We start from the raw sequence: 60147 nt of genomic DNA, 5'->3' as shown, positions 1-60147 counted from the left end.
TTACTCGAGGAAGAATGATTGGGAAGCTAGAGGAGGGCGTAGTGTGACCAGTGTCGCCGAAGAGTTCGGGATCAACAAAAGTGTTGTTTCTCGTGCTTGGAATGCTTTTAAAACTACTGGTACAGCTGTTCGGAAAGTTGGTGGTGGCCGTCCAAGGAAAACAACACCAAGAGATGACCGTTACATTGTCCTCCAGGCGAAAAGAAGCCGTTTTCAGTCAGCGAGAGCCATATCTCAGCAACTGTGCACAGCCACAGGCCGACAAGTATCAAGATTTACAGTGGCCAGACGCCTCCACAAAGGTGGCTTATTTGCTAGACGTCCTGAATGCTGCATACCTTTAAAAGTTAGCCATCGGTGGCACCGTTTAGAGTGGTGAAGAGAACACGAAACCTGGACACCTCATCAATGGAGTCGCGTCCTCTTCACAGATGAGTGTCGTTTCAGTGCTACAAGCGATTCTCAACGTCCGTTGATCTGGAGAGAGGTTGGAGCTCGATTTCATCCCAATAACAACGCGGAAAGAGAGCGTTACGGTGGTCCTGGAGTTGTCGTCTGGGGTGGCATTATGTTGAACGGGTGGACTGAGCTTCAGATCTTCGACCGAGGTTCTGTAACTGGAGACCGCTACTGCAATGAGGTAATCCTACCCCATGTGAGTCTGTTCCGAGGGGCCATTGGACCAGACTTCATTTTTATGGATGACAATACCCGGCCACACCGCACTGCTAATGTTCAAGAGCTACTGGAAAGTGAAGATATCACACGAATGGATTGGTCAGCTTACTCTCCAGATCTAAATCCCATAGAGCATGTGTGGGATGCTTTAGGGAGACGTCTTGCGACACGACAGTATCCTCCTGGTAACACCCATCAGCTGAAAGATGCGTTAAATGAGGAATGGAGACGTTTACCCCAAGAACTCCTGAATAATCTGGTGCTTAGCATGGAGAGACGATGCCAAGCAACAATTACAGTAAGGGGGGGCATATCCCATACTAGGGAACATCTGCCAGTTGTACTTACGCTTCTTCAGGCAATCATGTGTAACGCCACTATATGTCAAATAAAGCCTTTTTTTTGTTCCATACCCTACTTTAAGCTTTATATTCATTTCTGAGCCATTATTTTTTTACCATCGTTTAAGTACAAAATAATGTACATCATATTCAAATTTCATGTCAATCGAATGATTTCTTGTAGAGTTATGACAAAAAACGCACTTGTTGCTTAATTAAGCAACAAGTGCTACAACTTAAGTTTTGCACAGTTAAGCTAGCAGTTTTAAGTTAAGTTACAACTTAAGTTTTGCACACCAGTGTATATATATACACCGAAGAGCCATTATATTATGACCACCCTCCATCTATAACAATGGACTCGCCATGGTTTCTCGCCCAGGAACAATGTTTTCATGGGGCACATTAGGACCCATAATCCTCATACAACAATCCCTGACATCTGTAAGCTACTTGAACATAGTTGCAGACCAGGTTCACCCATTCATGGCAACAGTTTTTCCTGCGGGGTATGGTGTTTACCAACAGGATAATGCACCATGTCATAAGGGTCGAATCGTCATGCATTGGTTCGAGGAACATTCCAGTGACTTTCAAGTCATGTCTCGGCCCCCAAATTCACCTAACCTTAATCCAATAGAGCATTTGTGGCTCTACTTGGAAAACCAAATTCGTGCTCCTCCGCTATCCCCTCGCAATGTGAGGGAATTGCAGGACCACCCATACAGCACATTGACTTCGTTATGACATCCTAAAGTTGTCATCTTTAGGATTCTGTGACTTCCAGAGGAAGTCCTATATTTACCGCTAAATGTCCTACGGATGTCATCTGCGTGTTAGAATGTCCCACCTGCAGATATCTTAATGATGTCATAACTAGGACAGTTTCAGGATACCTTTAGAACGCTTTAGGATGGCATTAGGACATAATAAGACCTGTTTAGTAAGGATTGAGGTAACTTGTGGGATGCATGTTGGAAATGGTATGATAGTAATAGGAGGGTGTCTTATTTTGGAAATAAATTTCACCTTTGAAATTTTTATTAATTTTAGCAACTTAAATAAGGTTTTTCTTTTAAATTTACTGAATTAGAGGTCAGAAAAATGTTTTCTAAATGAAAAAAAAGGTGATAGTTTTTAATTTGTATACCACTCTATTTTTCCAGAAAAATGGGCTATTCCTCTATTTTTTTTAGGAAAATTAGTAAAGGAAAAGGGAGTAAAACAGTTAATAAACAAACGTATCTAAAGAAAAGAATAATGTATCATTTTAATACAAAAATATGCAAGATAATTGGTTTTCACATTTCTATTGCTTGGAATAAAAACTTGGCCATTATTAAAAAGTCTAATTGAATGTACCCTTTGAACACCAAGGAAGGTTACCATTCTCCTAATTAGCGTTAGTTTTCAGGAAAGAATATTTCTTATTAAATTAAATTATGAGACGTATTGAATCTTTTATGTACATTGTAATTTATGATTGCTTCATTATTGCTCATATTGTTTAATGTAGTAGATATATTAAATATCTTATAATAAAATAATGAATAATTTTTATTTTAATGTTGCTCTAATACTGAGAACTTCGCATTAATGTTTAAATTTCTCGTATGATCAGTTGAAACTAGTTAATTGGCAAAATAATTCTCATTACATTCTTCTGCAAAACTTACTAAAAAACATTTTATATTATAAATAGTTTAAATGAAGTTGTGACTATTTTATCAAAAACTCAAAATAGATGTTTATGGATCACATACTTTATTGTTTAGTTATTGTGTCAATGATGCAATTTAAAAAACAAATAAAATTAGAAAATTATCTGTTTTTATATACAAACTAAAACAGCTGTTGCCATGTTTTGCTGAAGAATTGTTAGCTGAAGGCATACTTAAATCAGTATCTTGAAAATATTAAAAATAACTTGTTTTAAGGATTTATCTATTTTTTGCAGCATAAATTTAGTGTATGCAAATAAATATGAGAACAGAAAAAAATAAACAATATTAGAATCACATAAGTGAAACTTTTATTTACACTATTATTTCCTTAATTTTTTTACAGAATAAACTCTTCTTTCTTTAGCATGGCGCAACCAGCCTCTAATAATGCTTCCAACTTCATTTACTTTAGTGTATGTGAAAACACTGCAAACAGCTTCTAAAACATAACAAAAAGAAAATATAAACAAACCAGTAGGTATTTTCATGAATAAACATAAAATTATTTCAGAACCTATTAAAAAGGTATCTCAAACTAAATTAGTAGAAGCCCAGATTTCTGTTACTCTCAGGGAAAATATTATGGGGTAACCTTGTTAAGCTGCTTTTTCAATTGCCCATCATACGTAACTTAATACTAGTTCACAAAAAATAAAATGATTTGATACATGTTTGATTCATTGTTATAAGAATAATCTAGTAACAACAACTGTAATAATGATAAAGCTATTAGTACACACAAGCGCAAGTCAAAAAAAGTGTTGGATAACTGAAGTATCGTATGATTACCATTCTACTATGACTGGAAAAGAAGATGGTGATACTAATAACAATATTATTTCAAACAACACACTCATAAATTATTCCAATGTTTGAAATTTATAAACTCTTTGAAAATTCATGGAATACTAAATTTATAGTATATTAAAAAGTTTGGCAACTTTAGCAACACAAATTTTAACTATATACTGTCAAACTACAAATGGAATAATATATATATATATATATATATATATATATATATATATATATATATATATATATATATATATATATATATATATATATATATAAACAGGGATTAAATATTACCAATAATTGCACCTGACACTCTGTAACCAAAAAATCTTTTTTTTCATTATTGCCCATCCAGCTTTAGAGTTCAACAACATCATCAGGCATGATGTGACGAATAGCTTGTCTTGTACGTTCTTTAAAATCAGTTCCATCAAGACTTTGCAATCTAGCAGACTATGAGAAAGAAAAAAAATTATACAAATAAAAATATTTTAAAAAAGCAAATTGACATGTAAATGATATAATTAATAAAAATTTATTTTAAAGAAAACAAAATTTCATTCTGAAAATAGTTTATCGTAAATCTATCCTTGTAAAAGAACGAGCTCTTGGAGAATCAAGAAAAAGACAATACTAAAATTTAGCATACAATTTTTTTTGTAAAAATACAAATATGTAAATACTAATTAAATGTTTCAACCACAATTATCAGTTAAAAATGTTAACAAAAATTTAATAATTGAGAAAATATGCAGATCAACTACAAGTAAGTTTTATATGCCTTTTAAAGCACTAAATATTTTATCTTAAGAGATCATTGAATATTTTTTAACCCCGTCAAAAAATACATATTATGAAACACAAGATACCTACCTAAAATATATCTATAAAAGTAAACTAAGAATTAAAATGTAAACGCATATATTTAAACCAGCTTCACAATGCAAGAGGTGAATAATGACAAATATATTTACAAGAACTTTTTAAAAGAAAATAAACTCCTTACAGATTCAATAACTTTTTTCAATACTTTTATTAACTTTTCAATATTTTTTTAAAAAAAAGTATTTCTTGAAATACTAAGTAGTGAGCATGAAACTAAGCATTAAGCAGGAGAAATTCTAATAACTGCTTTTGAAACAATGACATTAAAATGAGAAAATGTAGACACTATTCTGTATAAAATTAGTTACACATATAGACATTTTGATCGCGTCCATATGATTCTTTTTTAAATAATAAACTTAACTAATATTTATATAAATATAATTTATGAACTATTTTTAAAAAGATATGAATTACTGAGATAGTGAAAATAATGTAATTATCTTCAGCAGTTAAAATTGATAGCCTGATTAAATTTAATATAATAGTTAGATAACTTTGCAACTTTTTATTAATTTTAAGACAGATTGATTATGAACAATCATATAAGGAGAAAAATTGAATTCATTGCAGCAAATGCTGCAATTTACTCAGACTAGGACGGAAAAAAAAACCTGCAGCCCTTTTGCCTGGTTATTTACTTGGCTAAGTATCTCTAATTTTAAAAATCCCTATGGACCGCATTTTTTACACAAGGGAACGCTGCAAGCTCTATACGCCTATACTTCCAGGTTACTGTTTCGGGTGTATTTTAAAGCCATTTGGCTCACAACGCGATCATTGTGTTTTGAGAACTTGCAAGAGAACATTGTGATTCTTGCAAACGTGGTATTTGATTACTTATTACTTGTGTTTACAATGCTAAAGGTGCTAACACTAACGTAAGATGATGCACAGCTTGCAACAAGAACAAACAATAATAAACAAATTGAAAGAGGCCAAATCAGGATTGCCAAAAAAGGGAGTTATTCAAAATCTAGCAACCATGTCACCTTTTTCGCAATGCATCTCTAAAGAAATAAAACAAATTTTCACTTCTTACTCACCAGAATTACTTATCGTTACTATCTTATGAAATACAACAGATTTGAGCTTAAAAATTATATAATTTATTTCTTTTGTTAAAAACAAAATTATCAGTTTGAAAATATAGCCTAGCAGAATAAGCAGTAGCAAGTATTGAGTTGGAGATTGTTATTGTTTACATTTATATTGAAAACACCATTCATAGACAATTTATAGACAAAACTTTGTAAAAAATGGTAAAATAACAATATACTAAATAATGAAGATGAATAGCAACATTGAAATAATTTAAATGTCATTTCATTTGTAATTAGAAGAAATGATTAATTTAGGGTTACCAAAAAAACATGCCAAATAACAAGTTGAACTTAAAGGAAGAAAACAAAAATAATAGAAAGAATGAGTTATCAGAACAGATAAAAAGGGATGATTATCATAACTACGGCAAGGCCAAGTGCCGCAAATTTTTTGGCGACCTATTTAGATAGGTCGCCAAGGGGTAGGAGGAAAAAGAGAAACCCGATCATGACATCACGACGGAAAGGGGGAAGATGGGGGAAAGAAAAGGCGCTCTCTAAGAGGAGAGGACCGAAAAAGAACGGTGTTACCGTCGTGATATCAGGAACGGGTAGAGAATCGAAAGAACGGGTAAGGAAGATAAAAAAAAATCGCATGCGGAATGTTAAAACGGGAATAAACAAGTACAAGCATAAAATCAAAAAATAAAAGAAACAAGAATAATAGAAAAGCAAATCATAGGATAAACATAAATAAAGACTTACTTTTGGAATCTTCATTGAAGAGAGTAATCCATGTTGAAATTATAAATAAAGGTTCAGCAAACGTACTAATTTCACTTTTTTTTTTTATATAATATACTCTACTGTACTCTGAATTCAACTATTTTTATAATTAAAAAATATAACTACATATATGATACAATAAAGATTGGATTTAAATTCCACAAAGGAATTTCTAATTTTATATTAATTTATTTAAATGAGTAATTTTTTTTTAATATGAAAACAAATTATTGTTAATGCATAATTTTTTTCTTCGGTGTTTAATCATTCTAAAAAGATTTTTTTTGACATTAAAAAAATATATATATATATAGGTAAATAAGTGGTGATTCTTCTAGGCATAAATTTTAAACTAATTTATAATAATTCTAAATGTTTAATGTTAAACTTTTGAAAACAACAGTAATTAAAAATAAAGAAATATTTCGTTTTATTTACAAGTTATAAAATTTTCAAAATATAAAGATAAGAAACTTACATAATTAGGCATAAAAACGGAGTAAAAATAAATAAATAAAAATACAGTATCTATCCACAATTTATTTTTAAATCTCAAAATAATAACATAATAAAGAGAAGATACAGTATATTTACGAAAAATTAATAGATAACTGGTGATTATTTAAAACCTAAATTTGAAATTAACTTGTATTAGTTCTAAATTCTTAATGTTGCTCTTTTATAAAATTTTCAAAATATAAAGATAAGAAACTTACATAATTAGGCATAAAAACGGAGTAAAAATAAATAAATAAAAATACAGTATCTATCCACAATTTATTTTTAAATCTCAAAATAATAACATAATAAAGAGAAGATACAGTATATTTGTGAAACATTACGCCTTATTTACACGTAATGACATTTTCGTAAAATAAAGAAGGAAACTTACGTTACAAGAAGTAACACAGGAGGAAAAAAAGATAAATAAAAATAATATTCGTAAACTGAAAATTCATAACTTAATTTTAAATCTCAACTAACTAACGCTTTTTAAATTAGGGAAACGTGTTATTTATCGAAATATTAATTATTAATCAATATATTAACTCGACAAAAATAGATTACACTAAGACGATTAACAGCAATGATTGTTTGATGATGCAAATAAAAGGAAAAAGGCGCTCTTTTCCTTTTGAACCAATCAGAATATCCGAAATTCTGCTTTAGGCGGGATACTGGCCAAAGAAGCATGTGATATATTTCTTCCAATTAACGCTTAGGAGTGGATGACGAAAGCTTTTCGCGGGGAACAAGGGGGATTATCATATCGACGGGGAAAGGATAAAAGTTGATGTAGTGTATATCCATGAAAATCCATATTTTAGAATGAATTTAAATGCAAAGATAAATTATAATATTTAAATGGAATAAGAAAAGAAGAAAAAAATTCGAACAAAATACTCTTAACTGGTTTCGTAAATGCAAATAAGTTTAAAATTTTATTGCCCTCTCACCCTAAACCTTCATAATAAAATTTGTTTGAAGATCAATTTTTTTTCTTCTTCATGAAATAATAGTTTTTGTGTACCACAAGTTCAAAAAATATATTATAGGAATTAAAATAATCAATAAACTTGAATGTTTCAAGGCGTCGAGATTTCTTGAAGTAATTGTTAATATTTATGTGAGAACTATAAATAGGGTGAGAGTAAAATCTAAATTAAATTTGATCCCTAAAATTTTTTTCTAACGTTTAAATAAGTAGATATAATATATATATATATATATATATATATATATATATATATATATATATATATATATATATATATATATATATATATATATATATATATATATATATATATATATATATATATATATATATATATATATATATATATATATATATATATATATATATATATATTTATATATATATATTATACTTTTCACTAACATTGATTAATTTTTATGTAACTTTAAATGGTATTTACAGTTTTTGATGCTAACACAGATTCAAGGCCGGATTTACGTATAAGCTAAATAAGCTGTAGTTTGGGGCCCCGAGATGACAAGGGCCCCCAGATCCTACTTTCCCCTCTCTTTTTTTCAGTTTTATTCGGAGCTGGGGCCCTCAGAAGCCGGAAGTGCATTTTTTCTCTTTTTTATATTGTCGGATAAATGACTGAATAAAAATAAATATAAATAAATGACTGAATAAAACAAAAAACTTCGCTGTCAATAGTTGGAAACATATCAAGCAATTTGAGTATTAATAAATTATTTATACTTAAACAATTTTTTAATTTAAAAGGTAAAAAAGTTTTTTTTTGCCCCATCTATTTAATATCTGTTTCTAAAGATCAGAATTCCCTTTTATTTTACTTTAAAATTGTACAAATGATGTATTTAATGCTTTCATGTGATATGCAGCAGTTTTAAGTAGCACTTTAAAATATCTAAAAAAGGACAGAAATTGTGAGTTCAAAAAAAAAATTAACTAATACTTTTGAATAAGAATTTAAATAACTACACACGTTTAATTTACTATCACATTCTATATAGCATTATTTAGAGTAGACAATTGCGTGTGGGTGTGATGATGGCGTAATAAAAGAGGCACACAAAAAAGTTAAAATCCTCAATATTATATTTTTAAACTCCTCGAAAGTGTAGTAAAAGAGGTATACAAATTAACTGTCGCAAACAAATTAATATTAAGTAAGAACGAAACAAAAATGATATCGAAATATGCTGAATCACTAATGAGATCGTGATGAAAGACATCGAAACCTATTTGATTGTAATGGTATAACTAGAAGGTGTTTCTAATATTCTGAAATCTATTATACTTTAATTTTTTTTTTCTGTCACAAACTTTATCAGTAATTAAAAATAATAAATTCGTTAGATTTCAATATAGGTTGTTTTTTCGTTGATTAAATGTTAAACATTAACAGATATTTGTCTTTTAAAACATTTAATTCTATAATAAGCTAATTATTCTACAATTGTAATTATCTAAAACTAATTGCTAATTGATATAAGGCTTTAGTGTGTTCCATTGATATGTCGAATGCTCGTTTTGGCTGGATACCCGGGACTGTTGCTCTTTCACATCCTAGCCACTATACACCATCAAGAGCAGAGCTGATACTTTAAACTCGTATGACATTTATTCTCTCTGATATTTAATAGACCCTTTAATATATCCTTAAAAATGTAAGCCAAAAATTTACATAAATAATGACAATTGTTTTCTTGCACAAAAATTTAACAAATGTACTTAAAATAATTAAAAAGAATTGAATAAATAATGAAGAAATATTTTCAATATAAACATCAATTAAATAATATCAAATTACAAAATGGTCTTTTTATTTTTACAAACAGTATTAATGTAACGGCCCTCACCTGCTCCAGGGGCTGCTGAATTGGGTTCAAAATGACAAGGCTACGGAGTAGAATATTAGTAGTGGTAAACTCGAAATTGGGTCGACTGTTCAACGACTGTTATAAAATAAGCTAATAAATGTGGCCGGGATAGCCTGGTTGATAGGGCGTTGGACTCGTGCTCGTGAGAATGGGAGTTTGAATTCAGCCGGCAGAAGAATACCCATGTATAAAATCGTGACTGGTGCATGTTTAATTTGTCGGGGTCACAAAGTCATCCAAGTTCTCTTAACAAAGAAATACCTCTGGGTACTAATCTAGCAGTTCTCTCATCTTCTGGATTGTTTTCAAAATTACAAGACCACGGAGTTGAATCTTAGTAGTGGTAACTCGAAATTGGGTCGGTTGTTTATAAAAAAAAATAAAACTAATATTCAAATTGTATTTTCTTGTTTTCTTTCTAACTCTTTGCATATTTTCTACGCACTTTCAAAATTTCATGTTTCTAAGTCTTATAGATTTTGTAACGTAAAAAAAAAAAAAAACAATTGAGAAAAAAATTCGCGAAAAAATCATTAAAAATTGCAAATAAAATATATTCAAAATGAATCTAAAAAAAAACTCTGTTAAATATATAGTGGCCCAGCACGCCAAATTTTCACTCTGTGCTTAAAATGTGTTTCTTTTGTAACTTTTTTCCCTCGTTCAAAAAATATGTGTAATAAAAGAAAGGTTCTACATAATAGTCTCATCTCAATTAATATATTTAACAATAAACTAATATTAGCAAATTTTTTAATAATATAATGTTAATACTCAATAATAAAAAATAATGATAGTTTACTTTAGGTGTATAGAAATGGAATTGAACTTATAAGGGCCCATCATTTTCAGTAGCTTAGGGCCTCACCAAGCTTAAATCCGGCCCTGCACAGATCATTTATAATTGTTTATTGATCATAAAACTTAGTTTATTTAATCAAAATGCTATACTATGCATTAAATACTATTAAAAAGTAAAGTTTCGCGAAAATTGAGAATTTAAGATTGAATATTGCACTCCCCTTTTAATCGAATAACCCGCTTGATTGTATAGTTTTGGCTGGAATTCATACTCATATTCCATTTAAAAAATATAAATAACTGACTGTTTAAATAATAATAACACACTGATTAAATTATCTGTGTTTATAGGTTTAATTGTGCTTTCCATTCAAATTATTTACTTTGTTAGAATTATTCCCAACTGTATTTATACTACTGACTTATAAATAAGTTTTCATTTTTTAAGAAGGTATATTATTAAATTTTTTAATTTATTTTAAATTCTAAAATCATTTTTTAAATAAAGTTTCTTTTTTTAAAAAATGTATCTTTAAATACTCTTGTTCTAATAATTTTCAGTTTAAATTATGGAAAAAAAGCTGCCAAATGATTAGGTTTGAAAAAAAAAATTCGTGTAAATTTAAAAAAATTTTGTTTACTTTTTTTTTTAAATAGTTTATGCTCAGAAATTGTCTTGTTGCATGACTTTAATTATTTTTTTATCAACTATGAATTACTGACTTGTTTTAATAATGTGTTATAACTGCTTTTTGATAACCCATCGACTGATTCAAGAAAGGAATGCTTAATTTTACTCGCTTGCTAAGCAACCAATTTTAGACTATTAAAACAATTGAAGTAATGTTCTGTGATTTCTCGGAGAGTTTTAATTAATCACAGTTAATAGAAAATACCTCGAAGTTCTTAGGCAATAGACAATTTTTAAGCTGACTTTTTTATCTGGCATTATTTGGAATTTTTATGTTGTTTTTGCTTTATAATATACCAGTATTTCACACTAAAATTAAATTTACATAACTTATTATAACTATATACAAAATTTTAGGAATAATCATTTTCAGCAGTTTTAATCCAGTCTTCTGAGCAAGAAAGTTTGAAGAAACAGAAAAAAAAGGTAAAAAAAAAGGAAAGAAAAAAAATCCTTAATGTAAATTGTATAGTAATTCTAATGCACATTATTATCGCAAAAACATTAAATATTATCTAATCATCGCATTGTATCGGGGAATATAATTTATTTATGATTTCATTAATGAGACGATGTGACAGTGCGTCGGGGGAATTTTTCTTTAAAATTTTCTTAAGAATGTGGTGACAACGCGAAATAATAGAATGCTTCGTAAGCCTCTCATCCTCATCACGAAATGCAGTCATGACGCTACACATGGTAGGTTTGTTTCATCATCCATTTACATCTCTAAGAAATGGTAATAGAATTTTTTATTGATTTCGTCTTCAGATATAGAAGATGAACAGTTATATTTTTTCGTAAAATTTAGTTTCAATGCATATAATTTTTATTCCCATTTTAAACTGAAGTCTAAAAACTTATGGATTGAAAATTCTAAAATTGTCGTCTACTATTAGAATTGGAAAGTAGAATAAAACAGTCACGGTCATTGTTATGGCTGAAACTTTAAAATATGAATATCATTGCGTATAAGAAAGTGTTTTTACTTAACCTGGTTTGAAACCACTGAAATATAGTCTGATAGGTAATAAATTTTCAAAATATTTTTAAGAATATGGCGAAATAATAGAGTGATTGTCAAACCTCTATTTGCTTTTATTTTTCTTAACAAGATTTTTTTCTTAGCTAGCAGGTAAGTTTTCCTCTAATCAAAACTTGCCAATAATTTAAAAAGAAACTTTAATTTAAACGAAAAAACTTTAATTAAATTGAAGCACTTTTCTATTTCTTATTGGAATGCTTTAAAATAGGAATGTCTTTCATATATAAATTTCCTAATGTATGTTCATTTTTGTTTAGATTAAGGGATTATCTGATTTCTCCCTCGCATCATAGAATTTTATTTTCATTATTATTTATTTATTATTAGTTTGAAGGAAAATTACATTTCAGTAAATTTCCTAATTTTGTTCGAAATGTTATGAATTCTAAAAAACATATTGTCAAAGATGTAACATTATCGTGAATAAATTTTGCAATCTAAGATTGAAATTTATTTTTATCACCTTTATTTCTCTGATTTTTTACTCTAATTTAACTAACGTCTTAAAATTTCCAATTTTTTCCCAAAAAGATTGTTTCATTTGAAATATTAAGAATTTTAATATCTGATATGGTTGAACATTTTAAAATACCAATAAAAGAGGCTTGTGTAAAAAGAATTCTAAATTTTTACATTTTGGTGAGGCGTCAGTAACATGTTACAGTCAGAAAGGTTTAGATAAATTAAAATTTTGTGTTCAAAAGCTATATAAATCAAACAGATAAGCAAATTTGTATTTGACTGTAACATGCTTCCAGCGCAAGGGACGAGGACCCCCCTCACCTGTTGCGCCAAAAAAGTTTTTTTTTTTGTGTGAAGTGGCGTCTGCCCCACCACTAACACACTTTTTTTTCTTTTTTTTTTCTTTTTCTTTACTTACCTCCTTTCTGATTGCCTCTTCTGCTAATTCCCTGTAAATAAGCTGAAAGTAATAATTTAAACCATGTTAAATTTACATGAAATCTAGAGCAAAAAAACATGGTAAGGTTAATCCTAATAATTACATCAAATATCACCAATCAGCTTCTGTCCACGTTGCATCTTCAGGGTCATCTACAAATGGAACATCGTCGTCATCACTGAGTTCGATGACTTTAGGCTTTTTGGGTTTAGGCATAAGTGCTTCAATCCCTTCGGATTCAGGTGTGGGAACTTCCATCTCCAGGAGTTTCAATCCATCGACGCGGTGTCCGTCCTTATACCCCGGGTAGACAAGGGCGATGTCTCGCAGGAATCTGTCTATTTTTTCGCCTAAAGTTTCGACCTCGTCGAGCCTTATCCTTCGGTAAAAATGTAGGGCCATGTATTGTCGCAGTAATTTGTCTGTAAAATTAAAAAAAAAAAAAAAAAAAAAAAAAAAAAAAAAAAAAAACAAGAACTTTGAGTTGTAAATAATATAATTACCTGCTGCAATCTTAATGAATCTTACCCTGAATGAATGAAATCTTACCCTCTCCACCTAATTGATGGTAATTGTGGGAGGCTATCACTTCAGCTACTTCTCTTAAATAACTAAAATAATCGACTACAGTTGTGGTCGACACGGTCGTAGTTGGTTTTCTAGTTGGACCTCCTAACCTTTGCCCTTGCGTCGATCGTCTAAATAAAGTTAGATGCTCTAAAACTGAAGTTATTCGTTCTTTACAAACGAATTCGATAATTATAATGAAAACGTCTTCGATTGGTATCCGACATCCTTCGAAGAAAGTGTTATCCGTTGGGCTGACTTTGCCATTACATGGATCCACTTTTCTTCCGCGTTTAGTACATTGGAAACAATATCCAATTTTGCTTCTCGAGTCTTTAACAACTCGAGTTGAACAGCCGCATTTGGGACAAAGAGGTTTATCCTCAGGTTTTATAATTAGGCAGTAAAACTGCAAAATCTCTATTAATAAAGCGAAATCGCTTAAAATCGAGCCAAAACCGCTGTAGCGGTTGAAATTAACAAGTGCTGGATGCATGACGATTTAGCTATAAAACTAAACTAATGTAACCGAAATCTCAGGGCAGAATGTGAAAAATCTCAGGGCAGAGCTCAAGAGTTATTTGGTGATAAATTACGTGATGTCCAATTGAAAACGCTCCTTTACTTTTTACCCAATGAAATTCGAGTTCTAGAAAGGGACGAAGAAGGGGGAGTGTTAAAGGGTCCTATGATTGCACAGAATTTCCGCATTGGTTTGTATTATTACCCATTTTATTAAAATAAAAAGTTAAAATTTTAATATGAGATCTAAAAATAATTCTAAAAAATTTTGCAGATCTAATGCATCACCACATACTTTGACAAAGATTCTAGCACGGAATCAGGCTTTTTTAATATTTCATAATCATTCACATTTAACACTTTCAATTTTAATACATTTATCTTGAAAAATAATTTAAATGACTATACGGCAAAATTGTTTGGTATCAAAGCATGCAGTAATTTTCTTTTTGTAGTCTGAAATCGATATGTTCTACATCTTAAATATTTTAAGTTTAATAAATTCTCAACCTACTCAGTTTTTCAAAAATATTAAACTGATTCTCTTTAGGTATGTTAGCATAATGAAAATGGGCTATTTATTATTACTTTAAAAACTTTGTTTTCAATAACAAGGAAAATTTAAATAACAGTAACATTTCAGCAAATTTTTCTACTATTGATCGATTAATTAAGAAACTACAAAAATGTTTTTGTCATTACCCCATACACCGAGCTAACAAAAATTATGCGATCTTCTGTAAAAAATTCTTTGTTGAACTTTTGAGTAAGGAGTTAAAAAGTAGTAAAAATATGAAGCTTAGTAATATAAATGACAATATCATCATTAATTTCCTTTTTAGCTTCATGTAAGAAATTAAATATTATATTTTGAGATCTAATTTTTAATATTGCAATATATTTTATACTTAATTATTAGTCCTAAATTAGTATTAGATCCACATGTGAATGTGGGTCTAATACTTACCTAACCTAACCTTGCACTATTTTCTCTAACTACTTAAATTATTAACACTTCACTAATAATCAACCTATTTTAGAATTTATTTCACAAAATAAGATTAATTCTATTGCGCCTTTTGATTTCCAGAATCTTTCAAATAGGATTCCCCTTTCTAAACTAAAAGATGTTCTTTTGAGTTACTACTACAATTTTAAAAATAGCTCTAATTGCGATTTAGATTATTGGAAAATTTTAATTAGTTTTTGTCTTTTTTAATAATTATCTTCACAGTGGAAAAAATATTTTTGTTCAATTTAATGAAGTACTACAACTATCTAATTTTTCAACTCTCTTAGCTAACTTATTTTTACACTATTAAGAAAAAATTATACTCTTAATATTAAATTTGATTTTAGAATCATTGATGATTTAATTATCTTCAATTTTCAAGATTATACAATTATGTTAAATGATATTTTCCCCGAGGAAATAATCTTACTTCGTAATTATTATGATAACATTAATTTTAATTATTTTTATTTTGGTACTATAACTACTTTGTTGAACAGATTTTGATTTTAATATAAATAAACTAATTACTTTGAATTCTTATGTTTCTATAAACATCTATTTCAAAACCATTTTCAATCAAATGAATGAAATTAAGAGAAAATTTAGGAATGTATGTTCATTTATCCAAAAAACAAGTAGACAAACTTCTTCAAAATTTGATAAAAAAAAAAAAAAAAAAAGCAATGGATACCCAACTGAAGTAATCAAATTCTATATAAAATCATTGAGTTACTTGAATGTTATTGTAAATAAATTTACTAAAAATGTTCTTTGTAAATTTATATAATTTTTACCATGTGCAAATCCGTTTCGGGCAAATCCGTGGCTAAAATTATGTGCAAAACAAGCAATTTATGTTTCTTTCTCTCTCTCTTTTCTATTTCATTTTATATTTTTTAATGTAATTTGTCTCAACCATGTAATTTCTCTCAACCTTATTAGTATAAAATTTAAGTTATCCAATATATTTTTACGTTGCGCACATCCAAATTCGGCGCACTCCTAGGTGACTAACAAATCAAATGAACTTCACATATCGCGATTCGTAATTACGCGTTTTAAAAATCATACGTTTTGATTCTTATCGCAATTTAAATGTCACATAGCGTAATTCGTATTTACGGGATCTTAAAATTGCAACATCGCATTAACATTAATGAGACTTAAAAATCATCCATCTCGATTCGTATTCACGAGATTTAAAATCACATCGCGATTCATATTCACGCGTTTTAAAAATCATACGTTGTGAGACTTCTCGCAATTTAAAAACCACACATCTCGGTTCGTATACACCACTCTATGGTATACACGCGATTCGAAAACCACGCATCGTGTTTTTTATTTACGAAATTTAAAAATCACATATAACAATTCATATTTTCAGCAATTTAAATATAACACATCGCTATTTCATAGCTGCCAAAATAGACAGGTAAAAAATCCAGTAGATTCAGCGAAAATAAATTTCATGATAATTGTTACCTAAGTTACTAAAAATTATACACATGGGAATATTAGAGATTTTTATACTTACCAGTCAGTCATGATTTTCATGTCAGTCATGATATTTTTAAGTCATGATTGGCATAAAATATGCTTGAAATGTTGTGCATTATGTTTACTCGTAATTTTGAATAGTGATAGGCATTTAATTCATAAAAAAAAGGAGAAAATAATTAAGATTTTTTAACTTATTTAAAAAGGGAATAAAAATAAACATTTTAGAACAAAAAGGAAAAACGTTTTAAAATGATTTCTGTAAAAGAGGCTCGCTATATTCAGAGTTTGAAAAAACCCGGGGATTTTTGAAAAAACCCAACCCTCCTGGGTTTTATTGAAAAAACCTGGGGAAAATTGGGTTTTATTTGAAAAAACACGGGGAAAATTGGGTTTTTTCATTTAGTGCTCATAAATTTTACTGTGAAAATATTTTTATTTATTAAATAGTGTTGTTATAAGTAAACACTAAAATTTCATCTGACTTTTACCTTTAATAAAATTAAACTGGAATAATATTTAATGGTCTTCCATGTTTTTATATTGCGATTAATAGAAAGTGAAATTAAAATTATGTATAATTATAAAGAGTATTAGTTGCTTGTCCCTTTTTCAAATATTTAGATAAATATATGCATTTTTTGATGCATTATAACATAGTTTCAAAAAACAAATTGATCTTAAAATTATAAAAAAGCATAGATAAAAAGTTATAGCTTATTTTTTTTACAATCAGAAAATAAAACTTTAAATTTGTTTCTTGTTGTTTAATGTATCACTTAATAAAAAAATTTTTTGTTTGCTTTCAATATTTTTAAACATGATTAAAAGAAACAAAATAAATTGTATTAAAATGAAATCTTGAAAATAATATTTAAACTTTCTCCAAATAGTTAAAAATTGTCAGCAGATGTTAAGAGTTAACTTAAAAAAAAGTTCAATTTTTTTCTTTATTATTATTATCATACAACACATTCAAAGTGTCTACATTTCTCTCTATACACTTTTACGAGTTTTGTAGCTTTATCTATTCCTAATCAATTTCGAAGTTTACTCTGCACCAAACCGAAAGTTGAAAAGTTTCTTTTGATAGAGACAGAGGATGCTGGTGCTGAGTGCAAAGAAAAAAGAATTGACAGAAATTTTGTGGAAGCTAGGAATTTTATTTATTTACTTATTTTTTTTTTCTTTTTTAATAATTTTCTAATTCTAATTTTATTAATTTTCCACTATTTTTTAATGAAAACTGTTGAATAATCATTGATTTTGGAACATATGGATATTACCTATTCAGGATCGGAAATTTTGAATGCCATAACACGTGGCAGAAATTCTGGATGATGCTTAGAAAGACAGTTTTCTGCTAATTGGTCTTGTTCATCATTTAAAAATTGTCCCCTTGTTTCGGGATCCAGGATGCATAAGCTAATAAATGATGTGGCTGAACTGCCTGATTGAATTTTTTTACAAAATGTTTATGGGGTTCTAATTCATTACACGATAGTAAGCTAATTCATATTTCAACAGCTTCTGAAATTGAAATGTTTTCTGATTGAAGCTTTTTTAAAGCTTCAAAAACAATTGATATCTTTTTTTTCCCAATTGATAGTTTATTGGTAAAGCGCAACATTATTTAATATTTTTGACATATTATTATTAGATTCATTTTGATGTTCAAGAACAATCTCTTCATATTTATGGTAATTATTATCATAAGTTTTTACCCGCTCACAATATGAATTTCACCTAGTATCGTTTAGTCATCAAGCAGTTTTTTTCATTTGCCCATCCATGTGCTTGATGCACATTTCTAATATATTTGTTAACTTAAACCATGTGTTCAATGATAGTATTAGGAGATGCTTCTTTTTGAACCAAATTAAAAAAAAAAAAAACCACCAAGTGGGTTTTTTCAAAGTGGGCCCACTTGGGGAACCCTGGTTATATATATTTTATATTAAGTTTAAATAACGCATTATCACTAATACATATTTGAATCTTCTTTATTGTTAAGTACATTACATTTCATAATTTTTTAACTCAAGAATTATAAAATATAAATGCAGTAATATAAAAGGAACAAGTTTATTAATCTTTTTGTTTTCACACACATTTATTTACTATATTTATTAAACATATGGATATTACCTATTATAAAATTATAATCTGTAAATATTTATAATCAGTAAAAACTACAATTTCATCTGACTTAAGTTAAATAAAAAACTGAAATAAACATTTAATGGTCTTACATGTTTTTACAATAAGATTAATAGAAAGTGAAATTGAAACTACTTATAGTTATAAAGAGTATCAGTTACTTGTCCCATTTGTTTTCAAATTATTAACTCTAGGAAAATGATTTCATTTTTAGATAATTTTAAAAAGCTCTCTTATTAAAAGTTTAGCTTTTTTTTTAAGAGCTTTTTTTTTATGAAATAATAATAATAACCTGTTTATTAATATATAAAGCATGCAACTATATTTGAAACATTGATCTTTTCAGACTATATTATTTAAATTTTTATTTGATTTAATATTATTAAAATATTACTTTTTGAAAAAACCCACTTGAAGTTTTCAATAGTACCTGCTATAAAATTATGTGAATATTCGAGTTTCTTTTATTTTACTAATACATTAAAAACTTAATCATATAAATCATGTAACTCTATTTGACAAATTTATGCTGTACAATAAATTCTATAAAAATAAATGCGAAACAATAAGTTTTAGTAAAAAAAAAATTTTTTTTTTTGTTGAAAAAACCCATTTATCATTCCAAGTGGGTTTTTTCAAGGTGGGCCCACTTGGCGAACCCTGGCTATATTAGACATTAGTAATACTTCTTTAAATTTTCAAGCCAGCAATAATCCGTGCATAATTAATAGCAATAACTTAGCTAGTTTTTTAAAAGGTTTAACATGACATATCTGAAAAAAATGGTGAATTATATAAGCCTACGAATTGCTTAGAAATCACAATGAATAAGATAAAAATCTACGAAATTGAGTTTATTAAACCAAGAATCACAATAAATAAACTTCCACTTGAAAATATTTATTCGCTGTCTGGAGCAAGTTGCCATTTTTGAGTATATAAATAAAACTATTTTTTTGTGTTCTATATTGCATTAATTTTTTCAAACCATTTTAGTTACGATAATAATATAAAAACAATAAAAAATTTACTTGAATTATGTGTTTACTCGAATTATGTGCTCCGCGGTCTCTGGTGACCCCCATGGCATTCAACGTGTTAAATGATAAAAAGTATTTAGTGCCTAGAACTACCTACTATAGCTGTCAACATGTTTGTCGAAACACTTGAGAATGCGGTCCTTCATTAGTCAATTTGCTGTGCATGAGGCCCTTCAATCAGAAAGGTTGTGCACCCCAACTAATCTCTTTCTTCTTTTTATTTATTTATTTTTCATTATTATTTTTATTATTATTATTTTTTTTTTTTGAATTACAAAAAATGGTGGTTCCCCTGAAGTCGTCTAAAAGTTATTTCGTAATTTAGTAAAGAGTTTTGAATAAAACATTTTATTGAATAAATAACATTTTATTCAATAAAACAAACACAAAAACAAAAATTATTTTGTTTGTTTTAATCTTTTGGATTATGAATCTTGAAACAGTGAAGAACATAATTAGATGGAAAAAAATTGATTTTCCGACCTACCTAGATGTATATGCCTTGGGGGGGTCATGACTCCTATGATCCCCCGCTAGATCCGCCACTGGTATAAAAGTAAATGGAGTATTTATATTTATCAAAAAAATTCTGATCTGAAAATGGCTAATTTAAATAATGACTGGATAAAACTGTGAGAGAAGATTTAGAATAATTGTATATTTATATTGTATATCAGAGAAAAATTTTTGATGAAGTCACAAAAAAAAAATAGGAAATGCTCCCCTTGAAAGAAATTTCCCCCTAGAAATTCGAGATAATTGCCTGTTTTAGACAATTTATGAATAGATAGCCAACAAAGTGATGGGTCTGTTGATATCCGACATTTAAAAAAAAGAAAGAAAGAAAGAGGACAAAAAATCCCAGGACCATAAATACGATAATGACAATTTCAAACTGCCAAGACCATTTTCCCATAGCCTAAACTAAGGCGGCTATTTTTAAGGTATCAAATGACTACGTGTGTGGTTCGAAGAAAAGGAATGACGGAAAGAACGTTTAATTGCTTATTGAAGGAAAGGGTGACAGTGACAATTCTTGTAGTTCTCTAAACACCTGCTTTATTTTTTTTTACATTTCATTTTTTTGCGTATTTTATTTTTTACTAATTTTCTTTTAATTATATAATATAATAAGTTGTCTTTGTGTAAATATTTATGAAGTTTTTATGGTTAAAAATATGGACCATGCGATCCAAGAAAACCTAAATTTCTCATCTTATTGTTTGTTTCTTTTCTTGTAAATAATATAAAAAGGAAAATATATTAAATAAAATATACATACAAATTCGTCCCACCACAATTATTATAATTTATCATATCTTCAAAATATGAATACTACTTCTGTCTATCAACTGAATAAATTTATTTTCCTTTTTAAACACATTTTCGATTTTTTAAAACCGTATAAGTGGAACAAGTTGATAAAAAAGCTAAACTTCAAAACTGCTCTAACATTCTTAAATTTTCCATTTTTTTTTTTTTTTTTTTTTTTTGCAATTTAAAGTTTTATTAATATATATATTTAGACCATGATAATCTCTACTGTAACCAATGTTTAAGATTGCTTTCTGGCATTATTTTTAATATTGTATGTTTCATCTCAGATACCCAGATCAATTCAAATTCATAGTAAAAAAAAAAACATATATATTGTTTTTGCTTTGCTAATGTTCGCAGTACATATTTTTTTTTCTCGAAACATTACTTATAAATTTATTATTTTGAGTTTCCATTTTAAGAGTAGATAAGAAGCATTTCTAAGAAGTACGAAATTTTACATAATAAAAGAAAAAAAAAAACGAAAGATGTTAGGTATCAAAAATTGTTGGTCTTATAATGAAATTAGGTTGTGAATTTCTATGCGATAAAAGTTCTATTTATTTATCCATTACTATGATTCTATAACATACTGTTACGGTTCATGTTTACAGAATATTTTTCGCAGTTGCAGCAAAGTAATTACTTCGACAATTTGATTTTTTTATGTTAAAATATTTGATTTACAAAATTTTGATGCAATGATTTGATAATGTAAAAAATGTGATTTTTGATGTGAAAAAAAAATCTGTTGTGCAGGTTTGCAGTTTTTGTACATGTTTTTATGTGCTGCAAATTTTTTAAAAAATATTTGATTATACTATATTTTTAATTACATTGTCATTGTAACTGGAAAAAGAAGTCATAAAGTTACGTAAAGGTTTTGTTTGCAAAAATTTATTTCAAAATTTTACGTCAAATAATTTTTTTATTCACTAAATTAAGAAAAAGTAGCTGTGTTTAAGTATCATTTTTCTAAATTTCGTTGTGGAAGAGAGATAAATTTGCGAAAATATGACCACATACTTCGCATCACTTATGATTTTTCTTATCTATATATCGACATGAGATTTTAAGATTTAAAATACATAAAATGTAATATGAATGCAAGCTAGCTTTTTAATAAGGAAAGAATTACAGGTTCCTTAGTTCTTATAGTCTTGTATAAATACAATGTCAATTCACAATGTGAACCGGATGTTCGTAAACGGTGAAAAACGCCTTAAAAAGAGTGCCCATTAAAACTAATTTAATTTTAAAATCAAATGTAAGAAATAAGTAACAATAAAATCAAATTTTCAATTATTGAATTGGGTTTAGTGCAAGTAAACTTTATTTTGTACATCTTATAACGAAATTTGTAAAATTAATTAGGAAATAAGAAAAGTACTGAAAATTTCAAATTAAAAATAAATAGTAAATTTAAGAAAGATATTTTTACTAATTGAATTTAAAAATATGTTTAATAACTAATAAATAAAATCTTTAATGACAATGATTTAAGTTTGAGCCAATTAAAACTATTATTGAAATAATATTATTATTTCTGGCACTAAAAATAAATTTAATAGTTGTGCTTAATTTTTACTTGTAGCTCGTGTGTATATCGAATTGAAATAAATAAATAGTTGATTAAGTTATTTCCATTGTCCATTTAACTTTTTCTTAAAATAAAAATTAGTCATTCTTCATAAACAAGTGGGAAAAATATTGTTGTTCCTGTTATTTTATTATAAGCACAAGACTACTGGGAAACGTGGTCCAATTTAACCTGATTTTGCTTTCTGTGTGTAACAAACCCCTTCGAAAAACAACACAAGCGTTATATTGCCAGCATTCGATTTCATGAATTCAAAGGCTCCGAAAAGGACCATCGTGATTGTCTCCAACATATGGGTTGAAATACAAAGCTAAATTTTATGATAAGAACCACTTTAAAGACAAGTGTAACCAATTGATTTACAACAGAGAACATCCTTTCATCTCAGATATCTTTAAGCAGGCAACTATTCTCTTTAGCCCTGCTCATTCCCTCTCCTTTCTTTCCTTTTTTTTTTTTTTTTTTTTTTTTTTAAAGAGAAAAGGTTCGTTACTCAGAAAATTCAAATAGTCTTCTTTTCAAGACCGGATGTTCGAGTGTAAGGGGGGGGGTAACCAATAACATTATTTAAGACGTAATCAGTAACTAATTTCTCGTATTTACACCCCCCCCCGTACACACACACAAATTAAACATTTTGGTAAACACTTTACACCTTAGCTTGCAGTATTTTGTTTCAACTTCGTTCGTGCTTAGATTAGTTTACATCTTTCGCATTGTTTATCTGATTTGGCAGATTTATCTGAGTCATTTTTTCTGATAAAACGATTTTTACATAAATATAATATTATTATAATGTTTCTCTAAAATGTAATTATAGAGATTTCATACTATAAGATTATATTTTAGTATAAAAAACAGAAATAAAAAAATTTAATCAAAGTTAGTAAAGTGAAAAAATCGGGAAAAATTAGAAATTGGTATTTTGTCATTTAAAGTATGTAACAAGGAAAAAAATTTCATTTTCACGATTTTTTCTTGCTTTTTTAGGGTAAAAAAAAGAAGAAAATTAATATAGAAATAGCGACTAATTGGCGTTTAATTGTAGAATTGCTCATATACATGGATATATATCGATATGTTGTTGTTGAATTTGGATATTTGTCCCTCAAAATATGGATGGTATTCGCAATATGGAAATTAAGGTCCCAAAAGTTTTTTTTATGTCGAAAGTTTGGGCTCCTTCATTTAATTGCATTTCGCAATGTCTCGAGAACTTTTGAAACGAATTGAAAAATTTTTGCATCTAATAATGAAATTCATTTACCTAAAAATAATTCACTGTCAAAAATAGTTTGTTTTTTTAAATTATTTATTATTAATAGTCGGAACAATTTTGAATAAATAATTAAATTTTAAAGAATATTAATTTAAATGGTGATTATAAAATTTGAAGGAAATCTGTCGAATAGTTCTTGAAAAATTAAAATGTTAAATATATAACTTTTTTAAAATTGAATAATTCAGTTGTATTTGACTAATGAATTGAAATGAATTTTATTATTGTGTGCTAAAAAATTTTTAGTTCGTTTCAAAAATTCTCGAGATATGGTTATTTATTTCGAGAGTCAAGAATTCGAATAAATTGAAAATAAAAAGGTATGCTTTTTTTAGAAAAAGTACGTGTCTGTTTTTCTAATTTAAAGTATTTTGAGTCTTAGTATATAAAAGTTCAAACTTTCGATCATAAGTTATTCAAAGTGTTTACTTTTTTGCACATTACATATACACAAACAGAAGTTATTATTTTTTTTAATATTAATTTCAAAGTTTTCAATTGATTATATTATGTAATTTTTTTTTGTTTTAATTTGAATAAATATTTTCTTAAAAAAAATTTTGATTTTTTATTTTGAATTAACTCGTCACTTAATAGTAGATATATTTTTAATTGTTAGAGATGGACACCAAAATATTTTCAGTGCTTAGGGCCTCAAGAGGTCTTAATCCAGCCCTGAATGAGCCCTGTTATGGATGCTCCGAAAATGGTTCATTTATCTGGTTCTTCTTTAAATGTTCAGATTTAAATGTGACAACGTCTAATTTTTTCCTCTCTCTTCTTTAAATATAAAAATGTCATGTGTACATGTATATAAAAATGTCACGTTATTCAAGCTAGTCAAGCGCGAGCTCTTAAAGCATATATCTTGAGAAAGTGAAATTATTTGAAGCAAAATTTTATTTATATATATAGATATATGTTTTCACCAATAAAAGCACATAGAGCCGCGATGGCTCAGGGGATAGAGCGTTCGCCTTCCAATCGGGCGAACCGGGTTCGAATCCCAGTCGATACGAATTCCGCATCCGGCTTGCACCGACCACAGTGCTGACATGAAATATCCTCAGTGGTTAGAGTCCTCTTGCCGTCAGGCTAACCGTGGGAGGTTCTCGTGGTCTTCCTCTCCATGTATCGCAAATGCGGGTTAGCTCCATCAAAAAGTCCTCCACGAAGGCAAATTTCTCCCAATACTCGATCCAGGAGTTTCCTTGTCTTCTGGATTGGGTTCAAAATTTCAAGGCTACGGAGTTGAACATTAGTAGTCTTAAACCCATTAAGTTAGGTCGGCTGTTCAACGACAGTTATAAAATAAAAAAAAGCACATAAAATCTTTTATTAAGTTCATATATAAAAATGTCACGTTTTAAGTCTGTAATTCAATTTTACTAGCCTGCAGCGCATAGTACTTTTTGCTAAGTTCAACTCTTAATAACTTTCGAACTAATCACCAAATGTTAATTTTTTTAAACTTTTGTTCTCACTGTAAATTTGTCTACACGCCTATCATAACTTGAAATTTCTATATCTTATAGCTTCTGAGCAGGAAAACAAAGTTGATCTCTGACAGTAGTAACCCTTGTGATTCTTTTAATAGTCATTATAATATATAATATTTTCGTCAACCAAGTAATATTTTTAAATACTTTTTTTCAAATAAGGCAATTTCATGTTTAATGACTAACAATAAAAAAATAACAATTCGCTTCTTGGTATATTGAAAATGGAGTTAAATATATAAGAGCCCCACTACCTACAATAGTTTAAGATCCCGGTAAACTTAAATTCTGCACAGCTTGCAGTTATGCTTATTCTAATAACGTTAAACCACTGGGAAGGTCAACAGAAGAATTACATTAAAGAAATAAATAAAAAAAAAAAACTTTAAATTATTTGAACTTGATAATTTGTATATGCTTTGTCTTTCAGTTTTGGCTTGATTTCGTAGTGTTCTTCAGTACAGTTTTATTTATTTATTTTTAACCCCGTACGAAGGACAAAAATTTCGCTAGTATGAAACAAGATGCTGCTACTTCCTTCAAAGTGCTTATAATGCTTCTAGAGGTCCTACAAAGGAAAAAAAATTAGAAATCAAAAACATAGCTTTAAAAAACGAAAAATATGTAAAATTTTCGTGATGGTTAAAACGTACATTTTCTCACTTAAAAATACTCATAATAAATTTTCTCACTAATAAAGTAAAATCAACGAGAAAAGCAATGAATATTAGTAAAAAAAGAAAAAAAAATACATACATCGGTAATTACTAACTTTTTTTGCATTTCCGTTTTGTGCGTGATTGCGTATTGGTGATTAATGACGATTTATGTAATTTATTTTTTGTTATACCCTATACGATGAACAAGTGCAAATGAAAAAAAAAAAAAAATAATGCTATAACCTCGCATTTTTAAATAAATTATTTTAATACTAGAAGAACATTTATTTTCTTGAATGGATTCACTAAAATTGTCTTAATTCTATATATAATAACGAATAATTTTTATTTAAAAAGCATTTTCAATTAGATTGAGAAGAAGTAAATAATATCAGTTTTGTCAGACATCAAACAAAAACTTCGGGAGCCTAAATTTCGAAAAATATAAGGGAATTTACGATGGTAATAGAAGTAAATTATGAGAGAGGCGAAAATAATTTTTCGTCGCTGTAAATTTTCTATTACTTTTTTTCTAACTTAAAAAACGTATTTTTATCTTTAATTTATTTTTCTCGTTTTAGTTTTGTGTATGTTAGCAGGTTTGCGTCGGAAATAGCTCAAAATTTCAATTAAAAAATTTATCTTACAACTAAAAGACAATAACAGAAATCGTATGTATCTTTGATGCTTGAATAACTGAATTAAATTTTCTTAATCTGTCTCATACGTACATGAGTGACTTACAGCTCCGTTAGCTTGACAATAAATAAAATTTCAAATTTTCACTTCTCTTAATTTCCAATGCCATTTTTTACTCTTAATACTACTTGGCCCTAAATTATGTTTGTATCCTTATGGAAGTTTTATTTATTTATTTAATTTACATTTATTTACTTTTTAAACGATGTATTAGTTTTCATTTAAAAAATGTTATATTGTTAAAATTTCTTTAATGCTACAAGATGTTTCAAAAATAACTTTTGTCCAAAAATGTAAGAGATAATCTTTTCTGGTATTTTATGCAGAAATAACGCTAGTCACAATATTGACTTTCTGATGACATTTAAAACAATATTGATGTTTTGGAAATTTTGATGATTACGACTCTATGTACTTGACTTATTTTATTTATTATTAATTTTTTATTAAATGCAACTTTTACTTTCCTTAAAAATAATATTAAAAATATTCATTGAAATAAATATAATTATTCTGGGAATTTTTCCACAAGTTTGATGTAGGATAAAAATTAAATATTATGATATTGGGGATTATATTTGTGAGGTTAATTAATAAGTTTAAGTAAATCATTCATAGTTAATTTTATTTGAAACTCTTAGGTGAAATTTAAATTCTTTTATGAAGTTATATTTTATAGATGTAAGACAGTGAATTCAGAAATACTAATTTTCTACTTTTTAGGGGAAAATTTCTTCCCGTGGTAGCCAAGTTTTAAAATTATTTTTATATAGTCGCATATTGGTATAATTATTTGTTTTGTGAAAATTTGATTTAAGGATTTTTTCCACACCATGTAAATGATTAAAAAGTTCAAATGAAACTTTTCTTTGTACCTCTTATTGTGATAATATTAAAATGTTGGCAAGATACCAAGAATTTTACAGTTTTTAGCTTTTAATTGTATATCACTCTAGAAAATATTTGTCAAACAGCATAGTAGTTTGCAGTGCAGAGAAGCCTCAGTTAAATTAGAAATACAAGTACTTTTACATTGATCTGATGCATAGCATTGATAGGCTTCGGTGTTTTCTCAAAACAATTTTATTTTTCCAATCTCGCAGACATAACTTCGTCAAAAAAAAAAAAAAAAAATTATTTCCGATTTGATTTGATTTAATTTTCAACAACATCTATATTGCTGAATAGAACTGTAGCAAGAAGAACCGTTTCTTTTTATGCCATTTACGATTATACTTTTTATTTATTTATTAAATTAGGAGTTTATTCTTGAAATCTAGGCAATGTGACTCATATTAGTAATATGCACAGAAACAAAATTTTTACGAGAATACAAATGTTTTTAATAATTTAAATAAATGTTAAGTGAAATGAAAGTCGATATTACCGACAGTTAACTGATATTGCATCTCAACAATTCGACTTAAGTTTCTTTAAAGATATAATCATGATTGATTAAGTAAATTTCGTTAAAAATAGCATAAATATTAAAGAGCAAATATATTGGTTAAAGTTCTATTGCCTTAGTATATAAATACACTGTCATTTCATAAATAATGAATTGCAGGTAATTAAAATCTGATTCAAAAGAAAGACTAAGAAACTGTTGCGTCATAGCACTTCAACTAATTTTATAAGTATCTATTAAGTAATTAAAATTATGTACAATAACTTCTATATATTACTTCGTTGAATCAAAATAGTCATCTGTAACTTTCAAAGTTTAAATTATTTTAAATCTATGGATTGCTTTCTTAGACCAATTTCCTAAGTTACCAATAATTTATTATTATTTGTGTAAAAATGTAAATTTTTTGTGAAAAATTTCTTGTATTTATATCATTTTATATTTTTTATCATTTTTAGTGACACTATAAACATTTGCACTTTTTGACTCGTATAAAATAAAATTAGTTTCTGAAATTGCAAACTATTGAAGTAATTTCATTACACCGTTACTTCGCACACGTTATTCAAGAACCTAGATTTTGTACACGTTATTAAAGAACGGGGAATCGGAACCGGTTACTTTATAACTGACATATTTTAGCTGATAAGTTTCAAGGAGTAGTCAGGAGATTGGAGCCAATGAGTGGAAAGATGCGCAAATGACAAGCGCATATGAAAACTGGTTTCCTCCGACTGAAACGTTATCTTCCTTCTTCGGTGACTCTCCGCCAACTTGCCGTAGTTATGATAATATCCCCGATAAAAATTTGCCTCACGAAATAATAAAAGTAAAACTTCCTCAATAATTATGAAAAATTAAATAAACCACGCATTTAAACATTTAGTAATGTATGTAAACATTGCTAATGAGATATTAAAGATAATGACGGGGTTCAAGTACACTTAAGGAGTCTCCATACCGACTGCAGCAGCAACAAATCGCATGTTGCAATGACTTCGCGCATGCGCACTTCTTTCATCCTCCCTCTGTTGCAACAACCAGCGATCGCCGTCGCACTGGTTTCAAGAATTGGATGGAGTTCAATTTTCGTCGCTGTTGCAGACTCTCAGAGATTCAATCCGATTCCTATATATTTCTAATCTCAAAGGGAAAATACGATGAAATCACGTATGATTTTAATGTTAACGTCATTCAGAGCATAGTGACTTATGTTTAGATAAAATATTTGAATATATTTGAAAGACATTAAAAGACATTTTTATTACAAAAATGTACTTTAAATGTTCTTATTTATAAAAATCTTCGTTGAAATTTTTATTAAATATATATAAAATAATATAAATTTTTAAGAACATTGATTAAAAATATATATTGATAGGTCTTGATTTAGAAACAGTGTTTCTAATTTCATAAATTCCTGAGATAAATTTTTAAAATTCTAAAGTGGGATTAATCTGCTAATCTCACTTAGGTTTAAGCTATTTTAGTGCGTTTTGTTAATTATGAAAAATGCATTGAATAGGTACTTTTCTTTAATTCTCTAAAAGTATTTTGAATTAATTGCGAAAAATTAATAGTATAAATCTTTTCTACTATTAGTATATTCCTCATAAATTCCTATCAACTTGCGAATGTAAGAAAAAACTATATTGAAGCATTTGCATATGGAAATAAATTCATTTTTATCACGTCTATATAAAATGTTAAGTTGCAAACTTGATATATTTGTAATATTCAAAATATTGTTCTCAACAATGTTCTGAAAAAAAATTTTTTTTTCCTAACATGACCTTTTGATAATAAAATAATTTCTATTTTTCATTTTCCCTAACTTTTTTAATTTGAATTATTTAGTATTCCGGCAATTTAGTTTATTTAACAAAATAAAAATACGTGTTATAGTCGGAAAAATTTATACTGAAAAAATGCATTTTTTTCCCATAAAAAGATTAGTTAAGTATTAAAAATTAGTAGACAAAATTATAAGACAAAAATTATAAAAAATAAATAATTTCGTATAAATTATTGATACAATATTTGCAAAAATGTGACGCAAAGTTTATTTCGACAATTTATGAAGCATCTTGTACTGAAATCATAAAGTAATATAAATATAAAAAATAATATAAATATAAAAAGTAATTCATATGTATAAAATAATTTTTTAAATACAAAAAATAACGATAAAATGAGCTGTGGAACAAAAACTAGATACAGAAGAAAAGTGCGCATACGCTAGCCAGGAAACAGGTTTGTTGTCGCATGCGGTGTGAAGGTACATGCAATCACTTGCAACAGACACACTGCAACAGAGGGGAAAAATCGTGTTTCGCATCACTGTTGCGTTCGGTGTGTAGACACCTTTTATAAATCAAATATATAAATAGATTATAAAAAAAAGAAAGATAAACAAAAAAGAAACTAATAAGATATTTGAGCTTATAAATACCTTATTGTTTAGATTTCACTAGCAGAATTGCTCTTGTCACTGGATAAAAGAAATAACATTAACGGCAAAGTTGAAGTTAACACGCATGCGCTGAACGATGATCCTACAAGACTCCTAAAACACTCCTTTGAAAGGCCTGTCATATTGCTGTCTATTTGTGACATCCTACGAAATTCTTTCTTCTGACACTTTACGGATATGACTGTTCCAGGAGTGTTCGGAATGTTTTGGGATGTCTTTAGGACGAAATTTGCTGTATGGGCAGTTGGTGAGCGCTTGATACCAGATACCTCAGACTACCTATCAGCACCTTGTGGACTCAATGCCGCGACGGATGCTAGCAGTTTTGAGGGCTAAAAGTGCTCCTACATATTATTAGCAGGGTGGTCATAATGTAAAGGCTCTTCGGTGTATATATATGTGTATATATATATATATTATTGTTGGGATAAGATTTACAGTTAAGCTAATTTTTTGTTGCTCATTTTGTACTTTTTTCTTACAAAAGATTTAGGAAAATATTAGTGCGGGGAATATGGTTATAATTAATAATCGGTTTAATCAATGGATTTCATCAACTGATTTATCGTATACTGATCTCCATACTGATGTTTTTTTAAGGTTAATTGCTACTACCAAATATATCGTACACTGATGTTTTTTTCTCTCGATTAATTGCCAATAACCGCTACAGCTTACACAAATATGTTTCTTAAAGGTTATCTTACATACGAAAATCGATATTTATAACAACCTAACAAGCCGATTGAAGTGAAATTTGAATTTCTAAAAGTATAAGTTGATTTATTAAATAATGAAAAGCTTATCAGTAACATTTTATTGTAATGAACAGAATTATAAATAAGTAACAATGTAAAAATGTTTTCGTAATTTTCTTATTCGCTTTAAAATTTACCTATTCACTTTTGTTCGCATGCAAAATGATGCTGTCTGAAGTTCAAGCGTAGCTGTCAACGTTTCCAAATTTACTCTCCCAATTTCACGTAAGGATTTGCCGTGAAGCTTGTAGTTGACTTGGCGATCTCTTAGCATCTCCAAAGATCTCGGCAACCATATTTTTAGGCCATTCTCACTAAATACAATTTTTCGTGAAAGTCACAAGAAAACAAGCCCTTACGAAAATTTAAGGTATATTTAAGGTTGATTTGAGGTATTTTTGAGGTATTAAGGTTGTTTTGAGGTATATTTGAGGTATATTTAAGGTTGCAGAGAAAACAGCAATAAAAATTATACCTTGTAAAGGTTATAATTAAGGTGTACGAGGTTGATTTACTTATACTTCAGCTTGTTTTGAGGTTGTTTAAAATTCACTTCAAATCATCCAGACTGATAAGGTGATTTTTAAGGTATACCAGGTTTATTTTCTTACACTTGCAACAAAAGAGGTATTTTTGAGGCATAAAATTTTTTACCTTATTTCAACTAACGAGAGTGGGGTATTTATTGAGGTATATGAAGTCATTTTATTTATACCTAAGCTTATTTTGAGGTTGTTTTAAATTCACTTCAAATCATCCAGACTGATAAGGTGATTTTTAAGGTATACGAGGTTGTTTTTTTTACACTTGTAACAAAAGAGGTATTTATGAGGTATAAAAAATGCAACTTTATTTCAACTAACGAGAGTGAGGTATTTACGAGGCATAAAAAAATATACCATTTTTCTACTAACGATAGTGAGGTATTTATGAGGTATAAAAAAATATACTTTATTTCAACTAAAGAGAGTGAGGTATTTATTGAGGTGTATGAAGTCATTTTATTTATACATAAGCTTGTTTTAAGGTTGTTTAAAGTTCACTTCATATTAACTAGCTCACTTCCCAGAGTTCCATGCGAACCGGTAAATGGCGTGTGTGTTGACAATCGAAAGTTTATTTGAAATTCGGTAAGTGTGCTTGACATTTATTAATTTAGTTTTATCACTTTTAATCAAATGTGTTTCAATTTTCAAACTTAAATTTTATTATTTTTGTTTTAACCACGCGTCCTGATCTTAAATAATTTAAGTTGGAGGATATTTTTAGAGGCTATCGTTGTAGGCTTAGCAATAAGAGAGAATAACCGAAATATTTTTCATCGCTGTTTAGGGTAACGTTACTGGTGAATCGTTACAGCAGGTTATGCACAGTATAGTTTATTGTTTGTAATTTATTCAAACAGAACTATTCTTTTTATTTTGCTTAAATGTATATGTTTTAACGTAGCAGTATGCACGCTGATTAATTGAAAAAAATATTCATAATTTCTCTAATAAATAAGTAATTGAAAATTGAAAGATTTTTAAAATAGCAATTTTGCTTTGAAATACTACTATAGCTGTATGCTTATCGTTTGGATATTTGTTGCAAAGTTTATATTGCTTATATATATACAAAGTTTATATATATATATATATATATATATATATATATATATATATATATATATATATATATATATATATATATATATATATATATATATATATATATATATATATATATATTTACAGAGCTTATCCACCGTTCCCTGATATAGCTGAGATGACCTAGGTTGTAAATAGCACATGCGCAGCGGCGCAGAAGAAGAGACTAGCAAGCTGCTCAGCCTTCCCCTAGGTAATAGTTCTGAATTTATACTTAAAAGAAAAAGTAATCTATCCTAATAAACTACAGAATTTATGTAATTGTTGATAACAATAGTTTGATAGATATTTGATAATTGAAAACTAGTAACTGTACTAGCTCACTTCTTCATGTTTGATCACAAAACTGCTATTTTCACTACATGTTATTTTCTCGCATTTTACCCACGCTAATTATTTACTAAGCAAATTGTTATTACTTATTAGAATATTGCGCAGAATTAAATTAAATCCGATTTCAAGTTTATATGACAATTTGTTTCAAGGTTATGAGCTTTTTCATGCAGCTGTTTATGGTTCACTACTTCAAAAATGTGCGAATTTCGGAAATCTTAAATATTTTAGAAATAAGTCAGTATAGTATGCAATTTTAATCCTGAATTGAATAAAATCAATTGCAAATAAAAACATTTATTGTTGAAAGTAATATGCATTATTTTGAGTTTCATCCTATGGGATGTGTATTTATATTTAAGCAAGTGTTTGTAACAACTAACTATTAGTTTTATTCTGCTCGGTATTATAAGTTATATAGGAGATATTATACTCAACTTATTTTAAAAGTATTATTTCAAATCATTCTCTCTTAGACATTTTCCTCACATAAAATTACTCACAACTTTAAAATAAATGCTCCTTATCAGCTTGTAATTTGTTCTATTCGATTGAGTGTAAAAAAAGAATAAAAATTGGTACATAACTTTAAAATTTTAATTTATTAAACGATTGTAGATTCTTGATTACATCGATTAAAAATTATTAAAAAAACTATTTTTTAAGAAACTCTGATGTGATTGACAATAACGTAAGTCCTTTTCAGAATCAACATCAAAAATTTTAAAAAAAGCTGCTAGTTTCATGAAGTCTGACAAAAAGTTTAAAAATATAGACTAGGTTTATTGAGTTTAAAGATTTTTAAAAAAAAAAAAAAAAAATGAAATCTAATTATTAAACTTAGAAGTACCATAATGTTACAGATGTATGTATGTAAATAGAAAGTGTTAAAATTGCATAATAAGATTGGAATTATACAGGGTGTTTATAAAGTCCCGGACCCATTTTGATGTTTAATAACTCATTAAATAATAAAGATATATTAAAATGAATGACATAAGTGGTTAGATAGACTCAAATAGTTTCATGACCCTTGTCAATGAACTTCCACGTTTGCCCCCTTCGTCGCACGGAGGATATCAAGTCGATAGTCAATTTCACTCTAGGTAGCTTTCTTTTTTACAGTAAAGACGGTCTCATCAGTCGTATACTTAGACATGTTGGAAAACTTTGTATTTCCACAACTGGAAGAGCTTCAGCTACATGTCTTTTTGCAACAAGATGGTGCACCACCTCATTGGGGTATCATCGTTCGTAGTTCTTTGAATGACCATTTTCCAGGAAGATGGATTGGGCAAGGAGGTCCAATCCCTTGGCCACCCAGATCACCAGATATAACGCCACTGGACTTTTTTCTTTGGGGATTTATAAGGGACAATGTTTACAGGAGGATCGTGTCGAACATTGATGACCTAAAAGCCAGAATTACAACAGCAATACCCTCTGTGGATGCCGACATGCTTGCCGCTACCTGGCGTGAAATTGACTATCGACTTGATATTCTCCGTGCGACGAAGGGGGCACACGTGGAAGTTCATTGACAAGGGTCATGAAACTTTTTGAGTCTATCTAACCATTTATGTTATTAATTTTGATCTAACTTTATTATTTTATGAGTTATTAAACATCAAAATGGGTCCGGGACTTTTTAAACACCCTGTATATTTCAATTTCTGTTTGTCGGATGTTGTTAATGGTAATACTATCTTCAGTGTATTTTATTTTGTGGCTGTGATACATATCCTGCTTTTTAGCTACGAGGATTGAATTGAAATAGCAGAAGAGTAATATTATTTATCTGAAAAAGAAAATTAATATCATACAGTTAATTTTAATCATAAAAAAGCAATTTCTAATATTTTAAGACCTGCCACTATTATTGTAAATATGACTTTCTTACTAATTCATTTTTTTTTCTTTTAGGTTCCAATAATTACAAGTTTCAACATGTAGACGGAAGCAGTATTTAAAATAATTTCGTTGGTTTGTAAAAAAAATGACATTTCAGTTTTAAATAAAAGTAGTACTTTGAATTTCAGCTGACTAATTATTTAAATTTGTAGTTTTATAGCTTTAAAAATTCAAGCACCTTAGACAACTATCTTCTAAAAATACGAGTATGAGTTCCCATAAATAATTTTTACTAACTGTAGAATTTGGATAAGTGTTATTTTAAGATGATTTAAATCAATCTATCAAAATTATAGAAGAATTATGCATTTGAAACTTTTTTTATAGCTTAACAAAAGAAGCAATTACTGCCGAAGGTCTAATATTAAAAATTTCAGGTTGATAAATGATCTCTACTAGTGAAAAAAATACAATGATATACATTATTCTTCATGTAATATAAATAATATCTTTATATATATTATATTTTTTATATAGTGAGTCTAAAAATTACTAAACTAGGTGGTCCGTATAACACCTCACCTTCGTAAGTGCTAAAAAAACAGATTTAAGTTGAGCTACATAAACCTGAAGTGTAAAATGTCGCATCTTTGGCTGATAAATTAATACTTCTAAAAATAGAAAAATATATACTTGAGGTTACGTAATAATAACTTAAGGTAGAACATGGAACACATGGCGCTAATAAAAAATAACCTTTCCAAGTGTTGAAAATACACTTCAGGTTGATTTATAACAACCAGAAGTGTAAAACGACACACCACAGGTTGATAAATATATACCTCTACAAGCATAGAATTATATACCTGAGGTTGAAAAACAATTACCTGAAATCGAACAAAATACACCTGAGGTTGATTTATAATAACCTGAAGTGTAAAATGACACACCTTAGGTTGTTGAATAAATACTCCCACAAGTGTAAAAAAATATACTTCAGGCTGATAAGTAATAACCTAAGGTTGAAAATGAAACACTTTAATGTAGTAAATATCTACCTCTCCCCAGATGTAAAATTAAACACCTCAAGTTGAAACATATATACCTCTGGAGGTATATTTAAGGTATATTTGAGGTTGGTTTTGAGGTATTCATTTGCACCCTTTTCATCCTCAACGACGTATTTAAATAACAACCTCCTTTATACCTTTAAAATATACCATGTTTATACCTCATTTATACCTCGATTTTTTCATAAGGGAGAATCTGATTGGTGAGATTTTCTGGAAAAAATATTTTATACCAATCTGCTGCAAATCTTTAACGTAAAGCGCATTCAATGGGAATGCTCACCAAAACTCTTTCCAATCAGATTCTCACTTGGAGAACTATAGTTAGTTCCCTTGGAGTTAGCACTTGGCTCCACCTCCTCGGACGAAGAGTTCATTTCAGCTCGGTAAGAAGAGAAACATCTCCGTGCTTGAAATTGAGACAACCCTTAATGTGAGCCAAACACAAACAGTGACTTCTTTTTCAGTCACTTACTTCGCTTTATCATCTGCTATTAAATCTTTCGGTACTTTTCCATTATGCCGGAGCATATTTCACCAAGCAGACTTTATGACGAGTTTGCGCCGGCACACAGTCGCCGAAACATATCACACGAAGCAGATTTTATTGGTCACATAATAAATAATAATAATAATGTTAATAAATGGCTCAAAAATTTTTTTATTTCGGAGGCATAAACATTTTAATATCGCTTAATTTCTTTTCAAATAGGTCCTCTGTTTGCCTTCTTCATACGAATTCTGCAAGATAACTTTCGAGATGATGGTGTGCCGCTCCTCTTTGTTTCTTATTTCGCCATTTAGCTCTGTCTCACAGTCTCTCTATTTTTTGAGCGTGCGTTCCAGTTTCCGGCTGGAAGATGATCATCTTCCAGCTTACTAGTGCTGTATGATTTCCATGAATCGGGATATATTATCGCTTGTTTTTCGATATTTTCCTTAATTGCCTTCAATAAAGTGTTCATGGATCGATTTGGCACCTCCACAAGGAAACATTCGTTCGTTTCCCGGCAAACTCCACCGAAGATCCATCCCTTATGAAAAAATCGAGGTATAAATGAGGTATAAACAAGGTATATTTTAAAGGTATAAAGGAGGTTGTTATTTAAAGACGTCGTTGAGGTTGAAAAGGGTGCAAATGAATACCTCAAAACCAACCTCAAATATACCTTAATATATACCTCCAGAGGTATATATGTTTCAACTTGAGGTGTTTAATTTTACATCTTGGGAGAGGTAGATATTTACTACTTTAAAGTGTTTCATTTTCAACCTTAGGTTATTACTTATCAGCTTGAAGTATATTTTTTTACACTTGTGGAAGTATTTATTCAACAACCTAAAGTGTGTCATTTTACACTTCAGGTTATTATAAATCAACCTCAGGTGTATTTTGTTCCACTTCAGGTAATTATTTTTCAACCTCAGGTATCTAATTTTATGCTTGTAGAGATATATATTTTTCAACGTATGGTGTGTCATTTTACACTTCAGGTTATTTCAAATCAACCTCAGGTGTATTTTGTTCGACCTTAGGTTATTACTTATCAGCTTGAAATATATTTTTTTACACTTGTGGAAGTATTTATTCAACAACCTAAGGTGTGTCATTTTACACTTCAGGTTATTATAAATCAACCTCAGGTGTATGTTGTTCGACCTCAGGTAATTATTTTTCAACCTCAGGTATCTAATTTTATGCTTGTAGAGGTATATATTTTTCAACCTGAGGCATGTCATTTTACTCTTCAGGTTATTTCAAATCTACCTCAGGTGTAATTTTTGATAGTTGGAAAGGTGATTTTTTACTAACGTAAGGTGTATTATTTTTCACCTCAAATATAAGTTTTTATGCTTGTAAAGGAAATTTTTTTAATCAAACTAAAATATGCCATTTTTCCCTTCAGGTTATATTTTTTTATGCTAATGCTGGTAATTAAATATAATTAAAATGTTTCTCCTTAGACTGCTAATTTTTAACCTAAAATATATATCTTTTCACTTGTAGAGGTATTTATCACTCTGATGGAGTTTTTAATGTTACTCATTAGGAGGTAATTACTTATTAACTTTTTACGGTCTCTCTTAATTTTCACTGCTAATCCTGATGCTAAGAAACTATTTTCTAAACACATAGGCGGAATACGGATGAATCTTTCTTTCGAAAGAATTTTCGACTGATTTCCATGTATTGTGTAAAGAAAAGTAAAATGCAATGCAAAGAATATATCTTCCTTTAATTTTGAAATACAACCCATTGGAATGTATTCTTCCTCACACAATTCAGAATAGGAATTTTCACTTAACGCCTTTAATTTATAGTTTGTGAACCTTGTGCTAATTTGCAATTAAATAGTTCATAAAATTTATTAATCTTGAATTAACATGTAGAGTTGAATAATGTTAAGTATGCTGACTCATAAACCTTAAAAGAACATTTCAAATGTTTCTGTAATTTTAATAATTTCAATTAAACTATCGTGAAAAGAGGATACATTTGTTTCAGAAAAATGTGGGAACTCATTTATATAGAACAGATGTTAAAGGCGCTAATTTTTTGTAAAAGCGAAATAACAGCAATTTTAAATAATTTAGCCAGCTTACAAATAAAAACTTTTATTAACAAAAAAAAATTAATTTTTCGTTCAAGAAATCAAAATTCTTGACAATTACTCTGCTTCTTCTGCAAGTTTGCTGTGCTTACGTTATTTGGAGCATTGGAACCTATAAATAAAAAATTTGAATTAGCGAGAGTCATATTTACATTGATAATGACAAATTTTAAAAGATTAGAATAATATTTTAAAGCTTATTTCGTTGCATAAATCACCTTTTATTATTATTTCTATTCAATTTTGAATAAATAAATGGTTTCTTTAGTAACAGCAGATGAATAATAATAATAATAATGACCTGCAAAACTCTCCTCCCAGTATATTTCAATTCTTTATTTTGACTGTTTAAACATATCACTTAAAAAAGCTAATTTTTCTATAAGATGCATATAAAAACTGCTGTAGAAATAACACGCTTATTGAAATTCTTAATTTTCCAATAATTCAACCGACCATTTTTAATTATGGATTGTTATGCTGATATTTAAATTTTTTTCTCAGCAAATTTTGAATAAATTCAATTACACTGGCCTGCTTGTTTAAATTTTTAGTCCAATTTCGCAAAAGAAATTGTACTAAAACCAATTCTCAATGCTGCTGATTCCGAAAATAATTGTCTATCACGTAAGGTTTTTAAAAACAAAAGGTCATTTTCAACCTTTTATTTAATGTGATCAAGAATCAATCATCTTTTAATAAAAGAATGTAGAACATCAATGTTTTGTGTTTTTCATGCCCCATCGAAATAAAAGCAACATTAAGTTTATATGTTTACTTGCCTGAGGGAATAATTTAAGATAATGCTATAAAATAATGTTTTCAAAAATCAAAGATCATGCAAACTTTATCAGTAATTTTTTAGGTGAAAAGATTTCATTGAATCAAAGGAGAATAATTTACTTGTCTTTTTTCTTTTTGGTGTATATTTAGAGTTACTCCCAGGGGAAGGCTCTCCAGTTACTAGTCTCCACTTCCTCCTAGCTGCAGAGCACGTATTATTGACAGCCTTATTCAAACCTTGAAATTCTGGATGCCATTTACGGAGCAGCTCTGTAAAAGTTGCATGTTCAAGTTGAGTAAAATCAAGTTATATAAAAGTTGCATAGCAAGTTTCATTTGGAAATTTTCAGATGAGATTTTTTTTTAAGAAATTGAAGGAAATTGAAATATATATTTATATAACTTTGATAAGTTACTAATGTTGACAACAAAAATCCAGAGTCAATAATACTTTTAAACTTTTTTAACTACAATATAAGCAGATTAAGTATAGGTTCACCAAAATGATTTTAATATTTAATTGAAATAATAAAATTATTTTTTTGGAATAGCTGTCTCAGTAAATTTGTTTTATACAATATTCTTTGTGGATTAAAGATAAAAACTATTTTATTAGAGCACACTATTTATACGAAAAGTTTTCATGTTCTTTTAGTCTCTTTACGAGTCTTCACGAGTCTTATTAAAAATAAATTGAAAATCATTCCAAAATATTAAACTGCATCATGTTGATCTAGAATAATATTCAAGATTTTGCCTTAGCGGACTAAAAACTAAAATAAAACTAAACACAGTGGCGCGACAGCCCATAGAGGGCCAAGGTCTACTGTGCCCATTTCAGTTTTCTTGACCTTGGGCTCTGGGATGCAGGAGCAGATGTTCCGGTTAGGTGGTCAGCCGAACGCGGAACCCCCAGTGTTTAGTTCCCAAGCATGCTTGGTACTCATTTATCGACCCACTGAAGGGATGAAAGGCTGAGTCAACCTTGCCAGGCCCAAGGATCGAACCCAGGACCTGTGGCACGGAAGAGCGGGGCTTGCCTTAGTGGACTAAACGGACAAAAAGTTTGAATTTTGCATGAGAATTTTTTAAGTGGATGCCAGTTTTCCTTTACCTACAGTTGCCTTTTTGCTAACTAACTTCAGATATTATTTAATAGGTGATACACATACAAATACTTTTAAGATACTCAACTAAACCAAGCTTATGTATAAAAGGGCAAGTAAACTTAAACTAGGCTGCATTAATTTCTTCGTAAAAATTTTAGTAACTTGTACTTGTCAGAATTCAATATGCCGTTGCTGGAATTATTATGGTGTTATTGAAGAAATGATTTCTGGTGAAAAGATGCGTTCTCTTAATCTTAATTTTAATGTTGAACTAAGCCATATTACACAAGTAACTAATTCTGGCAACTTTAACTTAATTCCTGTGACAAATATATCTTCTGTTTGTATTTCCATCCAGTGCGATGACACTGGAAAAATTTATTTTGCTAATGTGGTGAACAATCTAGAATTAGAATAACTTTTTTCTCTCTAGAGGCAATGTATATATAAGTTCAGTAATCCCCGCTTATATATAATGCAATCGCTGCTAATATCAATCACTTATTATTACCGAAATTATTCGGTTCTGATTTTTTTTCATTGATATTATAGTTTTCTGTGATCCTTACATAATTTAATGTTATTAGAATTTAATTTTCAAAATTCTTTATTTATTAGCGTTATATTTTTATTTACTCTGCACATTTAAAAATAAAAAAAATTCTTTTCTTTCTCTGCGATAATGTAAGAATTTCCAATTTCTCATCATTTCTGGAGTTTAAAAACAAAATATTTTTCAGATTATGAAAATTTATGAAGTTTGCTTTATTAATTTGTGAGGGGGGTTAAAAAATTAGTTCACTAAAATTAGCTTGAATCTTATCTCATATTACATATATTTTTATTAAAAAAAAATTTCAGATTTTATTAGGAATTCTCATATATTTTTTAATGAAATTCGTTGATTTGATATGGTAAACTTGTTTCCTACCTTAGAATCACCTGTTAATAGTAAACATTAATTTAAAAAAATGAATATTTACTTCGAAAAACAGGATTGTTTTTTTTCTTCATGTTTGTAAATATATATTTTTATGAAAATGCAACTTTTGAAGAAATATTAAAATTTTTGTGTGATGTATTTACCCTGATTGCAATTTTTATTGTATATGTTTATTTTATTAGTTAAATATGTATGTTAGATTTTTGTTGAAGGCAACAAATATGCATTTCGTTCCTTACAATAGTATTGTTTATTTGTTTTATTACCTGCAATATATAGAAACTGTTAACTTTCAATTTTCAGTTATTTATTTATAAGAGAAATTATGAACCTTTTACTCAATCAGCTTGCATACTGCTACGTTAAAACATATACATTTAAGCAAAACAAAAATAATAGTTATATTTGAATAAATTACAAACAATAAAATATACTGTGCGTAACCTGCTGTAACGATTCACCAGTAACGTTACCCTAAACAGCGACGAGAAATATTTAGATTGATCTGTCTTATTGCTAAGCCTACAACATTAGCCTCAAAGAATATCCTCCGACTTAAATAATGTAAGATCAGGACGCGTCTTTAAAACAAAAATAATGAAATTTAAGTTTGAAAGTTGAGGCATATTTGATTAAAAGTGACAAAGCTAAATTAATAAATGTCAAGCACACTTACCGAATTTTAAAGAAACTTTCGATTGTAAACACACACGCCATTTGCCGGCTAGCACGGAACTCTGGGAAGTGAGCTAGTTGATATGAAGTGTACTTTAAACAACCTTAAAACAACCTTAGGTATAAATAAAATGACTTCATACATCTCAATAAAGACCTCACTCTCTTTAGTTGAAAAAAATTATATTTTTTATACCTCGTAAATACCTCTTTTGTTACAAGTGTAAAAAAAACAACCTGGTGAACCTTAAAAACTGCCTCATGATTCTGGTTGATATGAAGTGAATTTTAAACAACCTCAAAATAAGCTTAGGTATAAATAAAAGGACTTCATATACCTCAATAAATATCTCACTCTCGTTAGTTGAAATAAGGTCAATTTTTTTATACCTCAAAAATACCTCTTTTATTACAAGTATCAGAAAATCAACTTGATATACCTTAAAAATCACCTTATAGTCTGGTTGATTTGAAGTGAATTTAAAACAACCTCAAAATAAGCTTAGGTATAAATAAAATGACTTCATATACCTCAATAAATATCTCACTCTTTTTAGTTGAAATAAGGTAAAAAATTTTACACCTCAAAAATACCTCTTTTGTTACAAATGTAAGAAAATAAACCTGGTATACCTTAAAAATCACCTTATCAGTCTGGATGATTTGAAGTGAATTTTAAACAACCTCAAAACAAGCTGAAGTATATATAAATCAACCTCGTACACCTTAATTACAACCTTTACGAGGTATAATTTTTATTTCTGTTTTCTCTGCAACCTTAAATATACCTCAAATATACCTCAAAACAACCTTAATACCTCAAAAATACCTCAAATCAACCTTAAATATACCTTAAATTTTCATAAGGGATTGCTGTGGTAGAATCCGTCATGCATTGTTTTTTCTCTTTGTAAACTTCCACTTCGACAATCATGCTAGGTCCTCCTATTTTCCGTTGTTCACGTTTCAGCAAACAATTCACACAAACCTCACGCATGAAGTTATTCCAATCTACAACTGTTCCATGGCTGATTTCCAACTGCTTTTCACACCATTTAACTGAAGTTAATTCTTCGCATCAACAATAAATAAACCTCACACATTTCAAAAAGCTCAATTTCGATGATTGAAACCATGTGCCTTTACGAACACTTCTTTTACAGCGACAAGATGAAAAGTTGCATCGCCATTGAATTTCATCTCCAGTATACAACTTCATTTCATGATTCTTATCACAAGTTACGATTTCAGGCAAATCCCCTTTCTCTTGAAAGAATCTGACTGCTTCTTCCTCCGTTTTGGGCAAATCCCAAATTCTCATTGCTTTTTGCTTTAATTTTTCGCATTAAGAAAAAGACGTGACTGATAGAAAAAAAGTGGCTGCGATTTGTTTTAAAAATACGGAAGCAGAAGGTTACCAGAAGCGATATTCCGTTTGGCGTTCGTTACATCATTATTAGCGACTTTCTCGACTGGGCCGGTATAATGGAAAAGTAACAAACTTTCGTTTCTTTAGCTAATTAAATGTATTTTAAATTTAAAAACTGCCGTTTTCCTAACAAAATGTCTCAAAAGGAATAAACTATTCACTCAAAAGAAATAAATATCCTAAAAAATGGCGCAAAATATCATCAAATTTATGAAATAATTGATGTTAAAAAAATGCAGATAAAATTTGCGCAATAAATATTTTTGCCATACGATCGCCAAATAGCAACCTTGTTCCTACTACGTGATGAAGGCGGAGCCAAATGCCAACTCCTGGTGAACGAGCTGTAGTGAGAATAGTCCTTAGCCAAATTATTCTTAATCACCAGAGTCATAAGTAGGGTAGAAATGGTTACCACTTCGTTCTCCCGCTATTTTATTTTCTAATCTCAAAATGAGAGTTGTATAAATAAAAACAAAGGTTTCAAAGAATGTCTTGTGGAGAATTTCACCAAATTTGTTTTATAAGTGAAATTCTGTCAAAAACTCGTTCATTTAACAATATTCAATCCTGCTTTCATCTTATCAGAGTAGTTGGAAAATTAAGAAATTACTCTCCTGTTACTGCTCGTGGTGAACTCGTTGATACGGATAGCAAAACCCATATTTTACATGTAGATTTTAAAAACTGTCGTGAAATTCCTTTACATGTAGATTCTTTCTATCAAATAGCTGGGCAAATCACAGGCAATATTTTGAGGGCTAGAACTGTTAGAAACGTTGACGGGATTGATTTACAAATGTATAAGGAGGCTGTTTTATTGAGACGTCAGTTTTTGTAGAAGAAAACAAGCGTGGAAGGTAATCTGAAAATATTTAAGACATTTTAAATAAGACTACTTGCAAGTTTTTTAGGGGTCACATTAGTTTTTGCTGTTGCTGCTTTTCGATACTTAAATAACAAATGAATTAATTATAAACCTGACCTATTTTTAACAGGGTTTGCATCACTGAAAAAAAAATGAGGGAGACTTTCCCATAGGCAGTGTGAGATTTTTAAAAATTTTTATAGAACATGAATTGGCTTTAAAAAAATTATTTCCTTAATACAAAAATTTTTTATTATCTTCTGTTTTTTAATACATTAAATATTTTTGCCTCATCATCAGAAGGAGATATTCTATGTCTATTTTTTATTAGGATGTTGTTAATTCCTATTCGTTTCGTTGTTTGTTGTTGTTCCTATTTCGTTTATCTAATTTAAAATAAAAAAATTGTAAGCAATGGGTTCCTTAAAAGTGCTTAAAAACTGCTTAATTTTTATTTTGGAAAATAAGGGCTCTTAAAAGTACATAATTTTTGTACAAGGTTTTTAGAAGTCCTTAATTTTTAGTATGGCTGTACTTGATAGGTGTCTTACAAAAATATTTTTTAAAAAAGTCATTATTTTATCACTTGAATGAAACCATGCATTGAGGGTAGAGCATTTTAGAGAGTTTTCTTTCTGGCATAACTGAATATTTAGAGTGATTGGCCCACAACTGAATATGTGAGGCATGTCTAGCAGCGAAATATAAAATTTTGTTTTATTAATTTTTTCGATGTTTTTTCCCAAATTTCTGTATTTACTCTTTTTTTTTTTTAATGTATGAAAAAAAAATTGCAAGTCTTAATTTTAGAAACCATTTAACAACCTGACAATATTTAAAAAAAAAACAACAACCCAGGTTTGCAAAAATTGACTGCTCCTACTTCGGCGAACCTTGTTAAATAATTCAATTATATCAGTATATACGTTATAACAAAATTGTTTTTTATAATTATTTTTTATTTATTGATTTTGTTTAAGAAAGATAAATAATTGGCACTGACACTGGTGGTATATTCGATGATCATAATATTTTCTAACAATCATAATATTTTCTAAAAAAGAAAGGTCCTTAGTTTTTCTAAAAAAGAAAAAACTCCTTAATTTTTCCTTTGTTTAAAGAGTGGGAACCCTGAATAACGATAAGTTATATTTTAATATAGTGAAAGCATGCTACATTTACTCTCTCAGCTTTTCAAATATTTCACATTATTCCTTCTTGGAAATGTGCAGTCTGAATACAATTTATTACTATCCATGTTTCTAAATCGTGATTTCAGCTTATTCTGTGAAACATTATTAGGACCTCCTATCACTGAAGTATGTAAATAAAAATGAAAAAATTCTAAACTAATAATCCTGTTAACATGCAAAATATATCCAACACGCGAGCTACAAAATTGGAACGGGGAAGAAAAAAAACAGGTCTTAATAATTTAGATAATATGCAATATTCATTAAAATGGTGGAAAAGGGTGCTCTAAGCAATTAAATAATTTAATGAAAGTCCAAATCACTGAGAGACACAATTAAAATAAAAAATGGAAAGGAAACCTAATAGTAATTTCAGAATTCAGTTAAAACTCCAATTGCACCCAGATTACTAAAAAGAAAAAAAAGTTTTTCTAAACAATTAATTCAGTTAAAATGGAAAATATATCCAATTAGTGGAAGTTGTAGGGTGGAGAGAAAAAAAACTCATTTCTATTATAATAATTCAGTTAAAATGGAAAATACATCCAAATTAGAAATGTGAAAAAAAGTGAAGGAAACAGTTCTGACATAATGTTTCTTCACTTGAAACTCAAAATACATCCAAATGGCAAACGTTCAATGAAATAAAATTAACTCAATTTAAACATTTCAGTTGAAATGGAACATTTTTCCTAATCAAATCTCTGAAGTACAAATGAAAAGGAGGGGGGAAAACTATTATTTTCAAATGATTTAGTGCAAAATTTACCCAAATTGCTGAAATTTAACAGTTCTTAACTATTGATTCATTAATTTTAATAAAAAGTAATAAGAATCGCTGAAGTTCAAAATCGGGAATGGGAACATATTTCAAATTAATTAATAAATCAATAAGTTTTTAATTAGTGATATATTTTTGAAAAAATCTAATTAAAACTGGGACGATCCAAGTTAAAAAAAAAAGGTAATGAATGAAGCGATGATAATTTGACCTTGAACTTCAATCAATAAAGTAACTCATGAGAATGACGTTAACCAAACCCTTCTTTCCCTCTACACTTTGTGAACTTCGCAAAAGAAAGTTCAATAGAAATTTTACAGCCAATTTTATGGATTTCATGATTATTTGTAATTTTTTTTTTGGTGGAACTGGGTTTACTCTCTCATAAGTAATTGTAATTTCCCAAAAGCAGGTAGTAGTAATGATCGTTTTAGGCAAATTCTTATAAACCTGTGTCATATTGTCTCATTTCATTTAATACATTCTCATTCATTCGAGTAACAAAATTTTAATAAATGGTAAATCAAACTTATTAAATTCCAATTGTAAATATATTCTAGAAATGCTATATAAATTTGCAATTTTTATTTTAAATGCCTAATTTATTTGTGATTTTTTTTATCTTTATTTTTAAAATATGACAAAGTTAATTGTTAAGGTCGATTCCAACCGGATATTTAATCAGCCATTCACGATTTTTCAGTTCCACCTATACCGATTAGGCTTACCTACAGCTTCTCTCTAAATGTACGGCATTACTTATGCTAGGATTTAGCTTACAGCCCCTCTAAATGAAATCTTACTTCTTTCTAAAACGTATAAACGAACGCAACTCTTAGCAGAAATGAAAAGTTTGGTGCATATTTGTTTTTTCTTTTGTATCTTAAAGGTTTCCTCTAACATCACCTACAATCTGATTTAAAATAAAATGTTTTCTTGCATGCTGTGTTTTATTCTTCACAGATTTAATTGAAATTTTTTTTTTCTGTTTCTAGTATGGTAATTTATTTTGTGGTTTATGAAAATATTCCTATTAAATCTTACCAACAATGGCAAAATTAAAGCAAGCAACTTTATCTTCTCTAAAGGTCGGTATTTTCTTTTATTGCTCATTAATTTTATTATTTTTCTTTAATTTTCAGTCAAAGAATTTTTTACTGATCATAAAAATCATGTATTTTGTTTACGAACAAAATTAATTCTGTATATATACCAGGGGTCTGTACATGCCAAATTTACTACCGTTTAGCAATACCTTTACAAATTTAACTCTAGGAAAAATGGTAGTTTCACAAAATACTTTTTTTTTAAATTTTATTTTTGTATCCCATGTGAAACGAGAAATCCATATTTTGTGTTGATTTTTTAATATAATTTTCAATTTTCACAAATTATGTCTAAATTTTCACAAAATATGTACCTCTCAGAAAAACCTAGACAGACCCTTGTATACACACAAAGTTAAGATGAATTTTCACACCATTTTCAAATAAAAAACTCCTTCTAAATTTTGCATTCTTGTTTACCAGAATATTCAAAAATTATACTTCTATGTTATTCTTATAAAAGAAAAATCAATTTACTTAACTGTGCAAATTTTAGAATAAATTGTATCTTATTTTTATGACATATATTTACTTATAATTATTATATATTATATAATTATTAGTATACGTTATAATTATTATATATTTTTATTCCTCTTTTATGTTTCTTAAATAAGTCACTTCTTCATTTTTTTTTTGTAGGGTGTGGTAGTTGTGGAAGATTTTTTGAGACATAAAAATGTGCTTGAAAATGCTGTTGAATCAAAAGAAGTTGTTTTATCAACTTTGAGTTACCTAAAAAAGAAAAAACCTTCTAAAGAAGTTCTTGAAAAAATTGGCATAGGTTTGAATCTGTTTTTCTTTCTCTTGAATATTTAATTCTATTTAATGTTCTTTTATGATTTCTATGGTTTTCTTTATGATAAATGCAGCTTCAAAAGCCATTCTGACTTGGAGGTTATAGTGCTTGCCTCCCAATGAGGTGACCTAGGTTTGAATCCTAGCAATGACTGGTCAATCAGTGTTTTCACTACAGCGCGAGAATCTCGCATATTTTTTTCTTTTCTCGCATTAAAAAATTATTACTGCGAGAAATTCGCGCATTCTATAAATCAATTTCAAAATTCGCGAATTTCTCGCATTTTGGACGGAGCTTTGAATTACGCTATTTAGAATAAAATCTGTTTCACTTTTCTTCCTGGATCTTTCATTATTTTCAACATTTGCTCCATTATCTAGCTTCCCTATTTACCAATATTGTTCAGAACCTTTTCGAACATAAGAACACAACCGAACCCCTTTCAGAACACATTTCTCTGCAACCACGTGTTTACCGTAGGTAAGGTTTTTTCATGTAAGACGTTCAAATTTTTTATGCACTAATGTAAGATGGGCAAATACCTAGTAAAGGCAAAATCTTCTATGATGATGCAGCAAGAATATTCAATGCTTTAAAAAATAGAAGACGTTAAAAATGTATTATAATAAAAGAAATGATTTTTTTTTCCAAGTCTATCTGTGCTTTTTTAGTTTTTAGAAATCTCACTTAACTTTCTGAAATCTCACCCTGTTTTTGAGAAAGGGTGAGAAATGCTCACCCATTTTTTTTCTATGATGAAAACACTGGGTCAATACAACTTTGTTTTCAAATCTTGATTTTAAATTTAACTTAAAATTTAAGTTTTAGTTTTTATAAATTCTTGAACATGTTGAACTTGAATAACAATAACTATGATTTTATTTATTTTGCGATTTTATTTATTTTGTTTTAATAAACTTGTCTCTCTTGTTGCAAACGTTGTTTTAATATTTTAATAAAAACATAATCAGAATTGCTGTTTAGAAAACATTTTGCTGACAATTTTTCCTATCTGAAAAGAGGGAAGAGATATATTTCTCATATAAACTTCTCAGGTTCTCCCCCTCCTTTAAAAAAAAAAAAAAAAAAAATCAGTTTCTTATTTTTATGCAGGTTTTGGTTTAATTTTTAAAATAATTTAGAGTGTTTAAACGACTTATTATTGCGATATTTTATTGTTTCAATGATTATACTATGCACTGTTTTATAAAATACTTTGAGATGAATAATTTTTAAACGTAACTACCATAACTTGTTTGCATTTCTAATGTATCTCACACTATCAATGATAGGATTGATTGTTTAAATTATAATTTTGTTCAATCTAGCATGATGTAAATTCATTTTTTTAAATGTTACATAATAAATTTAAAGAAAGTTTCATTTGTAATGTTCTTGTACAAGTATGAGTTTTCAAATATTGAAATGTTCTTTTTGTTCTACAGAACCAAGTTTAAAAATCTTGAAGAATCACTGTGATAAAGATATTGCTCAAGAGGCCAAAATTTTATGTGAATATTGGGAACTTGAAGGAAATGCTAAAGTTCAACCAACAGTCGAAGTTCGATATGATAATTTAACTCGGCATATAAGAAGAAATGCATTAAGACTTTTTACTGAAGCTTTAGGTGGCCAAGAAGTAAGTTATGATTTTAATACCCTATTTTCAGGTTGACCAATTCTTCTACTTTGTGCATTAAAATGAAGTATTCAAGTAATATATTTTAAAACTTTTTTTTTCTTCAAAAAATATAAATAAATAAATTAGAAATTAGGCGAAGATTTATATTATTAACACTATTTACATACTATTTAGTTTATTTTTGCTTTGAGTTCAATCTTTATCGATGGTATACTTAGTTTATAAATAAGTTTTTATAATTTTTACAAGGAAATTTGACTTGTTTTGTCATTTAACTTAAATTTAGGAGAAATTTCCCTTGCCTTAAAATGTTTAAATTATTACAAAAAAATGTTATTTGCTTGTAAATTATTTATCTTGCATCAAATGTAGTAAAGAAAATGTATGTTTTCTAGACAATTATATATTGTAGTTTTTTTATTATTTTTGAATCTATTTAATAATCTGGAAAAGTCGGGGAAATTTGTATAAAAGTCAATCAGGAATTTTTAGAGAAAAGCTGGAATTTTTTTCTTAATTTAAATTATTTTACCTTTTGTTATACCCACTTTTGTTTGACAGAAATTTCTCGCTAAAAAGTTGAAAATATCAACTTAGCAATATTTTACTTGCATTAAAAATTGCTCCATTATAGCCCATTGTGCAGCTCTAGTGCGACGTAAATGAACAAATCAAATCAAATATAACCCTTTTAAACTAGACTGTCACTTGGAACTCTCTCATGGTCGCTAAATGAATGGAGAAACATTTGACCTCTTTAGAGTCTATGCGCTTAGGAAAGGCTAAAATTGTGATGGAGGTGAAAGAATGGGTTAGAATATTTGCTTCTGTTTATAAAAGTAGTTTTTTTTTTCCCTAGTCCATTGGCTGATTCCATTTATCGTTCAGGTTTTTTCCTATGCTTTGGGGTTATTTATTTATTTTTTTGGCAAAGTGATTCAAAATGTTTTAATATTTTTAACTTTATAAAATTCTTCAAAAATTGGTTGTTTATAATTTAATAATTGATTTTATATTGTACACTTTTTCTGAAAGCTTTTGCACTCCCATCCAATGAAATCTATGGATTATTTGTTCACAGCAAATCCAATCAATAATTCATTTTCTTACAAACGTTAACAGCCTTGTTTGTGACAAATTGTTACAATTGTTGCATTGGCGCTAATTTTGTTGATTTCATTTTAACCTTTTGTAGCATATTTTATTTTTAAAACAAAAGGTTCTCTTAAGAACCAACCTTATCTTAACATTTAGTTTTACTATTTTATTAATAAATATTTTAATTTTTCAGTCAAAATTCGAATTTTGTAGTTCTCACTATGTCGAAAGTTTATAAATGTTGCTTGCATTCCAGAGATGATATTTCAGAAACTCTTATAATTTTTTTTTTATTCATATGTGTTTATTAGGAAGGAGGCTTATGAAACTTTGCTCTTCTTTTTTATGCTATGCACTGTACAGATACAGTTTTCTAGTTTGTAAAAGCAAAAGCAATTAACTCATCTTAACTAAGAAACCATGTAGTTAGATTGGAATTCTATAATTATTTTAATTTCAAATAAGAAAAAAAAAATCGAAAATTACTAAAATTTAAAGAATTTTATCTAGTTTTTTTCTATAGAATATGCAACAAGAAATTTAAGAACTTTGTTTTTGCTACATTCCTCTTTGAATACTGAATATCTATCTCTTAAAATAATAATGTTGAAGCATTCAAACGAAACAACATTATTTAAATATTTGACTTTAAATATTGGTTTAAAGAAAATATGATCAATAAATTTTTAAAAAAAACTCTTTTTAGATAAAATACAGTATAAAATGGCTCTATGTTGAAAGGTAAATAAATATAAAAATTTATTGATGTATAATCAGAATTATTTTCCTTTGTTTCATGAAAATATATTATACAGTACTTTTCCAAGGCTTTTTGGGCCACTCTGTATTTACCATTTGGTACAAAAACTACTAAAGTAACACATTAAAACATTGTTTATTCAATAAAAACAATATATTCTATAAGCTAAACATATTTTTTCTCTACATCTATCTTAATTTTTAAAATATTAATGCTGTACCGAAACATTAAAAGTTTAGAAAATAAATTGCTAAATTGTTAAAATAAATTTAATTATTTTTTCAACATGATATATTACAAAAATAACATTTTAAATAAAATACTTTAAAATATTGACACTTTCTTGTACCCATCCTATACTTTATGAAAAAAAAAAAAAAAAAACACTCTGTCCTGGAAATTTTAAGATTCTTGACTGGAAAAATCAAGAAAATTAGAAACTTGATTAGAGTAGCCATGGCCACCCTGTTATTCCTAATCTATTTTACTATTGTTTAGTTTTAATTCTTTATTTTATGCTTAATCTATGAAATTGTGTTTGATTTTATCTGTTCTTTGGAAATAATAATATTTCTTTGATTCGTTTATAAGTGAAAATACATTGCTAGATATATTGGGATAGCTGCTTAAAAATCTAAACAGTTGTTGGGCACTATATGTTTACTATTAAGTGTTCTTTACGACATTATTTTCTTAACAGTTGAAAAGAAATAATACCTTTTTTTATTGATTTTAATGTTTTGTAGTATAATCATTCACCAGGTAACTTAAAATTTTCAGCTCGGCAGCTTATTGCATTTGCAAATTATTTTTCCTCTCAAATTCGGGAAAGTGAAGGAAAAGATTAAAAAATTGAAAACAAATAAGAAATAAGATTTTCATCAAATAAGAAAAAATGAAGGAAAAGAATTTTTTTTTCCTTCCGATAAAAGATACGGGAGAATTTTTCTCTTTTGGAATCTGACACAAAAAAAAAATTGCTGTAAGAATAGCAGATCAGATTATTTTTTTAAAATTCTTTTTGAAAGTGCTATGACAGGGTGCATAGTGTTTTTAAAAAAGGCTTAAAGGTGCTTATTTTTGATTTTTTAAAAGCCCTTAAAGGTGCTTTTTTCATTAGGACGAAGTAATTTTATATCTTGCGGGTCCGCATGTGCATACACTGAACTGGATTCTGTCGAAAGGAGTCACGCATTTACGTGTGCAGCTTTGCTGCATTTTGCAAGATATTTAAGATTTCAGGCTTCATTTTCCACTCTCTGAAATTGAGATGAAGAATCTTAAATTTTTGCTGATCATAAGGAACAACTAAACATTGTCTCATGTTTTTCCCTATAGCAAAAGAAAATTTTATTTCTCTTGTTAATTTCATCGCTGGTGAATCGTCATTGTCTTTGTTACTGACAAGCCAATGTTATTCTCAAGCTGTTTTGTTTATAGCTCTGTACCATAGTCCTTGAACTTGATTTCAGGATTATTCACTAATTACATTTTTCATGTGGGTCCAGAGCATTCAACAATGTATTTTTTTACCCGAAGGACCGTCCACTAATTGCATATTTTTTTAAAACTTTTTTTTTACTTTATTATTTTTTTACTTATTACTTTTATTATTGTACTATTATTACTTTTAAAATTTTCAGTGCTCTTAATTTATTTTCTAAAAATTTAATATTTGGGGGCAAGATTTTAAAAAAAGTATGAAGTAAGAAACTTTTCGCTATTTTAACATTTAGCAAATGCAGTAAAAAATCTTATGTTATTCAGATCTATCATTCCAAAAAAAGTTTAATTTTCGCAATTGAATTGAATTAATTTAAAAACAAAAATAGAAAATTCTATAATCTCTTATTTGTTAAATATTATGAAACCGTATAATAATTTACTTCTCACAAAAATGTTTTGCTTCAATATTCATTGTATACTTACATTTTAAAATTATTGAAAATTTTTTCAATTGTTTCATTAAAGAAATATTGAACCAAAAACGAATTTTGATAAAAGTTTAATATGGGCCACTCGCTAAATTTGTAATCTTAGTTTGCATCTAAGTCTTTTCATTTCTTTATAAATTCAGTATGATTAATAATATTAATCTTGTTAAGTTGAATATACTTTTATGAATAACTATTTAAATCTGAGAAATACACCTGATAACTTTTGAATTAAAATATAGTTTTTTTTTTTTACTTAATAGAATAAAGTAAGTATTCATTTTAAAAATAGAATGAGCTACTCAATATAGAATCTATTTAAAATAGTGCATAAATTGTTATTATAGTAGCTAATATAATCAAGGAAAAAGTTCTAAGTCAGAAACTAGTTATTCTATTAGGATCATCTGAAGTCTTTTAAAATGCTTTTGCATTTTGTTGATAGAAGAATTTTCAACAATAGGAAGAAAACGTTTTTATAGTGTGCATATCTAAATTATATTTTTTAAAGTGCCTTTTTTTTGTTAAAAAATTTGGCTGTTTAATTGATTTTCAGAACTATCAAAAAATGTTTTGAAATTTGAAACTAAAAAAAGTAGTCTACAGATATTTAGCTAAAGGGAATTGGTGTTCAAATATTCAAAATCATTTTATTGAACTAACTGGAATTTAATGAAATTTTTAAAAAAATTAAGTTATTTTTCATTAATCTTCATACTTTTCTGTTGCTTGGGTTCATGCTGTATCAGATGTATACAATCATAATTTAAGTTATATAAATTAAAGGGAAAAAAAAAACATAAATTTTTTGTGTAGAACTATAATTTTTCTTTCATGTTCAAATTTTGTTTTATTCCTGTTAGATTGAGCCCAATTATTATATTAATAGTCTTTAATTGACTGTGCTGGAATCAGACAAGTTTGAATTTATAAAGATTGTGCTGCAGATTGATTCAGTTAATTCTGCTTTTAGAATCCATACTATTTTTTCATCATGTTTATATTCATTGTCAAATTATTATTAATTAGTATTATTTTTAATTTTAGGATGATGAAAAAATTGCTGATAAATTGGAAAAAGAAATTTTTCATGTCACCAAGCGTTTGATATCCAAAAATTATAGAAAGACTGTACGAAAAGTTGTTTTCAAATTAAGGCATAATGAAAATGAAAAAATTGCTTTGAAAACTAACAAAATGACTCAAGTTGAATTTGTTAAAAGAATTGTTCAATGATTCAATTACAATACTCAAGAATTATTTCATTGTTTTATTATTTAATTGTTATTTCTATCATTATAGTTATGTTGTTATGCTTATATTTAATTAGTATAATGACGGGTTAGAGCAGCTGCACTAATTGCACCAAATTGTTTCATAATGAAATTTCTGTTCCAATCTCTCCCCCCCCCCCCCCCATAAAAAAAAAACATTTTTATTGAGGGAAAAGTGCAACTTTGGCCCAATTTAATGCTGAATTTGTGTGCAAAAATCAGTTATCACATTTTATTAAAAATATCAAAATTGGAAAAACTATGTTTAATGAGTTTTTTTTTTCAGGATCTTTATTTATGTAGTTCATTGTTGCGTTTTTATTATATCCTTTCTATTTATTAATGCATTTTCTTCTAAAATTTGTTAACTATGTAATGAAATGAAGATTTATATGTTCAAATCTGCATAAGATTTTAATTTTACAAGTGCTTTGCTGCTCTATATATAAAAAATATTTGCTCTAATCGGCCCCAAAAATCAAATTAACTTGCTCCAAATTGGTTAGATTGTTCCATCCCTGTAATAATAATGAAAAATGTTAAGATACATTTATTATTATGAGATGTGACAAAATTCATATTTCTATTTTGAAAATTTGAATATTAATTTTAAATTTGCAATAGACTTGAAAATTTTATATTTATAAATAATTTATTGACAATATAACTAAGTGTGTTGGCTGAAATTGATATATTTGGAAGAAAAGAAAATGTATTTATAAGACTAAGTTCATTTAGATAGAGAAGTTATGTTTTGCTTAGATGGTTAATGGCCACATTTGTTTTATCATTGATTTTCACTATGTTCCTATTTTGCTTGCTCAATTTTCCAGTGCATTTTTTTACTCAATGTTTTAACTGTTTGTTTTTTGTAACTATTTCTGAGCCCAGTAGCAGACACAAATGCACTACAAATTTATTTTGGTCTTGTAGACAAAATAAACGAACCTTTAATTTTTTTGCTTGCTGAAAAATTAAATTAAACTAAAAAGAGCATGTTCTTATGTAGAGTTCTTTTTTCTACCCATCTTGCAGAGTTCGTGCTATAGCTGGTTTTTACGAAAAATTTGTAAGGGTGAGATGCAATTTTGGCAACTTTTAAGAGTATGAGATTCAAAAGATTTCCTGTGTCCTGTTTTAATTTTTAGAACATCGTTTGAAACATAGAATTGTTTCATTTTTTGTAAACTTTTAACATCTCAAGCTTAAGAACATTTTATACATTAATTAGTTTACTTTGGATTTATTCATTTATTGAAAAACTTTTGTTTTTAGTGTTGATTTATTTCAATAAAGTAAAAATTATTGAAATCAAGAATCAATTTTACTGTAAAAGATTTTTTTTTTCAGTTGTAAATTTTAAACTAAAAACATTTCTATTAATTAGATTTTTTTTTAGCAGTAGTGCAGCTATTTTCCTATTGTAAGACATTCTTGCATTGCAAAATGTATTAACCCATGAAGTGCAATATTTGTCTATTTCAATACATACACTCTGAGGATAAATTTCTAGAATCTTTCCATGATGTTGCAGATCAATACAGAGTTTTCTGCTATTGGGCTCCATGAGGATTTTGTTTTAGGTAAATACTATTTCTAAAACCTTGAGGTACTGAAGTGAACATCTTCTATATTATTTTCATTATCCTTTTGTTTTAGTCTCAAATCTAGTATGCAGCACCATGCAATTTTGTTACATCATGTTAAGCGATTTTCTAAGTATTTTTAACTTAGGTTTGGTACAGTGTAGCTGCATGTGGCATTTGTGCCATTAAATAAATTCAGCATCTAAATAAATCTAGAAATGACGTTTTTATTTACTACACTAGCTACATTATTAGTGCAATACAATTATTTTTATTATTAGTAGAATTAACTAAATTACTAAAAACATCAAAATTTTCTTTTATGACATAAGTTACAAAAGAAAAAATTTTCCTCCAAAAAGTCTGCAAAAATTATTAATATAGTTAAGATATTTTGAATTTTAATGTATGAAATATTTTTAATTTAATTTTGAATGATGAATTTAATTTTTAAATTATGTATTAGTGTAAGACTGAACACTCTTACATTTTAATTAAATTCTTGTACATAATTATAGCAATAGTTTGTCAGGCCCAGTAAGTATTTATTTTATTATGGATGAAGAAATAGTTATGCTTTAATGATCAAAAGTTTTATATCTCTAATTTACTGCAACTATTCTGTTACCAAGAAAAGAAAGCTAATTTTTGAAATTGTATGTATAGCTATTTGTAAATAAAGTCTTATTTCTTGTGTTACTTTTGAATTTTCATTCCTGTTTTATATTAATGTTGAAAATTTAAATCATAATGCTTGATTAACTATACTCTGTGTCACCTTGATAGGGTTGTAGAAACTATTTAATATTTCATCACACAACTAATTATTCTTCAATTTTAAGAAAAAGTAATTGAAAATATTTTTTAGAGTAAATTAAGTTAAACTAATTAATTAGATTAAAATTCTGAGTTTTTAATAATTATAGAATTTTTATATTCCATTTTGTTTGCTTTATCTTTTGATACAAATTTGATTTTAGTATAATTCTAAATCTAAGTCTGAACAAAAAAAGTATTACAATATTTTTTTCTCCTGTCTCATGATATTCAAAATGAGTTCTGTACTTTTAAATAATATTTGTATATGGTGAGAAAATTTTTGTATATATTTAAAATAAAGGTGGTTAGTTTTTTATTGTTAGTAAAACATAGTTAAATTTTAACTAATTTGGCTAATTGAAAAGCTTAAGTAACACGAATTTTTGGAAGTAAATTTTTTTATTTCATAAAATAGAATGCAACATTTAAATTATCAATATTCTTTTTTTCTTCTTAGTAACAGCTGGACTTTCTAATTTAAACTTTTCAGAAAATAAAATTTTTTAATAAATTGAAAAAAATTTTTTTTTAGATTTTACTTTTTCTAAAAGGAATTTTTAAAATTAAGCTAAATTTGTTAATTTTTAAATGTCGATAGGAAGCTATTTTGCTACCTTATTTGTCTGCCCATCTGCTGATATATCCAGGAAAAAAATAAAATGAAGGGTTCTGTTTACGTAAATGTGGATAACAATAAGGTTAGTGTGGAGTTGAGAGTTTTGGTTTTTAAAAATTAAAGCAGTTGGAACTCTAGTAAGAGTTAAGAATTGAAAATGGCATCTTTTCTTGTCCGTCTTTAATGTCTTTTCTCCTAACTTCAGAATTTTCAATTCATTTTTAATGATTTTCATGCGTTACTGTTATAGTTTTCTTCCTTATTATTATTTTTTGTAAGTGATTAAATTATGTTTTTGTTAAGTTGCCTTTTTTTTCTTCAGAAAATTAGGTAATGCAAAAAGCTGATATTATTTTAGTTATTTATTTATTGATTTTCTCCAGCAGCTGCTGCCTATTAAAAAATATTTTAACTTCCAAAAAAGTAAAATAATAATAATAATTTATTTTCAAGTGTCATAAATATCAGAGATCTTTGTAGTGACAAAACTTTTATCCCCACCTTATATAGTCGATTTAAATTTTTTAACAATTTTGAAATCACAAACAATTGATATGGCAAATTAAGGGATTGTTCACTAATGTGCAAATGTGTTTCTTGCATCTGAACTATAGATAGATTTGTTGTATCGGAATTTTCTGGGAATCACTTTTGAAAACATAAATTCCACAATCAAAAATTTTAAAATGGTGATTTAAGAAAAGCTATTTTCAGCAAATGCATAAAATAAATCGTGTAGGCTGGAGATTCATTGAATAAAAAACATTAAATTTAAAAGCATTTGAACCCAATTATTAATTTAATAATCAGGACATTTTCCAAAAGTGAGTTAAATTGTACCTTATATAAATCAGCTACATGAAAAATCTAAACTGTATCAATATAAAAAAAAACCAGAAACTTAAATTAACTCTATTAAAATTAACTTTTTATGTACTTGAAAATATTTTTTCTACTATTATTATTACTCCTTTCTGATTTCCTTTATTATAAATTTTCCCAAGTTGGAAATCCTCCATCTTTTTTTTATTATCTTTTATATAGAATCCAACAGTTATAGAATCCAACTAATGATAATAGAATCCAACAGTTTCAATCTCTATTAGAAACATGTTAAATTTGCTTACAGAATTTACAAGTTGTGTAAACATTTCTTTCACCCAAAAAAAAAAAAGTTTATAAAGTTATGCCTTATTGTGTAAAAAATATTTAAAAGTTAAAGTAATAATTGAACCAATCTTCAAACAGCACTTAGAATAAAATTTAATATGCTAAGACACATTTTGGGCCAGAAATTGTTGTACAGCAATAAATGAATTGTTCCAACGACATCCTCAATTATTATTTGAAACCTCAATACAGATGTTACATTGAATTAACTTATTTAAATGATTTTCAAATATGGGGTGTTCTATTATGTAATAATGAATACATTTTATATTCTGTTTGAGAATTTATTGAAGCAAACACAATGCATGCCGCACTTGGGTATATTTATTTATGGCAGTTTTAAAGTAGAATAATTTCGTTGTTACTTGTAACAATTTTAAAGCATATCAAATAAAAGAAATGGTTACAAACATTCAATAAGACACATTGAATTTATGAATTCTAAAAAATTATTCTAACATAATATTCAAACACTTA

The 60147-nt window shown here is 28.0% G+C and overlaps 3 protein-coding genes and 2 long non-coding RNA genes across 9 annotated transcripts in view; 1 reads left to right on the top strand and 4 right to left on the bottom strand.

Annotated features, from left to right (window-relative positions):
- Positions 1–3028: 3028 nt before the first annotated feature.
- On the bottom strand, positions 3029–31069 carry LOC147816456 (uncharacterized). 4 transcript variants are annotated; one of them, XR_015433802.1, is made up of 3 exons: positions 30792–31069; positions 3836–3994; positions 3029–3182 (listed from the first exon to the last, which is right to left on the bottom strand). It is a non-coding gene; the product is annotated as an uncharacterized LOC147816456 (long non-coding RNA). The 4 variants fall into 4 exon arrangements; XR_015433800.1 differs by lacking the exon at positions 30792–31069 and adding an exon at positions 5791–6346 and having other exon boundaries at positions 3848–3994; XR_015433801.1 differs by lacking the exon at positions 30792–31069 and having other exon boundaries at positions 3836–5780.
- Positions 12994–15340, bottom strand: LOC107457003 (uncharacterized). Its single transcript, XM_016075020.4, has 3 exons — positions 13624–15340; positions 13178–13496; positions 12994–13095 (listed from the first exon to the last, which is right to left on the bottom strand). The coding sequence occupies exons 1-2, from the start codon at positions 14135–14137 to the stop codon at positions 13186–13188; spliced, it is 825 nt and encodes a 274-aa protein (XP_015930506.2). The 5' UTR covers positions 14138–15340; the 3' UTR covers positions 12994–13095; positions 13178–13185.
- An 8004-nt stretch (positions 31070–39073) lies between the features above and the next one.
- LOC122272071 (uncharacterized) lies at positions 39074–43046 on the bottom strand. Its single transcript, XR_006226771.3, has 3 exons — positions 42597–43046; positions 39989–40138; positions 39074–39197 (listed from the first exon to the last, which is right to left on the bottom strand). It is a non-coding gene; the product is annotated as an uncharacterized LOC122272071 (long non-coding RNA).
- Positions 43047–44393: 1347 nt separating this feature from the next.
- On the top strand, positions 44394–57764 carry LOC107457007 (transcription elongation factor A N-terminal and central domain-containing protein 2). 2 transcript variants are annotated; one of them, XM_016075025.3, is made up of 5 exons: positions 44394–44884; positions 47862–47954; positions 48615–48756; positions 50217–50410; positions 55253–57764. In XM_016075025.3, the coding sequence occupies exons 2-5, from the start codon at positions 47916–47918 to the stop codon at positions 55439–55441; spliced, it is 564 nt and encodes a 187-aa protein (XP_015930511.2). In that variant the 5' UTR covers positions 44394–44884; positions 47862–47915; the 3' UTR covers positions 55442–57764. The 2 variants fall into 2 exon arrangements, with proteins under 2 accessions (XP_015930511.2, XP_071035884.2); XM_071179783.2 differs by lacking the exon at positions 44394–44884 and adding an exon at positions 45017–45070.
- A 2169-nt stretch (positions 57765–59933) lies between these two features.
- The window catches only part of LOC107457008 (R3H domain-containing protein 4), an 11983-nt gene continuing 11769 nt past the window's right edge, over positions 59934–60147 (bottom strand). The window contains exon 7 of the mRNA XM_043042159.3: positions 59934–60147. This exon is cut by the window's right edge and continues 506 nt beyond it. The gene's annotated coding sequence lies outside the window, so the exon portion shown is untranslated.

The sequence above is a fragment of the Parasteatoda tepidariorum genome, chromosome 1 (assembly GCF_982258835.1).
Source record: "Parasteatoda tepidariorum strain Cologne lab strain chromosome 1, Ptep-v5.0, whole genome shotgun sequence".
In the NCBI taxonomy this organism is placed as follows: domain Eukaryota; kingdom Metazoa; phylum Arthropoda; class Arachnida; order Araneae; family Theridiidae; genus Parasteatoda; species Parasteatoda tepidariorum.
This window is presented reverse-complemented; position numbering and strand designations above follow the sequence as displayed.

Excerpts from the sequence above, each read along its gene's own strand:
- LOC107457007 (XM_016075025.3), top strand. The coding sequence starts at position 47,916 with ATGGCAAAATTAAAGCAAGCAACTTTATCTTCTCTAAAG. Across the intron at positions 47,955-48,614 it reads CAACTTTATCTTCTCTAAAG|GGTGTGGTAGTTGTGGAAGA; the intron begins GTCGGTATTTTC and ends TTTTTTTTGTAG. Across the intron at positions 50,411-55,252 it reads AAGCTTTAGGTGGCCAAGAA|GATGATGAAAAAATTGCTGA; the intron begins GTAAGTTATGAT and ends TTTTAATTTTAG.
- LOC107457003 (XM_016075020.4), bottom strand. The coding sequence starts at position 14,137 with ATGCATCCAGCACTTGTTAATTTCAACCGCTACAGCGGTTTTGGCTCG. Across the intron at positions 13,497-13,623 it reads CCATCAATTAGGTGGAGAGG|ACAAATTACTGCGACAATAC; the intron begins GTAAGATTTCAT and ends TTAATTTTACAG.